The sequence below is a fragment of the Triticum urartu genome, chromosome 5 (genome assembly GCF_003073215.2).
Source record: "Triticum urartu cultivar G1812 chromosome 5, Tu2.1, whole genome shotgun sequence".
Classification (NCBI taxonomy): Eukaryota; Viridiplantae; Streptophyta; class Magnoliopsida; order Poales; family Poaceae; genus Triticum; species Triticum urartu.
This window is the reverse complement of record NC_053026.1, coordinates 453827492-453899580: the sequence shown is the minus strand read 5'-3', so window position 1 is coordinate 453899580 and position 72089 is coordinate 453827492. Positions and strand designations below refer to the sequence as shown.

Below are 72089 nucleotides of genomic sequence, written 5' to 3'. Positions count from 1 at the left end.
CGCATCAAAATTATCTTTTTTATCATTTACCTACTCGAGGATGAGCAGGAATTAAGCTTGGGGATGCTTGATACGTCTCCAACGTAGCTATAATTTTTGATTGCTCCATGCTATATTATCTACTGTTTTGGACATTATTGGGCTTTACTATCCACTTTTATATTATTTTTGGGACTAACCTATTAACCGGAGGCCCATCCCAGAATTGCTATTTTTTTGCCTATTTCAGAGTTCCGCAGAAAAGGAATATCAAACGGAGTCCAAACGGAATGAAACCTTCGGGAACGTGATTTTCGGAATGGACATCATCTAGGAGACTTGGACCCTACATCAAGAAATAAAGGAGGAAGCCACGAGGTAGGGGGCGCGCCTACCCCCCCCCCCCACAGTCGTGCCCTCCACCCTTGTGGGCCCGCTGTTGCTCCACCGACGTACACCTTCCTCCTATATATACCTACGTACCCCCAAACGATCAGATACGGAGCCAAAACCCTAATTCCACCGCCGTAACTTTCTGTATCCATGAGATCCCATCTTGGGGCCTATTCCGGAGCTCCGCCGGAGGGGGCATCCATCACGGAGGGCTTCTACATCAACACCATAGCCTCTCCGATGAAGTGTGAGTAGTTTACCTCAGACCTTCAAGCCCATAGTTATTAGCTAGACGGCTTCTTCTCTCTTTCTGGATCCCAATACAATGTTCTCCCCCTCTCTTGTGGAGATCTATTCGATGTAATGTTCTTTTTGCGGTGTGTTTGTTGAGACCGATGAATTGTGGGTTTATGATCAAGATTATCTATGAACAATATTTGAATCTTCTCTAAATTCTTTTATGTATGATTGGTTATCTTTGCAAGTCTCTTCGAATTATCAGTTTGGTTTGGCCTACTAGATTGATCTTTCTGGCAATTGGAGAAGTGCTTAGCTTTGGGTTCAATCTTGCGGTGTCCTTTCCCAGTGACAGTAGGGGCAGCAAGGCACGTATTGTATTCTTGTCATCGAGGATAACAAGATGTTTTTTTATCATATTGCATGAATTTATTCCTCTACATCATGTCATCTTGCTTAAGGCGTTACTCTATTTTCATGAACTTAATACTCTAGATGCATGCTGGATAGCGGTCGATGAGTGGATTAATAGTAGTAGATGTAGGTAGGAGTCGGTCTACTTGTCTCGGACGTGATGCCTATATACATGATCATACCTAGATATTCTCATAACTGTGCTCAATTCTGTCAATTGCTCAGCAGTAATTCGTTCACCCACCGTAAAATACTTATGCTCTTGAGAGAAGCCACTAGTGAAACCTATGGCCCCCGGGTCTATCTTCATCATATTAATCTTCCAATACTTAGTTATTTCCTTTGCTTTTTATTTTGCTTTTATTTTACTTTGCATCTTTATCACAAAAATACCAAAAATATTATTCTATCATATCTATCAAATCTCACTCTCGTAAGTGACCTGAAGGGATTGACAACCCCTTATCGCGTTGGTTGCGAGGAGTTATTTGTTTTGTGCAGGTACGAGGGACTCACCACTACTAGGGAAAACCCTTGTAGTAGCGCGGGTAATTGCCTAGTAGTAGCGCGGGGGACTGCGCTACTGCTAGGGCGCTACAACTAACTTTTAGCAGTAGCGTGGGTGGCACCCGCGCTACTGCTACTTGTAGTAGTAGTAGCGCGGTTGCCACCCGCGCTACTACTACTTAGTTGTAGAGTGTGTCAAGGCCCCGCGCTACTACTAACTAATTGAGAATTAAAAAATCCATCCATGGCGGCTGCTTTTGCTGGGCATCGTCCTCTCCATCCATGGCTGCTACTGGTCCTGGAGGGGATGAAGTTGTCCGTGGTGTTGGTGATTCCCCACCCAACTTGTGCCTGCACCTCTCGTGTACTGCTGCTACAAGAGAAGAGAAAATTATTAGAAAGAGGAATAGAGAGATAGAGAGAAGTACGAGGAGGAACTCACCGGTGGCCGCCGGAGTTGGAGCCGACACCCGAAACCCTAGATGAAGCTCGGTGACCTGGTGCTGCTTGTCGTGGGACCCTTGACCCGGCGAGGAGGTGCAAGTGGCTGCGTCCATGGCGGATCTGGTCGCCGCCATGGATGACGCTTTGCTGGTTTTCGTCTCCTTCCACCAGCGGAGAAGAAGGAGCATGGAGGGGGAGGGGAGGGGTCTGCAGTGCCGCCGAGGATGGAGGATGGAGGGGGAGGGAGGGGGAGAGGAGGTCGCGGGATTTGTGAGTGCCGCCGAGGTGCGAGGCCGGCAGTGGGAGTGGGTGAGGAAGGGAATGGCGAGTGGGAGGAGAAGGGGAATCAGAAGAGTGTGGGTTTGGATTTGTGCCTCGGCACGCTATGTGTACGTATGTCTTGGTGGGTCGATAGTAGTAGGGCGGGTTTATACCCCTCGCTACTACTATGGCATGTCCCGGGTGGGCACGGTAGAGACCACTTAGTAGTAGCGAGGGTTATAAACCCGCGCTACTACTATCGACTTAGTAGTAGCGCGGGTTTATACCCCTCGCTACTACTATAGCATGTTCCGGGGGCGCACGGCAGAGACCACTTAGTAGTAGCGAGGGTTAAAAACCCGCGCTACTACTATCAACTTAGTAGTAGCGAGGGGTAAAAACCCGCGCTACTAGTAAGTAGCAGTAGCGAGGGTTATAAACCCTCGCTACTAGTAAGCGTCTGCCTATAAGCTTTTCCCTAGTAGTGCGCGCATAGACTCCTACTGGATTGATACCTTGGTTCTCAAAAACTGAGGGAAATACTTACGCTACTTTGCTGCATCATCCTTTCCTCTTCAAGGAAATCCAATGCAGTGCTCAAGAGGTAGCAAAATACCAAAAATATTATCTTATCATATCTATCAGATCTCACTCTCGTAAGTGACCGAGAAGGGCTTGACAACCCCTTTATCGCGTTGGTTGCGAGGTTCTTATTTGTTTGTGTAGGTGCGTGTGACTTGAGCGTGATCTCCTACTGGATTGATACCTTGGTTCTCAAAAACTAAGGGAAATACTTACGCTACTTTGCTGCATCACCCTTTCCTCTTCAAAGGAAAACCAACGCAGTGCTCAAGAGGTAGCAGAGCCTTGCCGAAATTAAGCAATTTGAGGAAATTGTACGCAAGCAAGGAAGGCACTAGAAGAATCAAGGTGTTGGTTTTGAACGAAAGTTCAATGCCAGTGGAGTTGAGTGGGAAGAAGTTCAATACCCCAAGACGAAGTTTGTTCCTCAACAAGAGAAGTATGATCCTACTTTCTCCAAAGGAACACAAGCTCAAGATGATCTTCCTGAAGGAAATATGCCCTAGAGGCAATAATAATGTTATTATTTTATTTCCTTATATCATGATAAATGTTTATTATTCATGCTAGAATTGTATTATCCAGAAACATAATACTTGTGTGAATACATAGACAAACTAAACGTCACTAGTATGCCTCTACTTGACTAGCTCATTAATCAAAGATGGTTATGTTTCCTAAACCATAGACATGTGTTGTCATTTGATTAACGGGATCACATTATTAGGAGAATGATGTGATTGACATGACCCATTCCATTAGCTTAGCACCCGATCGTTTAGTATGTTGCTATTGCTTTCTTCATAACTTATACATGTTCCGATGACTATGAGATTATGCAACTCCCGTTTGCCAGAGGAACACTTTGTGTGCTACCAAACGTCACAACGTAACTAGGTGATTATAAAGGTGTTCTACAGGTGTCTCCAAAGGTACATGTTGGGTTGGCGTATTTCGAGATAAGGATTTGTCACTCCGATTGTCGGAGAGGTATCTCTGGGCCCTCTCGGTAATGCACATCACCTAAGCCTTGCAAGCAATACAACTAATGAGTTAGTTGCGAGATGATGTATTACGGAACAAGTAAAGAGACTTGCCGGCAACGAGATTGAACTAGGTATTGAGATACCGACGATCGAATCTCGGGCAAGTAACATACCGATGACAAAGGGAACAACGTATGTTGTTATGCGGTCTGACCGATAAAAGATCTTCGTAGAATATGTGGGAGCCAATATGAGCATCCAGGTTCTGCTATTGCTTATTGACCGAAGACGTGTCTCGATCATGTCTACATTGTTCTCGAACCCGTAGGGTCCGCACGCTTAAGGTTTCGATGACAGTTATATTACGAGTTTATTAGTTTTGATGTACCGAAGTTAGTTCAGAGTCCCGGATATGATCACGGACATAACGAGGAGTCTCGAAATGGTCGAGACATAAAGATTGATATATTGGACGACTATATTTGGACACCGGAAGTGTTCCGGGGAAGTTTCGGATAAAACCGGAGTACTAGGGGGTTACCGGAACCCCCCGGGGGGTTAATGGGCCTCATGGGCCTAAAGTGGAGAAGAGGAGGGGCGGCTAGGGCAGGCCGCGCGCCCCCTCCCCCTCTAGTCCGAATTGGACAAGGAGGGAGGGGCGGCGCCCCCCCCCCTTTCCATCCTCTCCTCTCTCCCTTCCTCCCCCCTCTCCTACTTGGGCAAGGAAAAGGAGGGAGTCCTACTCCCGGTAGGAGTAGGACTCCTCCCTGGCGCGCCTCATCATGGCCGCCCGCCCCTCCCCCTTGCTCCTTTATATACGGGGACAGGGGGCACCTCTAGACACAACAATTGATCCTTGAGATCTCTTAGCCGTGTGCGGTGCCCCTCTCCACCATAATCATCGATAATAATATAGCGGTGCTTAGGTGAAGCCCTGCGACGGTAGAACATCAAGATCGTCACCACGCCGTCGTGCTGACGGAACTCTTCCCCCACACTTTGCTGGATCGGAGTCCGGGGATCGTCATCGAGCTGAATGTGTGCTAGAACTCGGAGGTGCCGTAGTTTTGGTGCTTGATCGGTCGGGTCGTGAAGACGTACGACTACATCAACTGCGTTGTTATAACGCTTCCGCATTCGGTCTACGAGGATACGTGGACAACACTCTCCCCTCGCGTTGCTATGCATCACCATGATCTTGCGTGTGCGTAGGAATTTTTTTGAAATTACTACGTTCCCCAATAGTGGTATCAGAGCCTAGGTTTTATGTGTTGATGTTATATGCACGAGTAGAACACAAGTGAGTTGTGGGCGATATAAGTCATACTGCTTACCAGCATGTCATACTTTGGTTCGGCGGTATTGTTGGATGAAGCGGCCCGGACCGACATTACGCGTACGCTTACGGGAGACTGGTTCTACCGACGTGCTTTGCACACAGGTGGCTGGCGGGTGTCAGTTTCTCCAGCTTTAGTTGAACCAGGTGTGGCTACGCCCGGTCCTTGAGAAGGTTAAAACAGCACCAACTTGACAAACTATCGTTGTGGTTTTGATGCGTAGGTAAGATTGGTACTTGCTTAAGCCCGTAGCAGCCACGTAAAACTTGCAACAAACAAAGTAGAGGACGTCTAACTTGTTTTTGCAGGGCATGTTGTGATGTGATATGGTCAAGACATGATGCTAAATTTTATTGTATGAGATGATCATGTTTTGTAACTGAGTTATCGGCAACTGGCAGGAGCCATATGGTTGTCGCTTTATTGTATGCAATGCAATCGCGCTGTAATGCTCTACTTTATCACTAAGCGGTAGCGATAGTCGTGGAAGCATAAGATTGGCGAGACGACAACGATGCAACAATGGAGATCAAGGTGTCGCGCCGGTGACGATGGTGATCATGACGGTACTTCAGAGATGGAGATCACAAGTACAAGATGATGATGGCCATATCATATCACTTATATTGATTGCATGTGATGTTTATCTTTTATGCATCTTAGCTTGCTTTGATTAACGGTAGCATTATAAGATGATCTCTCACTAAATTTCAAGATAAAAGTGTTCTCCCTGAGTATGCACCGTTGCCAAAGTTCGTCGTGCCCAGACACCACGTGATGATCGGGTGTGATAAGCTCTACGTCCATCTACAACGAGTGCAAGCCAGTTTTTGCACACGTAGAATACTCAGCTTAAACTTGACGAGCCTAGCATATGCAGATATGGCCTCGGAACATTGAGACCGAAAGGTCGAGCGTGAATCATATAGTAGATATGATCAACATAGCAATGTTCACCATTGAAAACTACTCCATTTCACGTGATGATCGGTTATGGTTTAGTTGATTTGGATCACGTAATCACTTAGAAGATTAGAGGGATGTCTTTCTAAGTGGGAGTTCTTAAATAATATGATTAATTGAACTTAAATTTATCATGAACTTAGTACCTGATAGTATCTTGCTTGTTTATGTTTGATTGTAGATAGATGGCCCGTGCTGTTGTTCCATTGAATTTTAATGCGTTCCTTGAGAAAGCAAAGTTGAAAGATGATGGTAGCAATTACACGGACTGGGTCCGTAACTTCAGGATTATCCTCATTGCTGCACAGAAGAATTACATCCTGGAAGCACCGCTGGGTGCCAGGCCTGCTGCTGGAGCAACACCAGATGTTATGAACGTCTGGCAGAGCAAAGCTGATGACTACTCGATAGTTCAATGTGCCATGCTTTATGGCTTAGAATCGGGACTTCAACGACGTTTTGAACGTCATGGAGCATATGAGATGTTCCAGGAGTTGAAGTTAATATTTCAAGCAAATGCCCGGATTGAGAGATATGAAGTCTCCAATAAGTTTTATAGCTGCAAGATGGAGGAGAACAGTTCTGTCAGTGAGCATATACTCAAAATGCCTGGGTATAATAATCACTTGATTCAATTGGGAGTTAATCTTCCAGATGATTGCGTCATTGACAGAATTCTCCAATCACTACCACCTAGCTACAAGAGCTTCGTGATGAACTATAATATGCAAGGGATGAATAAGACTATTCCCGAGCTCTTCGCAATGCTGAAAGCTGCGGAGGTAGAAATCAAGAAGGAGCATCAAGTGTTTATGGTCAACAAGACCACTGGTTTCAAGAAAAAGGGCAAAGGGAAGAAGAAGGGGAACTTCAAGAAGAACAGCAAGCAAGTTGCTGCTCAAGAGAAGAAACCCAAATCTGGACCTAAGCCTGAAATTGAGTGCTTCTACTACAAGCAGACTGGTCACTGGAAGCGGAACTGCCCGAAGTATTTGGCGGATAAGAAGGATGGCAAGGTGAACAAAGGTATATGTGATATACATGTTATTGATGTGTACCTTACTACAGCTCGCAGTAGCACCTGGGTATTTGATACTGGTTCTGTTGCTAATATTTGCAACTCGAAACAGGGACTACGGATTAAGCGAACACTGGCGAAGGACGAGGTGACGATGCGCGCGGGAAATGGTTCCAAAGTCGATGTGATCGCGGTCGGCACGCTACCTCTACATCTACCATCGGGATTAGTATTATACCTAAATAATTGTTATTTGGTGCCAGCGTTGAGCATGAACATTATATCTGAATCTTGTTTAATGCGAGACTGTTATTCATTTAAATCAGAGAATAATGGTTGTTCTATTTATATGAGTAATATCTTTTATGGTCATGCACCGTTGAAGAATGGTCTATTTTTGATGAATCTCGATAGTAGTGATACACATATTCATAATGTTGAAACCAAAAGATGTAGAGTTGATAATGATAGTGCAACTTATTTGTGGCACTGCCGTTTAGGTCATATCGGTATAAAACGCATGAAGAAACTCCATACTGATGGACTTTTGGAATCACTTTATTATGAATCACTTGGTACTTGCGAACCGTGCCTCATGGGCAAGATAACTAAAACACCGTTCTCCGGTACTATGGAGAGAGCAATAGATTTGTTGGAAATCATACATACAGATGTATGTGGTCCAATGAATGTTGAAGCTCGTGGAGGATATCGTTATTTTCTCACCTTCACAGATGATTTAAGCAGATATGGGTATATCTATTTAATGAAATATAAGTCTGAAACATTTGAAAAGTTCAAAGAATTTCAGAGTGAAGTTGAAAATCATCGTAACAAGAAAATAAAGTTTCTACGATCTGATCGTGGAGGAGAATATTTGAGTTACGAGTTTGGTCTACATTTGAAACAATGCGGAATAGTTTCGCAACTCATGTCACCCGGAACACCACAGCGTAATGGTGTGTCCGAACATCATAATCGTACTTCACTTGATATGGTGCGATCTATGATGTCTCTTACAGATTTACCGCTATCGTTTTGGGGTTATGCTTTAGAGACGGCCGCATTCACGTTGAATAGGGCACCATCAAAATCCGTTGAGACGACGCCTTATGAACTCTGGTTTGGCAAGAAACCAAAGTTGTCATTTCTGAAAGTTTGGGGCTGCGATGCTTATGTGAAAAAACTTCAACCTGATAAGCTCGAACCCAAATCGGAGAAATGTGTCTTCATAGGATACCCAAAGGAGACTATTGGGTACACCTTCTATCACATATCCGAAGGCAATACATTTGTCGCTAAGAATGGATCCTTTCTAGAGAAGGAGTTTCTCTCGAAAGAAGTGAGTGGGAGGAAAGTAGAACTTGATGGGGTAACTGTACCTGCTCCCTTATTGGAAAGTAGTACATCACAGAAACCGGTTTCTGTGACACCTACACCAATTAGTGAGGAAGCTAATGATAATGATCATGAAACTTCAGAACAAGTTACTACCGAACCTCGTAAATCAACCAGAGTAAGATCCGCACCAGAGTGGTACGGTAATCCTATTCTGGAAGTCATGCTACTAGATCATGATGAACCTACGAACTATGAAGAAGCGATGGTGAGCCCAGATTCCGCAAAATGGCTTGAAGCCATGAAATCTGAGATGGGATCCATGTATGAGAACAAAGTGTGGACTTTGGTTGACTTGCCCAATGATAGGCAAGCAATTGAGAATAAATGGATCTTCAAGAAGAAGACTGACGCTGACGGTAATATTACTGTCTACAAAGCTCGACTTGTCGCAAAAGGTTTTCGACAAGTTCAAGGGATTGACTACGATGAGACCTTCTCACCCGTAGCGATGCTTAAGTCTGTCCGAATCATGTTAGCAATTGCCGCATTTTATGATTTTGAAATTTGGCAGATGCATGTCAAAACTGCATTCCTGAATGGATTTCTGGAAGAAGAGTTGTATATGATGCAGCCGGAAGGTTTTGTCGATCCAAAGGGAGCTGACAAAGTGTGCAAGCTCCAGCGATCCATTTATGGACTGGTGCAAGCCTCTCGGAGTTGGAATAAACGCTTTGATAGTGTGATCAAAGCATTTGGTTTTGTACAGACTTTTGGAGAAGCCTGTATTTACAAGAAAGTGAGTGGGAGCTCTGTAGCATTTCTGATATTATATGTAGATGACATATTACTAATCGGAAATGATATAGAATTTCTGGATAGCATAAATGGATACTTGAATAAGAGTTTTTCAATGAAAGACCTCGGTGAAGCTGCTTACATATTGGGCATTAAGATCTATCGAGATAGATCAAGACGCTTAATTGGACTTTCACAAAGCACATACCTTGACAAAGTTTTGAAGAAGTTCAAAATGGATCAAGCAAAGAAAGGATTCTTGCCTGTGTTACAAGGTGTGAAATTGAGTAAGACTCAATGCCCGACCAATGCAGAAGATAGAGAGAAAATGAAAGATGTTCCCTATGCTTCAGCCATAGGCTCTATCATGTATGCAATGTTGTGTACCAGACCTGATGTGTGTATTGCTATAAGTCTAGCAGGGAGGTACCAAAGTAATCCAGGAGTGGATCACTGGACAGCGATCAAGAACATCCTGAAATACCTGAAAAGGACTAAGGATATGTTTCTCATATATGGAGGTGACAAAGATCTCATCGTAAATGGTTACGTTGATGCAAGCTTTGACACTGATCCGGACGATTCTAAATCGCAAACCGGATACGTGTTTACATTGAATGGTGGAGCTGTCAGTTGGTGCAGTTCTAAACAAAGCGTTGTGGCGGGATCTACATGTGAAGCAGAGTACATAGCTACTTTAGAAGCAGCAAACAAAGGAGTTTGGATGAAGGAGTTTATATCCGATCTAGGTGTCATACCTAGTGCATCGGGTCCAATGAAAATCTTTTGTGACAATACTGGTGCAATTGCCTTGGCAAAGGAATCCAGATTTCACAAGAGAACCAAGCACATCAAGAGACGCTTCAATTCCATCCGGGATCTAGTCCAGGTGGGAGACATAGAGATTTGCAAGATACATACGGATCTGAATGTTGCAGACCCATTGACTAAGCCTCTTCCACGAGCAAAACATGATCAGCACCAAAACTCCATGGGTGTTAGAATCATTACTGCGTAATCTAGATTATTGACTCTAGTGCAAGTGGGAGACTGAAGGAAATATGCCCTAGAGGCAATAATAATGTTATTATTTTATTTCCTTATATCATGATAAATGTTTATTATTCATGCTAGAATTGTATTATCCGGAAACATAATACTTGTGTGAATACATAGACAAACTAAACGTCACTAGTATGCCTCTACTTGACTAGCTCATTAATCAAAGATGGTTATGTTTCCTAAACCATAGACATGTGTTGTCATTTGATTAACGGGATCACATTATTAGGAGAATGATGTGATTGACATGACCCATTCCATTAGCTTAGCACCCGATCGTTTAGCATGTTGCTATTGCTTTCTTCATAACTTATACATGTTCCGATGACTATGAGATTATGCAACTCCCGTTTGCCAGAGGAACACTTTGTGTGCTACCAAACGTCACAACGTAACTGGGTGATTATAAAGGTGTCCTACAGGTGTCTCCAAAGGTATATGTTGGGTTGGCGTATTTCGAGATTAGGATTTGTCACTCCGATTGTCGGAGAGGTATCTCTGGGCCCTCTCGGTAATGCACATCACCTAAGCCTTGCAAGCAATACAACTAATGAGTTAGTTGCAAGATGATGTATTACAGAACGAGTAAAGAGACTTGACGGCAATGAGATTGAACTAGGTATTGAGATACCGACGATCGAATCTCGGGCAAGTAACAAACAGATGACAAAGGGAACAACGTATGTTGTTATGCGGTCTGACCGATAAAAGATCTTCGTAGAATATGTGGGAGCCAATATGAGCATCCAGGTTCCGCTATTGGTTATTGACCGGAGACGTGTCTCGATCATGTCTACATTGTTCTCGAACCCGTAGGGTCCGCACGCTTAAGGTTTTGATGACAGTTATATTATGAGTTTATTAGTTTTGATGTACCGAAGTTAGTTCAGAGTCCCGGATATGATCACGGACATAACGAGGAGTTTCGAAATGGTCGAGACATAAAGATTGATATATTGGACGACTATATTCGGACACCGGAAGTGTTCCGGGGAAGTTTCGGATAAAACCGGAGTACCGGGGGGTTACCGGAACCCCCCGGGGGGGTTAATGGGCCTCATGGGCCTAAAGTGGAGAAGAGGAGGGGCGGCCAGGGCAGGCCGCGCGCCCGCTCCCCCTCTAGTTCGAATTGGACAAGGAGGGTGGGGCGGCGCCCCCCCCTTTCCTTCCTCTCCTCTCTCCCTTCCTTCCCTCTCTCCTACTTGGACAAGGAAAAGGAGGGAGTCCTACTCCCGGTAGGAGTAGGACTCCTCCCTGGCGCGCCTCAACATGGCCGGCCGCCCCTCCCCCTTGCTCCTTTATATACGGGGACAGGGGGCACCTCTAGACACAACAATTGATCCTTGAGATCTCTTAGCCGTGTGCGGTGCCCCTCTCCACCATAATCCTCGATAATATTGTAGCGATGCTTAGGCGAAGCCCTGCGACGGTAGAACATCAAGATCGTCACCACGCCGTCGTGCTGACGGAACTCTTCCCCGACACTTTGCTGGATCGGAGTCTGGGGATCGTCATCGAGCTGAACATGTGCTAGAACTTGGAGGTGCCGTAGTTTCGGTGCTTGATCGGTCGGGTTGTGAAGACGTACGACTACATCAACCGCGTTGTTATAACGCTTCCGCTTTCGGTCTACAAGGGTACGTGGAGAACACTCTCCCCTCTCGTTGCTATGCATCACCATGATCTTGCGTGTGCGTAGGAATTTTTTTGAAATTACTACGTTCCCCAACACTTCCACCACAAGACCACAAGCAAAAAGGCAAGGACAAGCTTCAAGAGGATATTGATGCATTTGAAGAAGCTCCCAAGGCCTTGGTCAAGTGGGTTCCATAGACTACATCAAGTTCTACTTCATCAAGTACGACCACAACCCCAAGGATTCCCATCAAGTTGATGTGGATCCCGAAGAAGAAGAACTAGAGAGTTCTTAAGGGTGACTCCGCCAACATACTTCACTCATATCATTTTGATGAGAACAAGTGCAAATAACTTCCACATCTTGCACTAGTTAAAGGAGTCACAAACCCTCTTGTTGGTAAGACAAGGTACAAGGTAACCCAATGCCTTCATGGACATCATCCTATGTGTACTTCACTCTATGTCTATGGATATCCTTGTTTGTTCCTTGGGACTAACCCATGTAGGTATTGAAAGTGCAACTCACTCCAATGGACTACTCCAAATGATCTACATCAACATTGAGCATCCACATCTTCAACATCTACATGAAGTCATCATCGACAAAACCCAAGGTTAGTTCATCCCTCTTAGGGGGGACATCACATCTAGGGGGAACTTTACTCTAAGAATTGAGCTAAAGCAACTCTAATGATGTGAACACAACAATGCTTTATGTAAAAGTGGTAACCCCACTTGTGCTTAAACGATGAGTATGACCTATGATCAAATGTTCTAATTTGACTCCTCAGTCAATATACTCATATATAGATGACCTAGTCATCGCCAATTGCTTAATAGATGCTAGAGTGTTTGTGCATGCTTTGCCACATATTTCATTTGCCATTTTATTGTGTGAGCATGTTGATTGCATATTTCTCTCATTCGACGACATCCATTTGTTGCTTTGATTGTTTGGATCCTTTTCTTTTGCCAAATGGATGGACAAGAATGCCTAAGAACCTCCTCTAGCTATCTATGCTTTTTATCATCTCAAACTCTATTCATGCTACATCACAAAGTTTGATCAAGTCAGATTCGAACCATCTAGGTGAGGAGCACTCGGAGTCACCGATTCATCATAGACTTAAACTTCCAAAACCTCTCTGTGTTTTTTGGTCTGACCGATTCATCCCTTTCGGTCAAATCGAGTTCATTGAGTTGATCTAGGTTTTCAATATCAGTGCAACCGATTAGAACCGTTCGGTCACACCGAGTTGCAGTAACCGCTTGCGATTCTGCATTTCGGTGCCACTGAGTTGTTCCGCTCGGTCACACCGACAGGGTCAGGATATAAATACCCATGGGCCAAAATTTGGAAATTCCTCCGAACCTTTTCGCCTCCGTGTGTCCTGCTCTGCCGACTTCGGTCTCCGAATCATATCCTCGTCTCCAGCGACCTCCCGCCGCTAGTCTTCGCCACCGTCAACGGGAATCTTCACCGCGGTTGCCACCGTAGCGAGCTCATCGCCAAGTTAGGGTATGAGTTCGATCCTTTGCGCAATCTTTACCTCAGATTCTTACCACAAAGTCAATGCCATGACTCTTACCACGTATGAGATTATCCTATCTAGCAAAAACTCCCTTTATATTAGTTTTGTTTCGAAAATTTAGGCTTAGGTTTCCGCCGAACTCATCTCGGACCGACCGAGTTATAGAAATTGGTCTCACTGATTTGGCTTATGCCATTGCACTTGTAACTTTCGGTCTGACCGAAACATGCAAATCGGTGTGACCGAGTTCAACTCTCAGTGAAACCCTAGCAATCTTGGACTCATCGAACTGTGTCTCGGTCTGACCGATCTCACTAGTTCAGACTCCAATATTGCTTCGTTGGCACTGAGTTTAACAAATCAGTAGCTCCGAAATGCTTTCTGTAGAAAATTCAAACTAAGTTTTTGACTCATTTGTTTTGCAAAATCTCTGCACTTTGTGATGCTCATCCACTCCATCTCATCTATATCTATTCACAGGGTCAACTCTCAGTTTGCAAAGTCAGAAATGTCTGATCAGAGTGATAGTCAGAACAAGTCTGAAGAGCAAGTTAACCTAAGTGAGGGCACTAGTCCCTCTGGCAGTTATGATGAGGGTAGCAGAAGCACCCCAAGAAACTTGCCCAAGGTAGCAACAAGGTAGAGGAAGAAGAAAAACTTAGACTCTGAAGATGAAGATTATGTAGTTGTTGAGGAAGAGGTTACCTCAAAGAAGAAAGTGGTCAAGAAGGAATTTGGCACAACAGCTTCAACAAAGCCTAGTATGCACAAGAAGGCTCCTACAAAGAGAGTGCCCATGTCTAAGGCCAGAGCCTCAACTCTTGAAGCCTCCAAATCATCTGTTGGAGAGGCTGCTGGTGAGGGCAAGAAAGGAAGGAAAGGGCCAAGAAAACTATGGCAAGAGTCGTTGGAAAGCCCTCAATGATGATTCAATCTAAAGAGGAAGAAGAGGATGCTGCTCTAGCATCAAAGACTCAGAAGTTGATGGGGGATGCCATCAAGTCTGGGGCTGCTCCATCAAAGGCCAAGACTGCCCCCAAAGCTACTGCTCCAGCCACCAAGTCTGCACCCAAGAGATCCACCGGGAACATATCTGCTGTTGAGAAGAACAAGGCCCCAGTGCCTGAAATTGAAGAAGAAGAGGAAGATGGAGCCCAAGTGCTCAGAAAGTTAAAGCCCAAGATCCCTGATCACAATGATACACACACATCCAGTGGCTGAAAACAAGAAGATAAGGAAGGATGCAGGTCTCGGACTGTGGAGACGGTCAGATCCAAATGCCTCAAGAAGGAGAACTTCTATATATTACAAGTTCCACACTAAGGAACAACATGACTTCTATGAGACTGTGCTCCTGGACAAGAAGCCCATTGTATGTGACATGAAGTGGGTTGACTGGAAGTACATCGACAACAATGAAGACCACTTCCCCGGAGTTCATGAGAGCTTCAGGGTGAATGGAGTTGATGCCTTTGTGGGTCAAAAGTTGACCAAATGGAATGATGAGCTAATTATGCAGTTTTATTCAACAGCTCACTTCTACCCAGATGGCAGGATTGTTTGGATGTATGAGGGTACAAGGTACCAGTCAACAGTTGCTGAGTGGGACAAGCTAATCAATGCCCCTGCAGAGCATGAGGATGGCACTGATGTGTATGCCAAGCCAAGGAAGGGACACAACTCCATGGCACATATGTACAAGGAGATTCCAGATGCAGCTTTGGAACATCACAAGTTTGGCTCTATCTATTTTATCCTGTCAGGTCTGCCTACTATCAATACTATCCTGAGGCACACTCTGTTGCCCAAGTCTGGTGATCACAGGATGATAAGAGGACACTACATCAACTTGCTTCAGATGTTTGATGTGCCCCAAAAATTCAAAATGATGAGTTTGATTGTTGAAACCATCAAGAGAACTGCAGCAGACCAAAAGGGATCATGTGGGTATGCTCCACACATTTAGATGCTCATCAACTCCAAGATGGGAAAAGGCATGTATCTCTTGGACAAAGAGCACCTTCCCTTGAGACCTGATCGTGAGGACAACACAGTTGTCATGGATGATGAAGATCCTACTTTAGTAGAGGCTCAAGAGAAGAGAGAGAAGGCAAAATCAGAGAAGGCGGCAAAGATGCCAAGTGCAGAAGATGCTTCACAAGTTTTTCTCAAGTCAAAACAAGATCAACTTGGATATCTTATTCAAGCCACTTTGAGGATTGAGAAAGGATTGGCCATCCTGACTCAGAACCAAGAGAGTCTTGAAAGGATCATTGAAACAAAATTTTACAATCTAGACTTGAAGGTCACACAGATGCAAACAGTTGTTGAGCAGCTCCAGGATAAAGCTGAAGAGAGGAAAGGGAAAGCTACCACTGAAGCTTTTCAAAGAGTGCCTAGGGCACAGAGATCTGCAGCAGTGCCAGTGACAGACACAGCTTCAGTTGCCCCTCCGGTTGCAACTCCACCATCTCTAACAACCTCAACAGATGCATTTGTCCCAGGAGTCCTCTCCACACCACCTCCTGAAGATCAAGCTTAGAGAGCCGCATAGCACTATGCATTTTCAAGCTTTTTGGTAACTTGTTGCCAAATGGGGAGAAAGTATCTAGATCATAGGCTGAGAGAGAGAGAGAGCTTTGCTTCTTTTTGCTATCTATTTTGCTACTTGTTTGCTACTTATTTGTTTGCTTGCTTGGATGATACTCTATGTGTGTGTGAGATACTTGTATGGTCATGTGTTTGATCATATTATACGTTAATGCTTGTGCTTGAATGATGCTACTATCAATCTCTCATGTATGATCATTCACTTTGTCTTGGTGATGAGTGTATATTTCATAGTCCATCATTCTGAGCGCTCCACCAAGATGTATGTGACATGGAAGAGTAACCCATGATCCTAATCGATTGTGCATTTGCATTCAACAGCAAATTTTAAATAATGCACAAATTTAGAGGGAGCTCTTGCTTATCACATACTTCTCAAAGCAACGATATATTTCACTCTTATTATCATTTGTCGAAACTTTGATCTATATGTTATTATCAATTACCAAAAAGGGAGTAGATTGAAAGTGCAACTAGTCCCTGGGTGGTTTTGGTAATTATTAACAACATATAGCTCATTCAACTAATTTCCATTTAACATAATCTTTTCAGAAATTTCAATGATTGGCATGGCATAGACTAGAGATGTGGACCCCCCAAAATGCCGAGGACATACATTAGCTCAAGCTCAAGACTTTACATTTTCATTTTAGTGATCCAAGATCACATTGAGTCCATAGGAAAAGCTAATACTATTAAAAGAGGATGAGGTGTTGCTTAATGGCTTGCTTGCTCAAAATACTTAGTGATATGCTCCAAAAGCCCTCAACCACTTTATCATATCCCCATATGTCACAAACCAAAAGGCAAACTCGGCCCCACCGATTTGATCTATCTGGCGCCACTGAGTTCATTTGACATAGCCATAGCTAGAAACCCTAATCAGTTCGGTCCCACCAATAGGGATCTCGGTCTCACCGAGATGAGATTGCAAACTCTCTGTTTCCCTTCGTAACGTTTTGGTCTAACCGAGATGAGCGATCGGTCCCACCGAGTGCGCAATGCAAACTCTCTATTTTCTTTTCGTAATGTTTCGGTCTCACCAAAATAAGCGACCGGTCCCACCGAGTTTGCCTGACCAACTCTCTGTTTGGCTATTACAGAAATCGGTCTCACCGAGTTCATGTGATCGGTCTCACCGAGATTACGTTATGCCCTAACCCTAATGAAATCGGTCCCATCGAGTTGACATGTCGGTCCCACCGAAAAGCCTAACTTTCACATTTTAAACTAAATCAGTCTGACCGAGTTTCAGTATTTGGTCCCACCTAGTTTGGTAAATTATGTGTAACAGTTAGATTTTGTGTGGAGGCTATATATACCCCTCCACCTATCCTCCAGTCATGGAGAGAGCCATCAGAACGTGCCTACACTTCCAACATTCATTTTTTGAGAGAGAACCACCTATTCATGTGTTGAGACCAAGATATTCCAATCCAACCACAAGAATCTTGATTTCTAACCTTCCCCAAGTTGCTTTCCACTCGAATCATATTTCCACCATATCCAAATCTATGATAGAGAGTTGAGTGTTGGGGAGACTATCATTTGAAGCACAAGAGCAATGAGTTCATCACCAACACACCATCTATTACCTTTTGGAGAGTGATGTCTCCTAAATTGGTTAGGTGTCACTTGGAAGCCTCCGTCAAGATTGTGGAGTTGAACCAAGGAGTTTGTACGGGCAAGGAGATCGCCTACTTCGTGAAGATCTACCCAAGTGAGGCAAGTCCTTCATGGGCGATGGCCATGGTGGGACAGACAAGGTTGCTTCTTCGTGGATCCTTTGTGGGTGGAGCCCTCCGTGGACTCGCGCAGCCGTTACTCTTTGTGGGTTGAAGTTTCCATCAACGTGGATGTACGATAGCACCACCTATTGAAACCACGCCAAAAATCTCTGTGTCTACATTGTGTTTGCTCCCTCCAAACTCCTCCTCTTTACCTTCATATGCAATGATTTATATTCTGCTGCTATACTCTTAGAATTGCATGTGTGGGTTGATTGCTTGACTTGTGATAAGTTGCTAAAATCTACCAAGACTTAAAATTGGGAAAATTCTAGATTTTTATTTGGTCAAGTAGTCTAATCACCCCTTCTCTAGACATACTTTCGATCCTACAGTAAGTTACCATCCCTATGGCGCGTAAACTACCATGTTGTTTACATAGGAATTACTGGGTCATATTTTAATAATTTTTTCTTGTGAAGGTTACCATGATGTCTGTATGCAAGTTTTATCTGAAGTGTGTAGAATACCAAGCTATTTACATAGAAGTCACTGAGAACTACCTCTCCAACTAGATGTACCACGGTCTTTGGATTTGGCAAGAATCACCGACACCACTACCTCTCCAACAGCATTTCCTGCGGAGGCCTTAGTGACCCATCATAAAAATTGTTCTCGCTATTGTTGAAGTGTTTGCAGGGTACATCAATTTTGCGAGGAACCTAGAAAAAACCCTAGCAAAAAGAAGCTCATTAACCCTAGTATTGTGTTAGAGCTTCTCTAGCAAACCCCTTATATCGCGGATCTTTATAGTGCATTTAAAGTTCGTGAAAAACGTATTTTACATGATGGCACGGGCTGCGGCCGAATAGACTCCACAAAGTGGGACATTTTGTTTTACAGTTCAGCTTTGAATATTCTGTTTTATAGTTTCGCTTTGCAGAGTCTGTTCGGCCGCAACCCGCACCAGCCTGCAAACCAAATAAAAAATCAAATTAGACAATTTGATCGCAATACCGATGAATGACTTCAAATTCAAACAATTAGGCATAGTTTGCACGAAAATTAAGCATAGTTTTCAATCATGACGCAAAAGTACCTCATACAAAAGCCACCACCATCTCCATCACCATCTTCATCATCGTCATTGCTCTTCACCACCACACGACAGGGGGTACCCTGTCACAATATTAATTGAAATGTTAAGAGCATCTCCAACAGCGCGGCATGCTAAAACAGCGTTTGCAGCGCGCTGTTCGTGAGCTTTTGCGCGGCGAGGAGCACTTGCTCCAGCGGCCGCTGTAAAGTTTAGCATGCGCGAGCCGCTCCAGTAGACGCTGCAAAAAAAACTGCGCTATGCATCCAAAACAAATAAAAAAAACATAGGCATAGATAAAAAAAGTGATACATAGATAGTTCATCTAGCATAGATAGGTAAAAAAAGACACTAGTCCCAGGTAAAAGCTACGGTGCAACTAGAAACTACTCCGAGTCGTCGTCGCCCTCCTCCTCGCTTGTGTAGTCCAACGTATCAAGCCACACATCTTCCCACCGCTCATCATCGCTAGAGAAGAATGATAGAGCTCCCAAATCGCACTGCAATATTGCCAGTGCCTTCTGACTACGCCTGTCCACCTACTCCGCGCTCCGTCTTGCCCTCCTCTCCGCCCAAAAGGCATTCTCGTTGGCGACGTCCTCCGAGTGGCACTAGCGTCACTCTGCCATGGCTCGCTCGTCCGCCTCGGCGATGAGGAGGCGGCGCTGCTGCCGACGGTGTCCTTCATGGTCGTCGTGAGTTATTAGCCGCGGCAGAGGGGCGACATCCTGCGCCTGCTCGCACGTCCAGACGTCCTGGAAGTTCATCTGTGGGCGAGGCCACCCTAGGCGCCACGCCGCCGCGTCGTACTCGCGGGCGGCCTCGTGCATGGTCTCGAACGTGCCGAGGCCAAGGCGGATGTCGTCAGACCGAATCTCAGCATTGAAGGCACCGAAGAGGTGCTGGCGGACTCTGCGGTAGCCCGAAGATCCCCGGCGGCGCGGCGGCATGGTGGCGCGGTGGTGACGCGTCGGCGGCGAGGCAAGGAAGCGGCAGAGGAAGCGGGGAGAGAGTGCGTGGCAATGTGGATAGCGATGGGAGGCCGCGTGGCGGGCGCGCCGGAAGCGGCGCGCCAAATCTAGCGCGCGGCCGTCCACTTTTTTCCGCGCGCGCGCAATCGTTTCCCGCGTGCCTAAGTTTCCCGCCTCTACTGGAGCGCGCGACACCGTTCCGTGCGCGCGGTTTTTGCAGGCGTTGTTGGAGATGCTCTAATTGTCGAACATGTTATGTTTAGAGATAGAGATGAATGACTCGCTCCACCCTATCTGCTTGTCACACGTGCCTAATCGCTCGATCACGCCGTCGTTTTAAATATATCTCTATTCCCTTCTAACATGGTATCAGTCGCAAGTTTCTAGACCTAGCCGCCGCACGCTTCCGCAACGCGCCGCCGCTAGGGAGATCGATCTCCATGATCTCTGTCGGGGGGCCGTGCGACCCGTAGTAGGGTTTGTCTGCCAATCTGTGATCGGTTGCCCTGGTGAGTTTTTCCGATCTCTTGATCAGTTTTCTCTCTGCCATTGCACCGCCCCTTCAGGCCGTAGCGCCGCGGTATGCGGTCCATGCAGCCGCCCGGAGATCTTCCCGCCATTGCCCCGACCCGGCTGCTGCCGCTGTGTCGCCCCTTTGGGCCGTAGCGCCGCGGCTCACGGTCCACTCCACTGTCCCCGCGCGTCGACTACCCGTGATATGCATCGCGCCGAACACCACCGTCCGCGTCTGTCTTTGTCACGCTGTCGGTTTCTTCCACGCCTACTTCTAGCATCGCCGCCACATTCCTAACCCAGCCGCCGCCACTTGCTCACCCGAGCCACGCCGCCCGTCCACCCCCTTCATCTTCGTCCAGCACTAGCTCATCGCCAGCGTCATCATCATCTTCCCCGACCACCGTTGGCGACATCGGCCCCGCGTCGATTGGTGTCGCAACCATCATCGAGTCCTTCTCTGCTGGCCCTCCGACTCCTCCGACATGGCGTACAGCTTGTGTAGGTCCCCGTCTACGCATGCCCGATGCTGACAACGCCGACGCGCGCCTTTGTCCCCGATGTGTTCCTAGGCCTGGCATGCCTGGAGCGGCGCATCGTCAACACCGACTTCGTTCATCTACCATGCCCGGTGCTGGTAACACCAACGCGTGTCTTCATCCACGACGTGTCCTCGGGTTTGGCAAACCCGGCGCGATGGCTCGTCAACAACGTCTTCTTTCCGACGCACCCCTACTCACCACGGCACTTATGACTAACTCGGCGCCTCCTTCCGCCCGCGGCTCCACGGCGATATCCTTGATACCAACTACCCCGACTGGACATTGACCACGACATTCTCCGCACGACTACAACACCCACGCTCTTGGTTACCTCGACAGCGGCACAAAGGGTTGTCATCTTGCTTGAGCAACTCGTCCACGATGCTCCCACTGCGACTACGGGGAAATGTCAGTCCGTCGGCTGCTATTCTATCCAGTCTGACCATTCACGACGCTCCTATTGTTTGCAATGCTACCGCTACGACCGCGGGGGGGACGTTAGCGATATATTTGATTACATGTATTTGGTAGTCTAGGATTTGTAATCCGTCTCCTACCTTATATCTCTTGGAGAGGCTTCTTGCCCTCCAAGTCTGTACTCCTATATATACTTGCCCGTGAGGCTCAATACAATATCGATCATATTGCGCCAATCTTCTCTGTATTCCCGTCTGACAACACTAGAGTTTGGTATGTGGGGATACTGCAGCCAGGGTGTTTGTTAGAATGCCAACGCAAGGCAACCTTTTCCACATCGTTTCAAAAGCAACAGTGTTAGGTCAGATGCAAAATATTAACGAAATGATCTTACTCAAGGAGAATATATTTATCCTAGTTCATGAAAAAGTACATGATATAATGTCAGTCCAGGAAAAAGTACATGCTAGAACGTAGCCAGGTAGCGTTTTCTGTCTGTCAGCCGAGCGATGCCTGCGAGGTGAACTTGAGCATAAGTAAACTGAAATTTTACGTAGTTTTGCCTGCATAGCAAATTCCACATTAACCAAGTTCAGCCTGGCCGCAGATATCTGTTCACCTTTGTTCTTTCGTCTCCCTATGAATGATCTGTGAACCAATATGAGTCAGTGATGGTTGCCTTGTTATTTTGGGTGTGAGCATCTACTGCCTGGCAAGCTGGTCACCATCTCCGTTCGAACCGTGAGGCACTGACAGTGTTGTTTGGCTCTCTATCAATTCAGTTCCCTCTCCATCGCTGTTTTGATCGCCTTGTTCATCCATGTTCTCATTCTCTTGCCCATGTCCGCATCCGTTCTGGTCATCTCCTTTGTCCCCTGCATTCTGTCGATGCTTTTTGTAGCGGTTCATCAGCATGGCCACAAGAAGGGAACCGGTTGTCACAATTCCAGTTATGAGGAATAAACCCCCACAACTTTCGAAACTGATAGCACCTAAAGCATCAGGTGCGCCGTTATTTTGATGGTTGTTCTGATCTATCCATTTACTTCCAAATTGAATGATAGTATCTCCTCCTGTTATGTTGAGTATTGCCGTCAACATGTCAGCACGTTGCGTAGAATTCTTGGGAAGTGCCTAATCAACAAAGAGATCATTGTTATTAGCTGCACGTCGTAACAAAAAAATGTTCCACCAACAATATCTGACTAGAATAAATCAAAGCCTGTAAAACAGAGCCCCGTCCCCCCCCCCCCCCCCCCCTCCTCTAAAATGATAGTATAATATTTGATGATCAATAAGATGGTGTTATTGTTTAAACAGTAAGAAGATGCAGTAAAGGGTTTCAGGCCTAGTTTGTGATCCTTGTGTAGTGTTATTATATATTTATTTTTAAAGTTGTTGTGGAAAGATAGTTGAAAGTCTATTGCTCTGTTTGGTAAATAAAATTAGAGTTAGATGAAGATCTCATATGTTCTCAAATTGATGGTTGACCTCCCACACGAGATCTCATATGTTCTTAAATGCAATAAGATAGCCAAACAACCAGGTATCTAAAAGTAAACCAACAAAGAGAGACTATTTCTCACAATCCACCGAATTCCAGACTTAGTCTCAGTATGATAATCGCAAATATCAGGTCATGTTAAAGTTTCTGATAGTAAATGTATGGACTATGTTGTTATGTGATGGTTCTTCCAAGCCACCTGTCACTGAAGCAGTTGCATAAATTCATTTTCCTAATTGCATCATTACTGGAAGATACATTTATTTACTTTCACTATTAGATAGCCTTACTACCCATTTATCTTTGATTTTTGTAACAAATATTTATATGTCTTATGTTTGAATTTTTGAACTACAATCTTGTGGTGACATGGTAAGCAGAATTGAAATAAACACATAAGCACATCATTTGCATAAATCACTAGCCAACTATTGGAGATAGTAGTGGTGAGGGCGGCTAAATGGCTCCCGAGCTCATCTGCTCCTGCGCATGAACAGTAAAATCCAAAGAAATACTAGAAAAATCCAAAAAAATATTGCATCGAAGATGTGTTAATGTGTGAGGTTTGTGCCAAATTTCAGCTCATTTGGACATCGGAGCTGCCCTCACGCACTAAAATATCTTCCATGCAAAAACATCGAACTTTTTTGAATTATTTTAGTATTTATTTCGATTTTACTGTTCCCGAGATCAGATGAGCTCGGGGGGCCAAAATGGATATTCGATAGCAGTGAGTGTACTTAAACTTACAAATGCAAAACCTGCACTCTTGTAAATAGGCCCCACCATTGCATAACCTTGGCTGTACTTTGCAAGAAACAATTTGATGTATGGGACTTCAAGTACAAGCGCAGCAATGCTTCCATTTGATAGAGAACTATAGAAATCATCAGGTGTAGCATAGCCCCTGATCTTTGATGCATCAAAACCAATACCCATCAGTAGACCCTCTATATAGGAACCTTGGTGGAACCCTACATATTCGCCATTCTTTTGGAGTTCGTGCACATCAATCACTGTTGGTGAAACCTGTTGTGTAGAAAGCATTGATGCAAAGCTCGCTGTATAACTCGCTGCAAGTACCAGAGCAACAATCTTCCATAAACGCATAACAATTTTAGCTCCAAAGCTTTCTAACTCCTCCTCTGCAAAAATAACAAGCACGACTTGATTAAGACGCCAAAGAAATTCCAAAGCTGGAATACTGCAATGCACGCCATTTCAGAATTTGCTAAAAGTATATGTAATTTCTTTAAATGAAAGTCATACCATTAGTTTTTAACTCATACAGCTAGGACCAGTTAATTTCCTCCCTCTGATTCTTTAAGCACTATTAGTTAGATGTAGTTAGATAGATCTAAGTTATTTTTTTGTTTAATTTTCTAAGATAAATTTATTTACAATAGAGACCTAGAGATTTGTAATCAGATGAGCGTAATGATCTTTCTTGAAGGATATTTTGTTGATTCTTCTTATTTTGATATAGTGCAAAATATGCTTTATCTATGGTACTAAAAATACTTGTCCGAATTCGATCATACAAAGATATAAGAAACTGTAATGTTTACTCAACTCCCTTCAAAAATGGATAATATTGTAATCGCCAGTTGATTGAGTGAAAAGGGACCACGAGCATGTTCATCGCCATTTAGATACTCCAGCAGCCAGACAACAACTCCTGTGTACATAAAGAATAAGATGCTGGCAAACCACATTGTAGTGCTCAGTGGTTTCAAAAAAAGCCACAAATCCTTCAGCATGTAATCCTTGACCGGAACAATCATCCCTACTCCGGATTCTGTGTATGGCACAGTGAAGTCGACATACAATGACCTGTTGTATCTTACGGTAGTATCTGCAACCGCTACGTCGTATTCCTACAATGGCATTAGTCAGCTTTATATATTTAATAAAAAAATAATATCTACATTTTAAGTTTTTCCCTAATTTTTTTAAAGATTGATTGAACAATATAAGCTCAATTTTTCAACAAAGAGAAACATTTTAAACAAGCAATATACTTTGATTTCCTTTGAAGAGAAAAAAGAATAGAGTGAGCCTTTCTGATTAGCATCCATTTATGTATAAGATGGAATAATTGCAGCCTGAAAGCATAACAAACACTGGATGGAAATGTGGAACACAATTAATCCATGGTAAAATGTTCGAGCTACTAGAGTTTTTTTTTTATTAACAGTGAGAAATTTCCTTTTAATAAAGTATTTCTTACCTGAAGATAGACTTGGTAAACAAAATCATTGTAGGTCCCCGTAACTGAAGTATCAGTTGTGCCAGATTCTAGGTAGTCATAAGAAAATGAAAGATTCTTTCCTGCCTCCTCAAATATGTCAATTGAAAGGCCACTTATTGTTATTTTATTTGTGATAGAATCTTTGTATGTCTTTATAAACTCCGGATATTCGCTTGAGTGCAGACCGACTCTAAGCTTCTTAACAACTATAGGAATTTTCGAGCCCATTGGTATTTTGGTTGAGTCTCTTGGCCAGATTACAGGATTTAGATCAATCATTGAGGCCGGTCCTGCTTTTTTGAAGTCATCTCGCTTTAACTGCCGTGAAAGTCCACTTTTCGCATTCCAAAACCCCATTTCTCTCCAACCTCTCCCAAGCACATTTATTATTTGGAACATGGAAACTTGGAGGCGTCGTCTGTTTGTAATGTCAAGTTCACCACTTAAACCATTGAACTTGTTTTGTACAATTGCTGCTAAGAGTTCAGGACCGTTGGTGGAAATAACTATGGATTCCAAGCATGTGGAGTTTTTAGTGGACCATGGTTGCTTATCTCTAGCATTGGATACCCCAACCTTTTCCGCTGCGTGTGCGAATGACCATCTCATATCATAGCCCCATAGTACAACAATGCTTAGTTTATTAAAGGGTGATTCATCTGGATTATCATGTTGGTACATTCTGTTCCACGTTATGGATAGGTTATCAAGTTCTTGTGATCTGGGCACATGATACCTTACTCCCAGCACACCACTCATTGCCTCATTGACACTTGGACTCAATGAGTCGATGATGTTCCCCACTCCATTTGTGGTGATCCACACAAATCCCTTGTTCATCATCTCTACCTCTTTTGCCTTCGTAAAAAGAAGGGAAGTCATAGTGGATGATATGTGAACAATAAACACCCTTGTTTGCATTGCCATAAACCCATTGAGTTCTTGCACAATGGTCACATGTGTTGCTGCTGAAGGGATGACAGTGCTATACGCAACGCGGACATCAATTTCTTGAAGTGCATCAATGAGATATGGTAGAATGCCTCTCCCATAGTCAGTGTCATCATATACTGCTACCACTTCTCTCCATCCATAGGCTTGTACAAGTGAGTCAATGCTATTCACCTGAGCCGAGTCATCCGGTGTTTCTCGTGCAATATATGGCATTCTATCAGAAGTGAGAGAGGGGCTTGTTGTTGTGAATGATACTATGGGGACTTCGGTTAAATTTCCAAGACTGGATATGAACATAGCTTCTGATGATTTCTGGGGACCAATGATGGCTTGCACTTGGTATTTCTCCAGTAACTCGATAGCTTTCAGAAGGGCACACGAAAGAAAACGATCGTCAGATAATATCTGTTGAATAATTTGTAGTACTCAACATCACAATTGGTTCTTTCAAATATTGGAAAAAGGTTAAGAAAAACTTATTTTTGGACTTTCTTGTTATATTCATTCATACTCTAATTTACATTCTTGCATCTATGCTTCCTCATAATAAATAGCCAAGTGATGCTACGAGAAGCTAATATTTGATAAAAACACATGTGCAAGGAAATACAATATTTAACCTCTTATTTGGGAACATACTTACACATGTGCAAGGACACATGACTAGAAATATTAATCCACCCACTAAGAAAAGCTTGAGCTGAGTTTCTGTGGTATTCTAACTCTTAGCAAACTTTGAAGGAATATCATGAGTACAATTTACTTGTTCCGATTCAAAATGCACATCATTATTTGTTTTGTGAAAATGCAAAGCTTGTGCCTCGATAAATTAATAAAGAACTTGAGTCTATTATTATGTATCATTTGACAGCTCGTTCTAGCTTCTTGTGGATGTTGGGTACCATGCATGTTTACTGTCTGCTTTTGAACTTTGACTGTAAATTTCCAATTACAAAATACAATCACAAGAAATCATTATAATATAAATTTGAATTCCAATTACGCCGAGTTTATATAACATAGCCCACATATTATTGGATTATTTTTTGTCAGTGTGTGTAATTGGACACCCTTAGCTTTCTGTGGCAGAAAATGAAATTCTCACCGCTCCTTTCATGGGAAAAGAGGCTTGGGAGGCTATCTCTCGGATGACACATAATAATACACTTGTACATGATAGAGTTCTGAGCTTTGCCAGCTATTTTGTGGGAGGTAATCAAAGATGGCATTTTGTGACAAGGTGTACTAGAAATTGAAGTGGCATTTTCTTCTTGAAGCCCTCGGGACGAAAGGATTTTCACCTCTTTGGTGCAAGTGGTTGGAAATTTTCATATCCGCTGGAAGTTTTGGTATCAAAGTTAACAATAATTTAGAGATAAAATTCCAAATAAAGAAAGGCCTCCCTCCGGGAGGATCCTTTCTCCGTGTATGATCCAAGTTAGAGGATCTTATGAATAGGATAGTGCTTCATCAAGTGATTGACAAATAGTTTATTTTACAGTATATATGCGGACGATACCATAGTATTCATGAATCATGACACTAGAAAAACAGAGAAAACCTGCATTGCTTGGCACATTCGAGCGTTTGTCTAGTTTTAAAACATATTTTTCATTAAAGTGAGATCTTCTGCTTTGGCGAGGCACATGAAACAGTTGATCAACACTAGCATGTTTGGAAGTGTCTCAGAATTCCATATCCATGTGAATTGGCGGGAAATAGAGGAGCAACTCGAGAAACAACTAAAGGAGTGTGTAGGCTAGTTCTGATGAATTTGGTTCTTAGCAGTTGGCCGGCATTTTTCTTCCACGTCCACGTCCCTAAAGGAGCAATTTGGTTCTTAGCTAGAAAAAAAGGAGGTCTCGTCAAATGGAGTCTGTTATGTAGGTCCAAAGATAAAGGGGCACCCTACATCCAAGACCTTGCAACAAAACATATCAGTCCTGGCAAAATGGTTGTTTAAATTAATCAGTGAGGATGGTATGTGTGACATGAAACTAACTTTTGTGGGAAAAACTTCCGATATTTGGGTTGAGTTCAAAGATTGATCAAGTGAGATTCTAATAGGATATTTGGCTTTGACACACTTCACTCAACTTAAAATATCGAAAACAACTTTTAATTGTGAACAGAGGGATGTAGGTTTCATCTTCACGAAAACTTCCCAAACGAGAAATAGACTGGACTAACCAAGCACTCCCTCCGTCTGAAAATACTTGTCGAAGAAATGGATGTATCTAGACGTATTCATCCATTCCTTCGACAAGTATTTTCGGATGAAAGCAGTAACAAACTCGAGGACATTTTTTTTTGGAACTGTATATTTAGGAAGAACTGTAGCAAACAAAGTCTTCTGAGTTTCCTGAATCGTGACAGACACGCGTACCTGCTGATGCAGCCTGGACATCGCCCATGGAGTCCCTAATATGGAGAACAAGCTTCGTGCTGTAGTTCCGGTGGACGGCGTAGAAATCTTGGACGGCCAGCAGAACGCTGGTCCGCGCCACTTTGCCCACCGGCGATCCCAGGTCTAGGATCACCCCGACGTGGAATCCATCTTCTTCGCCCGTGGCGTTTCGTGCTACGGCAGCGAAATCGATGAGGAGTAGCAGGAAGAGGATGGCTGCGCGTGCTTTCTCCATTACACTTTTCTTGTGCTGAGATGCTCATCGTGCCCATATATATATGACTATTTGCTACTGCTTCTCAAGGATGATCATAGAAGTTGCGGGGTAGATTCTCTGGTTTGTGACAGGTTAGTAGTTTATATTTCCTCATTGGATTTTGGCGTTCGTTTTATCTGCAGGCTGCAGCCAAGGTGCGTGGAACTTTAACCGGAATTGCCTCTTGAGTAAATGAATTCTTGCATGCATGAGACGACAAGAGGAAACAAGATTCAGGACTGTTGAATATATTTATGCTTGTAATATTGTGTCATGGGGATTCCAGACTGGCCAATAGAGAGCGGATGGAGGCGCTGGCGTCTGGTGACTGCTCGGGCGGCGCCCCTGGCGACGCGGGCGATGCGGCTGCCCCGCCGCCGCCCCGCCCCCCGTCCCCTCCCTCGAGCTCCGCCCCCTCGCCGGCGTCCGCCGCCCCTGTCCCTCCGCCGATCCTCCCCCCCCTTCCGGCTCTCCGCGGATTGTGTGGGCTGACGTCACCGCTGGCCGCCCCGTCATGTGCCGGGACCATGTCCCTCCCAAGGCACCGCCGCGGCTGCTGCCCGACCACGCCGGTGGCCCTACTCCCAGGGGTGGGAGTTCGGCCGCCCGTGGGTCGGGCCGGCGTCGGCGTCTCCCTCCTGCCGCCTCTCCGGCGCAGGGGATGCAAGGTCTGGCCTTGGGTTCCGGGATGCCTTCCCGGCGGTGCCGCGCTGGCAGCTGGGGTGTTGCCGGCCACGCGGATCGCGGCCCTGCTCGCGCCTCCTGGAAACCCTCGACTCCGGCCATGCCCTCCTCTACTCTGGCCTGTCCGGCTCCGGCGAGCCTGCCCGAGCTCGCCCCGGTCCTCTCCCGACGTGCTCCCTTCCGGCCCTTCTTCCCATCGCGCGGTTCCTCCGGGCCCCTCCCTCTGGGTCGCATCCCCGCCCCGCCTTCCCCTCGCCGTCCCTATACGCCCCCGCCGGCGGCCACCGTGGCGGCGCTCGGGGAAACCCTAGCTCCCCGCTTGGCCACTCCGGGGCGCTCATACCGGGCCGCGGTGCTCTTGGGCCGGCCTATGGGCCTGGCTGCTGGCCCCCTCCCCAGGGTGGTGGACACGGCTACGGCCCAAGGGATGCGGGCCTCTGCGGCTGGGGTGGGCCGGCACGACGGGCCGGTTCCGCCCCGCACGGCCCAGGTTCGCCCTCTGGCGGCCTCAGGCCCAAGCAGGCGGTCGATATGGCCCCCTGTAGGGTTCCCTCGTCCCCCGCTTCCCCCCCACCCGCGCCGCCAGTTCCAGCCGCCCCGCCCCGATCCCTGCTCGCCGGTGCCGCCATCCTCCCCACGCCCCCTCTCTCCCCACGCTGTCCATGTCTCGGGAATGGGGGGACGATGCGGGGCGCCCCAAGCGCCGGGCCGACGAGCGCCGTGACCCGCCCCGCCCCTTCCCTGATGGCCACCGGCGTGATGCCGACCTGCGGCAGCAGCTCTCCTCCCGGCCGGCTCGACACTCCCCGACGCGCGACGACCGCCGCTCGCGCTCCCCGGCACGCCGCTCCTCTCGTCGGGCGGGGTCGCGGGACCATGGTAGGTCGCCGGCCAGTGAGTCAAGGCCGTCCTCGCGGCGGCGGTCCCCCTCGCCTGCCCGTCGCCGGGACCGGTCCCCCTCCCCGCCCCGCCCGCTGCCCGTCGCCAACCCCAACAGCGCCCCGGCCACCCGTCGCTACCAGCCTCCCCACTCCCAGGCTGCGTTCCCGCCGTCTAACGGCGGTAATGGCAATCGGGGGCGCCAGGGTCCCAAGAAGAAGAAGAAGAAGGGCCCTCCGCGCCCTCAGGCTGCCGCCTCCACCGCCGCCGCGGTTCCCCCTCCGGGCACCAACGCCTCTTCCGACGGCCCGCCGTGCTTCAACTGCGGCTTGACCGGCCACTTCCAGGTGGCTTGTCCCAACCCCCGATGTGCTACCTGTGCAAGGATGCCGGGCACCCCGCGATTCTCTGTCCGGATCGCCCGGTGACGGAGGAGATTATGATGTACGGCCACGGCATCGAGGACATGGCCTTCTTCCACATCGAGGTTCCAGAGATCCCCCCTCCCTCCCCCTCGCTGCTGGCGATTGTGACGGTCGTGGGCGAGGCCGTCGCCACCCCGGAGCTGCTTGAGGCAGAGCTCAACCACTTGTGCAGGTGCACGTGGGATTGGCAGGTGACCCCCACCGCTTCCAACGCCTTCTCAGTGATCTTCCCCGACGCTATGAGTATGGGATTCTGTACCCGCAGCAACAACATCACCCTGGCACTCAACGACATTGTGGTGAACATATCTGAGCCGCGATGGGATCCCAAGGTTGTCGCTGTCCTGGACACTGCTTGGCTCCTCATCGCCGGCCTGCCAGATGTGGCCCGGTCTGAGCGAGTCATCTGCAGTATGTCCAAGATCCTAGGCAAGGTGGTGGTGGTTGACGAGCTCTCCTTACGCAAGGAGGAGGAGGTCCGGGTCAAGGTGAAGTTCCTGGACTCCTCCAAGCTCCATGTCACGATCCGGGTCTTCTTCAATGACGACGGCTACGACCTCAAGATCTGCCCCGAGCCTCCGAACCACGTCGGCCGCCCCCGCTTCTCTGATGATAGTCACCTGGGGGTGGCCCAGCTGATGCTGACGACTCCCACCGCAGGCGCTCGCGCCACTCCCGCCTCGATGATCCAGGAGATGACGAGGACGGCTCGGAGCACTCCCGCTCCCCCTCCCGGGAGCCCTCCAACCCACCAGCGGGTCGTGGCGGTTCCGGGGCGGGGCGCACTCGAGTGTCGGCCGCTGACCTCGCGGTGGCCCTCCGCTTGGCCACCCCGCCGGTCATACCCTCTCAGTCTCCGTCGGAGTCGGCCAGTGACATCTCCAGTGTGGGCCTCCTCGTCGCCCCGCCATCGTCGCCTCGCTCCTCCTGCGCCGTCTCCGCCGCTCCTCGCCGTCGGGGCCGGACCCCCCCGTCCCCCGCCGGCTCGGCCTCCCCGGTCTCCACAGGTGGAGGCGGATGTGAGGTTCCCGTCGCACCTGCCCCGTCGCCTCCACCCGCGGGGGTTGCGGTCGGGATCACCCTGGAGCTCGCCGGCCCGCTCCCCTCGCCGGTGCCCTCCGACGTCCGTCTCTCCTCGCCGACCGCCCCGTCCGCCTCGGTGGCTGTGGACGTCTCCTCGCCGACCTCCGCGCACCCCCCCTCTGACGGTGGCGTACGCCAGGCGGCCCCGCTCCACCTCGACGCCGGTGACGTCCTCCCATCGCAGTGCCCGCCTCGATGCGGCGCGGCCGGCCGACTCTCCGGCGCCGTCCATCGCCGAGCGCGCGGAGCTCCGCGCGGAGGTCCGGAACCTCGAGTCAGGTGCGGACCCCGACCTCCCCAGTTCTTCCTGTTGCCCATTTTCCGCTCTTGAGGCTGCTCCGCTTGGCCACCTCGCCAAGGTGGCCAATGACTCGGCCATTGTTTTCAGGGGGGAGGTCGGTCCCCCCTTAGAACAGATCGCGGCCATTAGGGCCCGGGAGATTCTAGATGGCAAGCTGGCTGAGACCCGCACTCGCCTGCTTCGGCCTCCCGAGAGGTCGACCACCACCCCCGCGGTTCAGGCCCCTCCGGTGGCCGACGGGATAATCCGTGGCCGCACCCGTTCGCGCACTGCTGCCCTCCGCGCTCAAAGCGCTTCCTGTGTCCTAGGGTCAAGCAGCCCCCCGATGGGGGCTTAGATGCGGGCCCTTTTCTGGAACATCCGCGGCTTCGGCCATGATGGTCGTCGTCGCCAACTCATTGAGTATATTCGTGATGAACGCATTGACATCATTGCCATCTAGGAAACCTTGCGTACTGAGTTCGCCCTTCAGGAGCTTGAACGCCTTAGCTCCCACCTCTTCGCTTGGCACTGGCTCCCTTCTAGTGGGACCTCAGGCCACTCTGGCGGCATCCTCTTAGGGGTAAAGGATGCCACCTTTGAGGTGGGTGGCATGGACCGGGGTGAATTCTTTGTTGGTATGGAGATCTTGGAGCGCGCCCTAAATTTCAAATGGGAGGTCATTATTGTGTACGGACCGGCGGACCACCGCTGCTCCCCGGCCTTCCTAGCAGAGCTGCAGCTGAAGATCTCTAACTCCCTCCTCCCAGTTCTCATGGGCGGAGCCTTTAATCTCATCCGATCCCCGGATGAGAAGAATAATGATCGGATTAACTTCCCCTGGATGCAATTATTCAACGATTGGATCGCAGAGCTGGGGCTCCGCGAACTTGATCGGACGGGTGCCAGGTTCACCTGGACGAACCAGCAGATTGTCCCGACACAATCCGTCCTGGATCGTGTCCTAGTTTCCCCTGAATGGGAATTACGCTGCCCCCTGGCATTGCTCCGGGCTGTCACCCGGATCGGGTCTGACCATGTCCCCCTCCTCCTCTCCACCGCCGACGAGCGGCCCTCCACCCTGCCACGATTCCGGTTCGAGCCCTTCTGGCTCAATTAGGCCGGCTTCCAGGAGGCTGTCGTCGCTCGCTGGATTTTTGCTCGCTCTGCTCCCCATCGCTCCATGTCCGCTGTCGACTCGTGGCACTTCTGCACCAAGCTTGCCTGCCAATTCATGAAGGGTTGGGGGGCCAACCTGGGCCGGGACCTTAGAGAGCGCAAAAAGGCCCTCTTGATGGCTATCCAAGCCCTGGACACCCGCGCCGACTCGACCGGGATCTTCCCTGATGAGTGGATGCTGCGATACGATCTGGAAGACCAACTCTCCACCATTTACACAAATGAAGAGGCCTACTGGCGCCTACGTGGTACCCATAGGTGGGTACTTCAGGGAGATGCCAACACCGCCTATTTTCAGGCGGTGGCGAACGGCCGGCGTTGTCGCAATTCCATCCACTGCCTTTGGGATGGAGACACGCCGATCGTTCTCCCCTCGGCCATCCATACCCACGTAGACGGCTTCTATAAAGCCCTATTTACTCCCACCCCGCGGGGTGGGGCTAGTCTCGCCCCCGACATTTGGTCGGGTGCGCAATTGGTCTTGGCAGAGGCCAATGCGGCATTAGTTGCCCCTTTTGACGAGGACGAGGTCCTCGCAGCCATTAAGGGGATGAACCCCTCCTCGGCCCCGGGTCCTGATGGCCTGCCCGTGATGTTCTTTAAAACGTTCTGTCCTACCATCAAGCCGGAGGTCATGGCTCTATTCGAAGAATTTTATTCGGGCTCCATGGACCTTGGGCGCCTCAATTACGGGATTGTGACCCTCATCCCCAAGGTCCCGGGCGCCTCGGACATCCGCCAGTTCCGCCCAATCATAGTGATTAATGTGATTTTCCGGATCTTGGCCAAAGGGTGCGCCAATAGGGTGACCCTCCTCGCTGACACGATTACCCATCCGAACCAATCTGCCTTCATACAAGGTCGATTTATTCTCGATGGAGTGTTAGTATTCCACGAGGTCCTCCACGAGGTCCGTCTAAAACGCCTCCATGCGGTCTTCCTAAAGCTAGACTTTCACAAAGCCTATGACACGATACAGTGAACATTCCTGCGTGAAGTGTTGCTTCGCAAGGGCTTCGACGACCGTTGGGTGACCCGCGTCATGCAGCTTGTCTCTTGTGGCCGGACCGCGGTGAACATCAACGGTTACATTGGGCCCTACTTCCCCACCCTTTGTGGGGTCCGTCAGGGTGACCCCTTCTCACCGTTCTTGTTCAACATGGTGGTCGATGCCCTGGCATCCATCTTGGAAAAGGCCAAGGCTGCTGGTCATATCCGCGGCTTAGTCCCCCACCTAGTCGGAGGGGGAGGGGTTTCCCTCCTTCAATATGCGGATGATACCATTATAATGGTCGAGGGATCCGCCCTAGATATCACTAACTTGAACTTCCTCCTCCTGTGCTTCCAACAAATGTCGGGCCTAACCATCAACTTCGATAAGAGCAAAGTGATGGTCCTCGGGTACCCCTTGGAGGAAACACAGGCTATTGCTGACCGACTAAACTGTCGGTTGGGTTCTTTCCCCATGACCTATCTGGGGATCCCCATTAGTGACTCGCGCCTCACCGTGGCTGATCTTCGCCCCACGGTGACCCGTATGCAACATCGCATTGAGCCCTGGAAAGGGCGCTGGCTGTCGAAGGCTGCTCGTGTGATCCTTATCAACTCTTCGCTTGCTAGCCTCCTTTGGTTCCTCATGAGCTTTTATAGCCTACATGAAACCCTGCACCAGGAGATCGCCAAATACCAATCCAGATTCTTCTGGGCTGGGGAGGGGGGTAAGCAGAAGTACCACATGGTCAGCTGGCCAGATGTATGCAAACCCAAGGACCAGGGCGGTCTTGGGATTTTGTCCTCCCGGCGCATGAACATTGCCCTCCTGACTCGTTGGCTCTGGCGCATTGCCAATGGAGATGGAGGTCTCTGGCTTACTATCATCCAGAACAAGTACCTGCGTGGGCAGCCTCTCGCATTTTGTCAGCGCTCAGGCGGCTCCCAGTTTTGGCAGGCCGTCGTCCAGCTGCTGCCTGTTCTGCGCATTGGCACATCCCTTTCGGTGGGTACTGGGTCCTCGACCCTGTTCTGGCTTGATAGGTGGCTAGGCGACACCCCCCTAGCCGCGTGCTTCCCAGTTCTCTTCGACATCGTTGTTGACCCTCGGGTCTCTGTCGAGACGGCCCTTATTGACTTAGGGCGCCTCGCTTTCCACCACCCCTTTGGCCCCCTTGAGGTTGCAGCTTGGGATGCCCTCCTCCAGGACATCGCACTCCTCCCTATAGACGTTGCCGACTTCCCGGATGTCATCTCTTGGCGACTGGAACCCTCCGACTGTTTCTCCACCAAATCTCTCTACGCGGCTATCGCCCCATCGACGGCCCCCGAGCCCTTTAGTTTGATTTGGGACATCCGCCTGCCCCTGAAGATCAGGATCTTCCTGTGTTAATGGATCCACGGCCGCCTCCCGTCTGGAGTTGAGGTCCTTAAGCGTCATGGACCTGGAGATGGGATGTGCCCCATGTGCGGCACGATAGAGGATGCCAACCACATCTTCTTCTCGTGCTACACGGCACAGTTCCTCTAGTCATGTTTCCGCGAAACGGTTGGGGGCCAGTGGTGCAACACCAACTTCCCTGACCTGCTTGCGGAAATTCAGGCCTCACCCCCTCGCTACAGGCATATTAGATGGTTGTGCGTGGGGGTCCTTTCCTGGACGCTGTGGACTGTTCGCAATAAGCTTGTGATACAGAAGGTGCCTCTTCGGTGTGCTACTGACTCCATTTTTAAAATGTGTGGTTACTTGCAGCTCTGGCGGCAGTTTAGCCGCCCACAGGACCGGGACGTCATCAGCACCCTCCTCGCCAACCTTCGATCGATGGCCTTCCACTTGGCACCCCTGCTCCCCCCGCCACCCCCGGAGCCCGACTAGATGTTGTGTCACTCCCGGCGCGTGTGCCTTTTTGTTTTTCAGGGCTTGTTGAGCTGTGCCCTCAGCATTAACCCTTCCACTACTTATCTGTCTGGATCTTGCGTGTGTGTGTGTGTGTTTGTGTGCTTGAACCTTGTTGGATGTTGGCTTGGGCATTTGCTTTATAATATAAAGCGGGGCGAAAGCCTTTTTCGGTAATATTGTGTCATGGGCCCACCTCCTAGGGATATGTATAGATTTTCTTGAACAAAGTACAGACGTAAGCGCTCATATATACACGCATACACTCATCCCTATGAACGTACACACGCACACCCTACCCCTTTGAGCACCTCCGAGAGACTGAGCCGGCATATCATTCTGAGATTTTACGAAGTCACTGTAGGCTCCTTGTAGTCGATGGAACGTCTCCTTTCACTGAACACGCATCGCCGGAATTTCTGAAATAAATCCCGGATAAATGCGAGCATCAGGACTTGAACCCTAATTGGCTGGGGATACCACTGTCCACCTAATGATCCAACCACAGGTTGGTTCGCAGGTATCTGTATAGTTGAGGTCGTGACTCCTCTTGTACTCCCTCCGGTCCTTTTTAGTTCGCATATAAGATTTGACCGAAGTCAAGCCTCGTAAAGTTTGACCAACTTTATAGAAAAAAGTACTAACATTCACAATCTGAAATCAATATCAATAGATGTGTCATGACTTAAAGTTTCATACTGTATAACTTTAGCATGTCAGATGTTGATTTTTTTTATATAAATACGGTCAAACTTTGTGAAGTTTGACTTCAGAGAATTCTAATATGCAGAGTAAAAAGGACCGGAGGGAGTACATGATATATACGTGCCTAGTGCACCCGATCAATGCATTGCATGTTGCACACCCTAAACCTAGTCTTCTACATGGTATCAGTTTTGCTCATGATCCTACCCTAACCCTGGCCGCCACCGCCGCTTCCTGCCGCCGACACACACCGTAGCCGCGCCGCTACTCTCATAGCTGCCGCCGACCCCTGTCGCCGCCGCCTCCCTCCCCTCCATCGCTTCCGCCACCCCTTCCCCATCTATAGCTGCCGTCGCCGCTCTCCCCTACAACCGCAGTCGCCGCCCATCCCTCTCCACCCCTCCCTTCCCCAAGCCGCCCCTCCTCCCGTCGCCTCCCCGCTGCCATGAACTCCTCGGGCTCCTCCATCTCCTCTGGCACCAACCACTTTGTCAGTCCGGATGTCACCCTCATTCACGATCTCAACATCCACAAGCGCGTCCCGGTGGTCCTTGATCAATCCACCGCCTACTACTCCGCTTGGAAGCAGTACTTATCCTTGGTGTTTCGCGAGTATTTGCTCCACGGTTATGTCGATGGAACCGTGGACTCCAGCTGTTGGGGAACGTAGTAATTTCAAAAAAATTCCTATGCACACGCAAGATCATGGTGATGCATAGCAACGAGAGGGGAGAGCGTTGTCTACGTACCCTCGTAGACCGCAATAGAAGCGTTGACACAACGTAGAGGAAGTAGTCGTACGTCTTCCCGATCCGACCGATCCAAGTACCGAACGTACGGCACCTCCGAGTTCTGCACATCGTCAACTCGGTGACGTCCCTCGAGCTCCGATCCAGCCGAGTGTTGAGGGAGAGTTTCGTAAGCACGACGGCGTGATGACGGTGATGATGTTCTACCGATGCAGGGCTTCGCCTAAGCACCGCTACGATATGACCGAGGTGGAATATGGCGGAAGGGGGCACCGCACACGGCTAAGGAACGATCATGAAGATCAACTTGTGTGTCATGGGGTGCCCCCCTGCCCCCGTATATAAAGGAGGGAGGGGGGAGGTGCGGCCGGCCCCTAGGCGTGCGCCTGGAGGAGTCCTACTCCCACCGGGAGTAGGACTCCCCCCTCTTGCCTTATTGGAGAAGGAAAGGGGAAGCGGGAAAGAGGAAAGGGAGGCGCCCCCCCTCCTTATCCTATTCGGACTAGGGGGGAGGGGGCGCGTGGCCTGCCATGGCCGACCCTCCTCTTCTCCCTTAGGGCCCATGTAGGCCCATTAACCCCCGGGGGGGTTCCGGTAACCCCCCGGTACTCCGGTAAAATCCCGATTTCACCCGGAACGATTCCGATATCCAAATATAGGCTTCCAATATATCAATCTTTATATATCGACCATTTCGAGACTCCTCGTCATGTCCGTGATCACATCTGGGATTCCGAACAACCTTTGGTACATCAAAACACAAAAACCCTAATTACGACCGTCACCGAACTTTAAGCGTGCGGACCCTACGGGTTCGAGAACTATGTAGACATGACCGAGACACGTCTCCGGTCAATAACCAATATCGGAACCTGGATCCTCATATTGGTTCCTACATATTCTACGAAGATCTTTATCGGTCAAACCGCATAACAGCATACGTTGTTCCCTTTGTCATCGGTATGTTACCTGCCCGAGATTCGATCGTCGGTATTCCAATACCTAGTTCAATCTCATTACCGGCAAGTCTCTTTACTCGTTCCATAATACATCATTCCACAACTAAATCATTAGTTGCTATGCTCGCAAGGCTTAAGTGATGTGCATTATCGAGAGGGCCTAGAGATACCTCTCCGACAATCGGAGTGACAAATCCTAATCTCGAAATACGCCAACCCAACAAGTACCTTCGGAGACACCTGCAGAGCACCTTTATAATCACCCAGTTACGTTGTGACGTTTGGTAGCACACAAAGTGTTCGTCCGGTAAACGGAAGTTGCATAATCTCATAGTCATAGGAACATGTATAAGTTATGAAGAAAGCAATAGCAACAAACTAAACGATCAAGTGCTAAGCTAACGGAATGGGTCAAGTCAATCACATCATTCTCCTAATGATGTGATCCCGTTAATCAAATGACAACTCATGTCTATGGTTAGGAAACATAACCATCTTCGATCAACGAGCTAGTCAAGTAGAGGCATACTAGTGACACTCTGTTTGTCTATGTATTCACACATGTATTATGTTTCCGGTTAATACAATTCTAGCATGAATAATAAACATTTATCATGATATAAGGAAATAAATAATAACTTTATTATTGCCTCTAGGGCATATTTCCTTCACCAGCCTCATGGTGAACGATGAGGAGTGGATGATCCTCGACACCATCATCATCCGCTGGTTCTACCTCACCATCTCGCTCCAAGGACCTCTTCCACACGGTGGTGGACGACGACGACGATGCTCACAATGTCTGGACCAAGCTCAACGACCTCTTCACCGGCAACCACCTCCAGCGCAAGGTCCTCCCCCACGGCTAGTTTTATGGGTGGCAGCAGCTTGACTCGCCTCAAAAAGCTTGTTGATAAGCTCCATGATCTTGTCGAGACGGTCGGCGATGAGCTTCTTATCAGCACCCTCACTGTTGGCCTCAACGAGGACTTCAGGAACGCCGCCTCCAACCTAACCCTTATTCCAGACCCGACCTTTGCGAAGGTGGTGGCGTACCTGAAGCTGGAGGAGCACCGGATGAAGATGACGAGGTCCCGGGCGATACAGATTGCCCTAGATGCCGTCACCTCTCGCGGCACCCCCCGCCGCTCGCCTCGGCTCCTTCCAAGCCGCGGCCTGAAGGAAATATGCCCTAGAGGCAATAATAAAGTTATTATTTATTTTCTTATATCATGATAGATGTTTATTATTCATGCTAGAATTGTATTAACTGGAAACATAATACATGTGTGAATACATAGACAAACAGAGTGTCACTAGTATGCCTCTACTTGACTAGCTCGTTGATCAAAGATGGTTATGTTTCATAACCATAGACATGAGTTGTCATTTTATTAACGGGATCACATCATTAGGAGAATGATGTGATTGACTTGACCCATTCCGGTAGCATAGCACTTGATCGTTTAGTTCGTTGCTATTGCTTTCTTCATGACTTATACATGTTCCTATGACTATGAGATTATGCAACTCCCGTTTACCAGAGGAACACTTTGTGTGCCACCAAACGTCACAACGTAACTGGGTGATTATAAAGGTGCTCTACAGGTGTCTCCGAAGGTACTTGTTGGTTTGGAGTATTTCGAGATTAGGATTTGTCACTCGGATTGTCAGAGAGGTATCTCTGGGCCCTCTCGGTAATGCACATCACTTAAGCCTTGCAAGCATTGCAACTAATGAGTTAGTTGCAGGATGATGTATTACGGAACGAGTAAAGAGACTTTCCGGTAACGAGATTGAACTAGGTATTGAGATACCGACGATCGAATCTTGGGCAAGTAACATACCGATGACAAAGGAAACAACGTATGTTGTTATGCGGTCTGACCGATAAAGATCTTCGTAGAATATGTGGGAGCCAATATGAGCATCCAGGTTCCGCTATTGGTTATTGACCGGAGACGTGTCTCAGTCATGTCTACATTGTTCTCGAACCCGTAGGGTCCGCACGCTTAAGGTTTCGATGACAGTTATATTATGAGTTTATGAGTTTTGATGTACCGAAGGAGTTCGGAGTCCCGGATGAGATCGCGGACATGACGAGGAGTCTCGAAATGGTCGGGACGTAAAGATCGATATATTGGACGACTATATTCGGACATTGGAAAGGTTCCGAGTGATTCGGGTATTTTTCGGAGTAACGGAGAGTTACGGGAATACATATTGGGCCTTATTGGGCCATACGGGAAAGAAGGAAAAGGGCCTCAAGGGTGGCCGCACCCCTCCCCTTGGTCTGGTCCGAATTGGACTAGGGAAGGGGGACCCCCCTTCCTTCCTTCTCCTTTTCCCTTCCTCTTTTCCTATTCCATATGGGAGGTGGAATCCTACTAGGACTAGGGAGTCCTAGTAGGACTCCACACTTGGCGCGCCCCCTCCTAGGGCCGGCCTCCTCCTCCCTTGCTCCTTTATATACGGGTGCAAGGGGTCACCCCAAAGACACAACAATTGATCCTTGAGATCTATTAGCCGTGTGCGGTGCCCTCCTCCACCATAATCCTCGATAATATTGTAGCGGTGCTTAGGCGAAGCCCTGCGACGGTAGAACATCAAGATCGTCACCACTCCGTCGTGCTGACGGAACTTTTCCCCGACATTCTGCTGGATCGGAGTCCGGGGATCGTCATTGAGCTGAACGTGTGTTAGAACTCGGAGGTGTCGTAGTTTCGGTGCTTGATCGGTCGGGCCGTGAAGACGTACGACTACATCAACCGCGTTGTGCTAACGCTTCCGCTTCCGGTCTACGAGGGTACGTAGACAACACTCTCCCCTCTCGTTGCTATGCGTCACCATGATCTTGCGTGTGCATAAGAAATTTTTGAAATTACTACGTTCCCCAACAGTGGCATCCGAGCCTAGGTTTTATGTGTTGATGTTATATGCACGAGTAGAACACAAGTGAGTTGTGGGCGATATAAGTCATACTGCTTACCAGCATGTCATACTTTGGTTCGGCGGTATTGTTGGATGAAGCGGCCCGGACCGACATTACGCGTACGCTTACGCGAGACTGGTTCTACCGACGTGCTTTGCGCACGGGTGGCTAGCGGGTGTCAGTTTCTCCAACTTTAGTTGAACCGAGTGTGGCTACGCCTGGTCCTTGCGAAGGTTAAAACAGCACCAACTTGACAAACTATGGTTGTGGTTTTGATGCGTAGGTAAGAACGGTTCTTGCTAAGCCCATAGCAGCCACGTAAAACTTGCAACAGCAAAGTAGAGGACGTCTAACTTGTTTTTGCAGGGCATGTTGTGATGTGATATGGTCAAGACGTGATGAGATATAAGTTGTTGTATAAGATGATCATGTTTTGTTGAAGTTATCAACAACTGGCAGAAGCCTTATGGTTGTCTCTTTATTGCATAAGATGCAAGCGCCAAATAATTGCTTTACTTTATCGCTATGCGATAGCAATAGTTGCAAGAGCAATAGTTGGCGAGACGACCATGTGACGACACATTGATATAGATCAAAATGATGGAGATCATGGTGTCATGCCGGTGAAGATGGAGATCATGACAGTACTTTGGAGATGGAGATCAAAGGCGCAAGATGATCATGGCCATATCATGTCACATATTATGATTGCATATGATGTTTATCTTTTATGCATCTTATTTTGCTTAGTTCGACGGTAGCTTTATAAGATGATCCCTTACTAAAAGTTCAATGTATAAGTGTTCTCCCTGAGTATGCACCGTTGCCAAAGTTCGTCGTGCCCAGACACCACGTGATGATCGGGTGTGATGAGCTCTACGTCCATATACAACGGGTGCAAGCCAGTTTTGCACATGCAGAATACTCAGGTTAAACTTGACGAGCCTAGCATATGCAGATATAGCCTTGGAACACTGAGACCGAAAGGTCAAGCGTGAATCATATAGTAGATATGATCAACATAATGATGTTCACCATTGAAAGCTACTCCATTTCACGTGATGATCGGTTATGGTTTAGTTGATTTGGATCACGTGATCACTTAGATGATTAGAGGGATGTCTATCTAAGTGGGAGTTCTTAAGTAATATGATTAATTGAACTTTAATTTATCATGAACTTAGTCCTGGTAGTATTAGCATATCTATGTTGTAGATCAATAGCTCGCGATGTTGCTCCCCGTTTAATTTTTATTTGTTCCTAGAGAAAACTAGGTTGAAAAATGTTAGTAGCAATGATGCGGATTGGATCCGTGATCTGAGGTTTATCCTCATTGTTGCATAGAAGAATTATGTCCTTGATGCACTGCTAGGTGACTGACCTATTGCAGGAGCAGATGCAGACGTTATGAACGTTTGGCTAGCTCAATATGATGACTACTTGATAGTTTAGTGCACCATGCTTAACAGCTTAGAATCGGGATTTCAAAGACGTTTTGAACGTCATGGACCATATGAGATGCTCCAGGAGTTGAAGTTAATATTTCAAGTAAATACCCGAGTTGAGAGATAGGAAGTCTCCAACAAGTTCTATAGCTAAAAGATGGAGGTGAATAGCTCAAGCAGTGAGCATGTGCTCAGATTGTCTGGGTACTACAATCGCTTGAATCAAGTGGGAGTTAATCTTCCAGATAAAATAGTGATTGACAAAATTCTCTAGTCACCATCACCAAGTTAGTAGAACTTCATGATGAACTATGATATGCAAGGGATAACGGAAATGATTCCCAAGCTCTTCGTAATGCTGAAATCGACGAAGGTAGAAATCAAGAAAAATATCAAGTGTTGATGGTAGACAAGGCCACTAGTTTCAAGAAAAGGGCAAAGGGAAGAAGGGGAACTTCAAGAAGAACGGCAAGCAAGTTGCTGCTCAAGTGAAGAAGCCCAAGTCTGATCCTAAGCCTAAGACTAAGTGTTTCTACTGCAATGGGACTGGTCACTGGAAGCGGAACTGCCCCAAGTATTTGGCAGATAAGAAGGATGGCAAAGTGAACAAAGGTATATTTGATATACAGATTATTGGTGTGTATTTTACTAGTGTTCGTAGCAACCCCTCGGTATTTGATACTGGTTCAGTTGCTAAGAGTAGTAACTCGAAATGGGAGTTGTAGAATGAAGAGAGACTAGTTAAGGGTGAAGTGACGATGTGTGTTGGAAGTGGTTCCAAGATTGATATGATCATCATCGCACACTCCCTATACTTTCGGGATTAGTGTTAAACCTAAATAAGTGTTATTTGGTGTTTGCATTGAGCATGAATATAATTTGATCATGTTTATTGCAATACAGTTATTCATTTAAGTAAGAGAATAAATTGTTATTCTGTTTACATATATGGTTACACACCCAATGAAAATGGTTCGTTGGATCTCGATCGTAGTGATACACATATTCATAATATTGAAACCAAAAGATGCAAAGTTAATAATGATAGTGCAACTTATTTGTGGCACTGCCGTTTAGGTCATATTGGTGTAAAGCGCATGAAGAAACTCCATGCTGATGGACTTTTGGAATCACTTGATTATGAATCAGTTGATGCTTGCGAACCATGCCTCATGGGCAAGATGACTAAGACTCCGTTCTCTGGAACAATGCAGCAAGCAACAGATTTGTTGGAAATCATGCATACTGATGTATGTGGTCCGATGAATATTGAAGCTCGCGGCAGGTATCATTATTTTCTAATCTTCACAGATGATTTGAGCAGATATGAGTATATCTACTTGATGAAACACAAGTCTGAAACATTTGAAAAGTTCAAAGAATTTCAGAGTGAAGTGGAGAATCATCATAACAAAAATAAAAGTTTCTACGATATGATCGCAGAAGTAAAATATTTGAGTTACGAGTTTGGCCTTCAGTTAAAACAATGTCAAATAGTTTCACTACTCACGCCACCTGGAACACCACAGCATAATGGTGTGTCCGAACGTCATAACCGTACTTTATTAGATATGGTGCAATCTATGATGTCTCTTACCGATCTACCACTATCGTTTTGGGGTTATGCAGTAGAGACAGGTGCATTCACGTTAAATAGGGCACCATCTAAATCCGTTGAGACGACACTGTATGAACTATGGTTTGGCAAGAAACATAAGATGTCGTTTCTTAAAGTTTGAGGTTGCAATGCTTATGTGAAAAAGTTTCAACCTGATAAGCTCTAACCCAAATCGGAGAAGTGCGTCTTCATAGGATACCCAAAAGAAAATGTTGGGTACACCTTCTATCACAGATCCGAAGGCAATATATTCGTTGCTTTGAATGGATCCTTTCTAGAAAAGGAGTTTCTCTCGAAAGAAGTGAGTGGGAGGAAAGTAGAACTTGATGAGGTAATTGTACCTGCTCCCTTATTGGAAAGTAGTTCATCACAGAAATCTGTTCCTGTGGTTACTACACCAATTAGTGAGGAAGCTAATGATGATGATCATGTAACTTTAGATCAAGTTACTACCGAACCTCGTAGGTAAACCAGAGTGATATCCGCACCAGAGTGGTACGGTAATCCTGTTCTAGAGGTCATGTTACTTGACCATGATGAGCCTACGAACTATGAGGAAGCGATGATGAGCCAGATTCTACGAAATGGCTTGAGGCCATGAAATCTGAGATGAGATCCATGTATGAGAACAAAGTATGGACTTTGATTGACTTGCCCATTGATTGGCGAGCCATTGATATTAAATGGATCTTCAAGAGGAAGACGGACGCTGATAGTAGTGTTACTATCTACAAAGCTAGAATTGTCGCAAAAAGGTTTTCGACAAGTTCAAAGGGTTGACTACGATGAGAGTTTCTCACTCGTATCTATGCTTAAGTCTGTCCGAATCATGTTAGCAATTGCCGCATTTTATGAAATCTGGCAAATGGATAAACAAAACTGCATTCCTTAATGGATTTATTAAAGAAGAGTTGTATATGATGCAACCAGAAGGTTTTGTCAATCCTAAAGGTACTAACAAAATATGCAAGCTCCAGCGATCCATCTATGGACTGGTGCAAGCATCTCGGAGTTGGAATATACGCTTTGATAAGTTGATCAAAGCATATAGTTTTATACAGACTTGCGGTGAAGCCTCTATTTATAAGGAAGTGAGTGAGAGCACTACAACATTTCTGATAAGTATATGTGAATGACATATTGTTGATCGGAGATAATGTAGAATTATTCTGCAAAGCATAAAGGAATTTTTGAAAGGAGTTTTTCAAAGAAAGACCTCGGTGAAGCTGCTTACATATTGAGCACCAAGATCTATAGAGATAGATCAAGACGCTTGATAAGTTTTTCAATGAGTACATACCTTGACAAGATTTTGAAGTAGTTCAAAATGGAACGGTCAAAAAGGAGTTCTCGCCTGTGTTACAAGGTGTGAAGTTGAGTAAGACTCAAAACCCGACCACGGCAGAAGATAGAGAGAGAGAATGAAAGTCATTCCCTATGCCTCAGCCATAGGTTCTATAAAGTATGCCATGCTGTGTACCAAACCTATTGTATACCCTGCCCTAAGTTTGGCAAGGGAGTACAATAGTGATCTAGGAGTAGATCACTGGACATTGGTCAAAATTATCCTTGGTGGAATAAGGATATGTTTCTCGATTATGGAGGTGACAAAAGGTTTGTCGTAAAGGGTTACGTCGATGCAAGTTTTGACACTGATCCAGATGACTCTAAGTCTCAATCTGGATACATATTGAAGTGGGAGCAATTAGCTAGAGTAGCTCCGTGCAGAGCATTGTTGACATAGAAATTTGCAAAATATATACGGATCTGAATGTGGCAGACCCATTGACTAAACTTCTCTCACAAGCAAAACATGATCACACCTTAGTACTCTTTCGGTGTTAATCACATAGCGATGTGAACTAGATTATTGACTCTAGTAAACCCTTTGGGTGTTGGTCACATGTCGATGTGAACTATGGGTGATAATCACATGGTGATGTGAACTATTGGTATTAAATCACATGGCGATGTGAACTAGATTATTGACTCTAGTGCAAGTGGGAGACTGAAGGAAATATGCCCTAGAGGCAATAATAAAGTTATTATTTATTTCTTTATATCATGATAAATGTTTATTATTCATGCTAGAATTGTATTAACTGGAAACATAATACATGTGTGAATACATAGACAAACAGAGTGTCACTAGTATGCCTCTACTTGACTAGCTCGTTGATCAAAGATGGTTATGTTTCCTAACCATAGACATGAGTTGTCATTTGATTAACGGGATCACATCATTAGGAGAATGATGTGATTGACTTGACCCATTCCGTTAGCATAGCACTTGATCGTTTAGCTTGTTGCTATTGCTTTCTTCATGACTTATACATGTTCCTATGACTATGAGATTATGCAACTCCCATTTACCGGAGGAACACTTTGTGTGCCACCAAACGTCACAACGTAACTGGGTGATTATGAAGGTGCTCTACAGGTGTCTCCGAAGGTACTTGTTGGGTTGGCGTATTTCAAGATTAGGATTTGTCACTCCGATTGTCGGAGAGGTATCTCTGGGCCCTCTCGGTAATGCACATCACTTAAGCCTTGCAAGCATTGCAACTAATGAGTTAGTTGCAGGATGATGTATTACGGAATGAGTAAAGTGACTTGCCGGTAACGAGATTGAACTAGGTATTGAGATACCGACAATCGAATCTCGGGCAAGTAACATACCGATGACAAAGGGAACAACGTATGTTGTTATGCGGTCTGACCGATAAAGATCTTCGTAGAATATGTGGGAGCCAATATGAGCATCCAGGTTCCGCTATTGGTTATTGACCGGAGACGTGTCTCAGTCATGTCTACATTGTTCTCGAACCCGTAGGGTCCGCACGCTTAAGGTTTCGATGACAGTTATATTATGAGTTTATGAGTTTTTATGTACCGAAGGAGTTCGGAGTCCCGGATGAGATCGGGGACATGACGAGGAGTCTCGAAATGGTCGGGACGTAAAGATCGATATATTGGACAACTATATTCGGACATCGGAAAGGTTCCGAGTGATTCGGGTATTTTTCAGAGTACCGGAGAGTTACGGGAATACGTATTGGGCCTTATTGGGCCATCGGGAAAGAAGGAAAAGGGCCTCAAGGGTGGCCGCACCCCTCCCCTTGGTCTGGTCCGAATTGGACTAGGAAAGGGGGGCGCCCCCTTCCTTCCTTCTCCATCCTACTAGGACTAGGGAGTCCTAGTAGGACTCCACACTTGGCGCGCCCCCTCCTAGGGCCGGCCTCCTCCTCCCTTGCTCCTTTATATACGGGTGCAGGGGGCACCCCAAAGAAACAACAATTGATCCTTGAGATCTATTAGCCGTGTGCGGTGCCCTCCTCCACCATAATCCTCGATAATATTGTAGCGGTGCTTAGGCGAAGCCCTGCGATGGTAGAACATCAAGATCGTCACCACTCCGTCGTGCTGACGGAACTCTTCCCCGACATTCTGCTGGATCGGAGTCTGGGGATCGTCATCGAGCTGAACGTGTGCTAGAACTCGGAGGTGCCATAGTTTCGGTGCTTGATCGGTCGGGCCGTGAAGACGTACGACTACATCAACCGCGTTGTGCTAACGCTTCTGCTTCCGGTCTACGAGGGTACGTAGACAACACTCTCCCCTCTCGTTTCTATGCATCACCATGATCTTGCGTGTGCGTAGGAATTTTTTTGAAATTACTACGTTCTCCAACACGGCCGCCGGCCTCTTACCCACCGCCACCATCGCCGGGCTTGGCTCCTTTGGATCGCCATCGGGGTGGTCGTCGCGGCCGCAAGCAGCAGCAACCCGGCGCCCAGGGAGGGGAGCCCGCACTCCGCGACAGCAGCAGCCGGCGCCGTGGTACGCCGGGCAAAACCCGTGGACCGGCGTCGTGCATGCTTATTCGATGCCGGTCCGGTGTGCGCTTGTGCCCGGCATCCTCGGTCCTCGGCCCTCCTCCCATCAGGCATTCTACGACGCGCCCCAGCCATATGCGACGCCCTAGGGGGTGTTCTCCTACGTTCAGCAGCTGCCGCCAGGTGGGCCGCCGCTGCTGCCCCTCGCGCCCCACCGCAACAGCCCTACGCTGCGCCCATGCCCTCGCTTCCATCAGTGCCCTGGGACCCGGCTCTTCTGGCGGTCCTTCACTCCGCCCCCACCCTGGCCAACTACAATGGCGGCGGTGACTGGTACATGGACACCAGAGCTACCGCTCACATGTCCTCCCACCCCGGTAACCTCCACACCTCCTACCCTGTCCACATATCTACTCGCATCACCGTTGGAGATGGTTCTTCTCTCCCGATCACTCACATAGGACATGCATCTTTTCCATCATCATCTACACCATTATCCTTGTCTATTAGGCCTGCAAGGTTTACACTTTTCTTGTGTGCACGTCCTCTTATGTGACTCCACTTGCTGCCTCTCAAGGATGAACTGGAAGCTGCGAGGTAGATTCGCTGATTTGTGACAGGCTTAGTAGTTAGAGCATCTCCACTCATTCTGCCCCCCAACGCAAAGGCCGGTGCTCTTTCAGGCGCCCGCCCGGCAATTTTTAGGCCGTGAGACGATCTAGGTCCCAGCCACGCCCCTAGGCGCCGCTCCCAAGGCATCACAAATTCAAACGGGTCCATTTCCCGCCCCCATAAAACGCCACAAGTCCAGCGATCACGTTGCCACAGTTCGGCGTGCAAAAAAAGAAAGGACTCGACACATCAAACGGCAGAGTCGGCCTCCAGCGTCGCATGAGTCAGCGTGCGCGGGCTGGGCGGTGTCAGTGCGGCTTCTTCTGTGCAGCGAGGTGTCGGCACGGCTTATGTGCTACTGGGCATCGTGGAGGCATCATCGCTCAGGCTTGGCGGCGGCGTTGGCAGCGGCGTGGGAGTTGGCGGCGCCGTCGACGACATCTGGTTCAGGATGAGGCCGTGCTCCGCCATGTACCACGCCTTGACCTGCTCGTCCATCGCCGACATGTCCGCCCCGCCCATCAGGAAAGCCAGGTCGGTGTTCCTCTTCTTCGCGGCGACGTTGGTCCGGAGCAGGTCGAGCTTGACGGCGTTGTTCGTCATCAACGCTGACCACCGCGCCTCGGTCTTCTCCTCCCGCTGGGCGGCCCGGGTCTTGGTGTCGTCGAGGCAATGCTTGATGGACTCGTGCACGTGTGCGTGCCGACTCGGCGTGTTTCCCCTTCTTGCCCCCTTTGTTGCCGTCCGGGCGCCCGTCTCCCGCGCCCGGCATCGGCGCGTCAGACTTGTACGTCTCCTTGGCCTTGGCAAGGGTGCGCCGGACATCCGCCCACTTCTCGCACTTCTCGATCCGCTTGAAGACATGGAGGTACTTGAAGTCTTGGTCACTACTGTCCTGGCGAAACATGGCGAACATCCGCACCAGCTGCGTCAAGAAACAACAGTCGGCAAGCGTGCACAAGCCAAAACGAGAAGGGAGAGCCCGGCGTGGCATACCTGATCCTCGATGCTGGCGCCGCTCTCCCGCCGAGCCGCGATCTCCTTGACGATCCCATGCCATTTGTTGCATGCCGTTTGGATGAGCTCCCAATGGTTCGTCATTGCCTTCGACCCGCGCTACATGTGCACACCTTTGAAGTAGGGGTTGACGAGCTTGCGCTCGTCGAACTCGGCCTTAATGCGGTCCCAATACGTGTCAATGCTCTAGTTTGTGCCAGAGATCGGGTCGAGGCAGACGACTTTCCACGCTTCGGCAAGGCACTCGTCCTCCTTGGATGCCCACTTGATGCGTGGTTCGCCGGTCCTGGCCCCCTTCTTCTTCTTCTTCTTCTTCCCTTTCCTCGCCGGAGCAGGCACCGGCTCCTCCTCCTCCTCCTCCTCTGGCTCCTCCTCGCCTTAGTCGAGCTCGCCGTCCATGTCACCGTTGAGGTCCATTGTGTCGTCGTGGGTGGTGAACCCGGGGGAGACGGAGGCGGTGGCCGAGCCGGTCGTGATGATGTCATCCATGTCGGCCTCCGTCGCGTCGGTGTCGCCGAGATGTGACGAGAAGGCTTGTGAGTAGAGCAGCGTGCCACGGAGGAGAGGGGTGTCGGGGAGGCTGCGTAGGCCGGCGACAAATAGGTGTACGGAGGGTACTGCATGCCGACAAAAGCGGGCGAGGGCGTGCGCTGGGCCGGGTGACCATGGGGGAAGGTGATGTTGGGGTTGAACCCACCGTGCGCGTCACCATCGGCGTAGCCCGGTGGCGGCGTGCAGCCCCAGGGCTGTGGCGACAACGAGCAGCCGGCCGGAGACCCGACGCTTTCCTGGCTCCAGGACGCGTACGGGCCATGGCCGCCAGGTGGATTCATCATCCCCGCGCGAGCCGCCTCGGCTTGTTCGGCCGAGCGCTCCGCCTGCTCCGCCACCGCCGAAGCCGCGAGCGCCGCGCTGTCCCGGGCCTTCTTGGCGTAGGCCCTGTTCCGTCGGTCGGTGGTGACAGCCTCCCGGCGCTGAACTTCAGCCCTCCAGTCGGCGTTAGACATGCCCGGGGGCTTGGACGGCGGCGCCCTTTGCTTCCTATGCTTTGGCTGAGCGACGGCGGCGGTGGCATCCGTCGCGGCGCGGGGACCACGTACTTCTTCGGCGGCATAGCGGCCGGCTGGGAGGGGAGGAGGAGGAGATTGACGGGAGGAATGGAGAATGAGAGGGAAGCCGAGGGGGGAAAGCGGGAGGAAAGGCGGGAAAAGGCCCTCCTCTCGCCGACAGAGCGGGCCCATGCCCCTTTTCGCTTCTGTCGGCGCTCCCAGGCGACCCCCAGACTCTTGGATTCGGCTCGGGTGCGCCGGCTGTTATTTCGGCCTGAACCGGCGCTAAATGTGATTCTGGGGACATGACTGGGCCGATTTTCGTTCGCCAACGCTATAAGATCGCCTAGGGAAGGGGGGTGGCTTGCTAGGGCGCGGCTGGAGAGGCTCTTAATTTATTCTTCCTCGCTAGACTTTGGGGCTTCAGCCGGAGTTGCCTCTGGATAAATAAATCCTTTGCATGCATGGGACGGGAAGAGGAAACAAGATACATGACGAATACTGTCGATGGAATCTATCCTTGGACGATCAACGCGTTTTGACATCTCCGAGGGCCGGGTGCCGACGTGTCTTGGACCCTCAATTTGTTTGCCCAAACGAATGATTTTTATTTTTATGAAAATGGTAATGAGCAAATCGTTCTCTGGGAATGGTTCTTTCAGCGAACAACCCGTGGTGCGTCCGGTTTTCGTGCTCAATGCATGACGATTCTCGTGGGGCACCGTTCGCTCCATCCACCCTCAGAGCGAACGATGTACTACACGAGGCTGACCGAGTGCGTCAAGAGGGTCAGCGGCGGCTCCGCTCTCAACAAGGACCTGGTCTCCATATCCACCATCCTGTACGAGATCAAGAAATACTCTAGGACCTTTTAGTAGCCACTGCTTCATCCCTGGCCCTGCCATGCCCTGCCATGTACACACACTGTAATGGAAACTCTGATTCATGCTATGCTACTTGAAAAAAGAATGTCCGTCGGGTTTCGCCCCTTTGTAAGTACAGAGCCATGTGTTCTTCCGCGGTTATAGGTGTACTGCCAAGTGCCCAAGTGTTTGTTTACCGGGGTTATTCGATTGTAATGTGATTTTGCAACAAGGGTGTATGTTAGTTATCCTGAGATTTCTTGGACCCCCATGGCCCGGCTTGAGACAGCCATCCGTGTGGCTTAGACAACAATTCATTTTTTTATTATTATTATGTGGAGCATAGAACAAAGATTACCACTAACCAACCGTTGCAAGATATGAAATTAACACCTACGACAAAGTTGACTTCATTCACGGCAACACATTCAAGACGTCCTCACACCATACTCTGTTATGTCAAGGACCACGGTATTTTATAGCTGACAGTCTAAATTACTGTAGTTTTTTGATACTTTGATTTTTACATACAATACTTAACTATCACACATAGCCTTAGCTTTTTCAGCTGCTCTGTGGGCCGAGCGATGCCTGAAAGGCTGAAGCAAATTTACTTGATTCCGCATGCATGGCCAATTCCTCCGCAGTTGTTCATCTTGGAGCCTGAAAGGTGAACTTTGCTCAGTTTGGAACTAACTTGAGTGACCTACCACTTTTGCCTCCCTATGAATAATTTGCACACATAAAGAGTTGGTAATGTTGCCTTCTTATTTTGGGTGTGTGTGCATGCATCTACTGCCTGGTAAGCTGGTCACCATTTCCGTTCGAACTGTGAGGCACTGACAATGTTGTTTGGCTCTCCGTCAATTCAGTTCCCTCTCCATTGCTGTTTTGATCTCCTTGTTCTTCCATTTTCTTCTTTTCCTGCCCAGGTCTAGATTCATTTTGGTCATCCCGTTTGTTCCCTGCATTTTGTTGACGTTTTTTATAGCGGCTCATCAGCATGGCTACTAAAAGGGAACCAGTTGTCACAATTCCAGATATGAGGAATAATCCCCCACAACTTTCGAAGTTGATAGTGCCTGAACCATCAGGCATGTCATCATTTTCATGGCTATTTTGACCTATCCATTTCTTTTCAAACTGATTGATAGTATCTCCTCCGGTTATGTTGAGTATTGCAGTCGACATTTCAGGACGTAGCGGAGAATTCTTGGGAAGCGCCTAATCAGCAAAGAGATCATTGTCATAAGGCGCACATGGTAACATATAATGTTCCAATGACAATTTCATACAATAGTAGGTGGTCAATATGATGGTGCTATTATTTAAACAAACAACACTCAAATGCAAATACTATTTTATTTGGGAAAAGGAGATAGAGAAGCACCTAAAATGTCTAAAAGTAAACCAAACCAACATATATTATTTCTCACAATCCACTAGAATTCCAAACAGAGCATTAATGTGATCAATTGCAAATACCAGTTCATGTTGATGTTTCTGATGTAAAGGTATGGATCTATGTTGTGGTTCTCCAAGCCTCTTGTATATAAGTTATCGTGTATAGTACTCCCTCCGTCTCAAAATTCTTGTCGTAGATTTGTCAAGATACGGATGTATCTAACACTAAAACTTAACTAGATACATCCGTGTTTAGAAAAATCTAAGACAAGAATTTTGGGATGGGGGGAGTAGTTAGATTTATAAAAAGTGATATTGTGTTACTTCTGTTATTTATTTCATCGTCTGGCCTTTTTTACTAGAGCTACTTGCAGCAATTTCTTATCCTAAAATTGCATCATTCCACTCGGAGATACATTTATTCACTTTTGCTATTAGATAACCATACCAACCATTTTTGTTATCCTAAAATTATTTTGAAACTGCAATCTTATGGTGACATGATAGGTAGAATTAAAGGAAACATATAATCATATCATTTGCGTGGCTCACTAGCAATCTTTTCAAGAGAATAGTGAGTGTAGTTAAACTTACAAATGCAAACCCGCACTCTTGTAAATAGGCCCCACCATTGTGTAACCTTTGTTGTACTTTGTGAGAAACAATTTAATATATGGGACTTCGAGTACAACCGCAGCAATGCTTCCGTTAGAAAGAGCACTATAGAAATCATCAGGTGTAGCATAGCCCTTGATCTTTGATGTATCAAAACCAATCTCCACCAGTAGACCATCTATATAGGAACCTTGGTGGAACCCTACATATTCTCCATTCTTCTGGAGTTCATGAACATCAGTCACTGTTGGTGAAAGCTGCTGTACAGTAAGCATTGCTGCAAAGCTTGCTGTATAACTTGATGCAAGTACCAGAAGAACAACCATCCATACACGTAGAACAGTTCTAGCTAGAAAGTGTTCCAGCTCCTCCTCTGCAGAAATAACAATCAAGACTTTATTGAGGCACTAAAATTCTTATAAGCTCTGCAAAACACACCATTTCAATTTAATTAGATGATCAACGCAATCCATATTGTCAGTTTCTAACTGATACAAACTAGGATTAGTTCATTTCCACACTCTGATTCTATACTGCATTTGTTAAGCACTGTTAATTAGATAGATCTAAGTTATTTTGTGGAATTTTTAAAGATAAATTTAACTGGCTCATAGAGATGTTTATCCGGATCAATGTACTCTTGCATTAATCTTTCGAAGATTCTTCCTATTTTGATATGGTGCAACATATGCTTTGTCTATGCAACTGAAGTACTTGTTCAAAATTGTAAAGAGATCTAAGAAACTGTAATGTTTACTCAACTCTGTTCACAAATGGAGAATATTGTAATCGCCAATTGTTTGAGTGATAGGGGACCATGAACATGTTCATTGCCATTTAGATACTCCAGCAGCCAGACAGCAACTCCCGTGTATATAAAGAATATGATGCTTCCAAACCACATCTCAATGCTCAATGGTTTCAAGAAAAGCCACATATCCGTATTCACTTTTTCCTTGAATGGAACAATCATCCCTACTCCGGATTCTGTGTATGGTACGGTGAAGTCGACATACAGTGATCTATTGTATCTTATAGTAATGTCTGCAACAGCTATGTCGTATTCCTGCAATGCCATTAGCCAGATTTATATATTTAAGCAAAGAAAAGGAACATCCACTTGATAATATTCATTACACAGTATAAGCTCAGTTGTTAAACAAACAGAAATATTTTAGCAAGCAATATACTTTTGATTTTCTTTGCTTTGAGAAAAAATAGAGCGAGCCTTTCAGGTTGACATCCTTTTGTCTATAAAATGATATAATTGCAACCTGAAAGCAGAACAAATACTGGATGGAGATGCAAAGACAATTAATTCATTGAAAATGTTTAAACTACCAGAGTTTTTTTCTTAACAATGAAATGTATGCAGCTTCAATTGCCGTTTATACAATATTTCTTACCCCACGATAGACTTGATAAACAAAATCATTGTAGCTCCCCGAAGTTTTTTTACCAGCTGTGTCAAAATTTAGGTACTCATAAGAAAATGGATGATGTAGTCTCTTTACTGCCTCCTCAAATATGCCAATTACCAGTCCACTCGCTGTTGTTACATTTGCGGCAGGATTTTTATATGTGTTTATAAACTCTGGATTTTCGCTCGAGCACACACCAACTCTAAGCTTCTTACCAACCGTAGGAATTCCCCAGCCCATTGGTATTTTGGTGGACTCTCCTGGCCAAATTACAGGATTTAGGTCAGGCATTGAGTCCGGTCCTGTCTTTTCGAAGTATTCTTGCTTTAACTGCCGTGAAAGTCCACTATTCATAGTCCAAAACCCGATTTCTCTACAACCTCTCCCAACCACGTTTATTATTTGGAACACAGAAACTTTAAGTTGTCTGCCTGTAAGGTCAAAGTCACCACTTAAACCTCTGAATTTGTTTTGTACGACCGCCTTTAAGAGTTCAGGACCCTTAGTGGAAATAACCATTGATTCCAAGCATGTGGAGTTTTTAATGGACCATGGTTGCTTATTTCTAGCACCGGATATCCCAACATTTTCTGCTGCTTGTGCCAATGCCCATACCGTATCATAGCCCCATAGTCCAAAAATGCTTAGTTTATTAAAGGGTGACTCCTCCGGGTTATCGTGTTGGTACATTCTGTTCCACCTTATGGATAAGTTGTCAAGTTCTTGTGATCTGGGAACATGATATCTTACTCCTAGCACACCATTCATTGCCTCAATGACACTTGGATTGAGTGAGTCGATGATGTTTGCCACTCCATTTGTGGCGATCCACACAAATCCCTTGTTCATCATCCCTACCTCTTTTGCCTTGGTAAAAAGAAGGGAAGTCGTAGTGGATGACATATGAACAATAAATACCCTTGTTTGTATTGCCATCAACCCATTGAGTTCTTGCACAATGTTCTCATTTGTTGCCGCTAAAGGGATGACACTGCGATGTGCAATGTGGGCATCAATTTCATGAAGTGCATCAATGAGGTATGGTAGAATGCCTCTCCCATAGTCAGTGTCCTCATATATTGCCAGCACTTCTCTCCATCCATAGGCTTGTACAAGCGAGGCAATGCTATTCACCTGAGCCGAGTCATCCAGTGTTGCTCGTACAAAATACGGCCTACTATCAGAAGTGAGAGAGGGATTTGTTGTTGTGAATGATACTATGGGGACTTGGGTTAAATTCCCAAGATTTGATATGAACACAGCTTCTGATGATTTCTGGGGACCAATGATGGCTTGCACTTTGTATTTCTCCAGTAACTCAATAGCTGTCAGAAGGGCAAATGAAAGAAAGTGATGGTCAGATAATATATGTGGAATAATCTTTAGTACTCAACATCATAACTGGTTCTTTCGAAGATTTGAAAAAGGTTAAGAAAATATAGTTTTGGACTTTCTTGTTATATTAGTCAATACTCTAATTTACATTCTTGCATCTATGCTTCCTCATAATAAATAGCCAAGTGATGCCACAAGAAGATAGTATATGGCAAAAAACACAAGTGTGCAAGGAGATACAATATTTAACCTCTTAGTGGGTACATACTTACACATATATTAAAATTATAAGGGTAACAATGTAATGCTATGGGGAGATTAAGAAGATTGTGTTCAGAAGTTTGCCACAAAAAAGAGATTGTGTTCACTAGAAATATGAACCCACCCATTAAGAAATGCCGGAGATGAGTTTCTGAGGTATTCTAACTCTTAGCTAACCTAGAAGGAATATTATGAGTACAATTTACTCGTTCCATTGCAAAATGTAATGTGTCATTTGTTTCGTGAAAGACAAAGCTTGTGCCTCGACACAATAATAGTAAGAACTTGTGTCTATCACTATGTCTCATTTGACGGCGTTCTAGCTTCTTGTGGATGTCGGGTACCATGTATTCCGACTCACTAATTTTGACCCTGATAGTAATTCCAAATTACAAAATACAATCACAAGAAATCACATTATAATACAAATCTGAATTCCAATTGCATCGAGTTTATATAACATAGCCCACGTATTATTGGATTGATTTTGGTCAGTGCATGCATTTGGACACCTAGCTTTCTGTGGCAGACAATGAAATTCTTACAGCTCCTTTCGAAGAAAATGAGGTTTGGGAGGCTATCTCTCAAATGAAACATAATAAAACACCTGTAGAAGATGGATTTCTGAGTTTTACCAGGTAATGTGGGAGGTAATCAAAGATGAAGTGATGGATTTATTCCATGCATTTCATAGCAGTGACTTACCACTATATACTCTCAACTTTGGGGGTAAATGAGTTTATTCCAAATTATAGGCCACACGAATTCAACAATTGGTCACATTTGCCTCCTAAATGTGAGTTTCAAAGTATACAGGTAGGTGACCAAAAAGAAAGAAAGAACATATCCTTTTGTGGATTACGTGGTTCGTCCAATCCAAATGGCGTTCATGAAGGGCAGAAACATTCTTGAAGGGGTTCTAATTCAGCATAAGATTGTTCATGAGCTCCATCAAAAAAGATGGGAGGAGTAGTTTTTTAAAATTTACGTTGAGGAGATGTATTGAAAATTCAAGTGGCATGTTCTTCTTCAAACCCTTCACATGAAAGGATTTTCACCTCTTTGGTGAAAGTGGTTGGAATCATATCTGCTGGAAGTTTTGGTATCGAAGTTAACAATAATTTAGGGATATAGTTCCAAATAAAGAGAGGCCTTCGTTCGGGAGGATCTTTCTCCCTGCATGAGCCAAGTTAGAGGATCTTATGAATGGGATGGTGCTTCATCTACTGGATGACATGTAGTTTTTTTACAGTACTCGAATGTGAAGGAAATATGCCCTAGAGGCAATAATAAAGTTGTTATTTATATTTCTTTATATCATGATAAATGTTTATTATTCATGCTAGAATTGTATTAACTGGAAACTTAGTACATGTGTGAATACATAGACAAGCAGACTGTTACTAGTATGCCTCTACTTGACTAGCTCGTTAATAAAAGATGGTTAAGTTTCCTAGCCATAGACATGAGTTGTCATTTGATGAACAGGATCACATCATTAGAAAATGATGTGATTGACTTGACCCATCCGTTAGCTTAGCACTATGATCGTTTAGTTTATTGCTATTGCTTTCTCCATAACTTATACACGTTCCTATGACTATGAGATTATGCAACTCCTGAATACCGAAGGAACACTTAATGTGCTATCAAACGTCACAACGTAACTAGGTGATTATAAAGATGCTCTACATGTGTCTCCGATGGTGTTTGTTGAGTTGGCATAGATCGAGATTAGGATTTGTCACTCCGATTGTCGGAGAGGTATCTCTGGGCCCTCTCGGTAATGCACAAGCCTTGCAAGAAATGTGACTAATGAGTTAGTTATGGGATGATGCATTATGGAACGAGTAAAGAGACTTGCCAGTAACGAGATTGAACTAGGTATTGAGATACCGACGATCGAATCTCGGGCAAGTAACATACCGATGACAAAGGGAGCAACGTATGTTGTTATAAGGTTTGATCGATAAAGATCTTCGTAGAATATGTAGGAGCCAATATGAGCATCCAGGTTCCGCTATTGGTTATTGACCGGAAGTGAGTCTCGATCATGTCTACATAGTTCTCGAACCCGTAGGGTCCGCACGCTTAACGTTCGATGACGATCGGTATTATGAGTTTATGTGTTTTGATGTACCGAAGGTTGTTCGGAGTCCCAGATGTGATCACAGACATGATGAGGAGTCTTTAAATGGTCGAGACATAAAGATTGATATATTGGATGACTATATTTGGACACCGGATGAGTTCCGGAGGTCACCAGATATATATCGGAGTGCTAGAAGGGTTATCAGAACCACCGGATAAGTAATGGGCCTTATTGGGCCTAGGGGAGAGAGAAGGGGCTGCCAAGGGCTGGCCGCCCCCCCCCCCCAATGGGCCTAGTCCGAATTGTACTAGGGGAAGGGGCGGCGCCCCCTCCTTCCTTCTCTCCCCCCTCCTTCCTTCTTCTCCTAGTAGGACTAGGAAAGGGGGGAGTCCTACTCCTACTAGGAGGAGGATTCCTCCCCCCTTGGCGCGCCTATGAGGGCTGGCCGGCCTCCCCCTTGCTCCTTTATATATGGGGGCAAGGGGGCACCCTAGGACACACAAGTTGACAATTGTCTTAGCCGTGTGCGGTGCCCTCCTCCACAGATTTCCACCTCGGTCATATTGTTGTAGTGCTTAGGCGAAGCCCTGCGTCGGTAACTTCATCATCACCGTCATCACGCCGTCGTGCTGACGAAACTCTTCCTCGGCCTCAGCTGGATCAAGAGTACGAGGGACGTCACCGAGCTGAACGTGTGCAGATCGCGGAGGTGCCGTATGTTCGGTACTTGATCAGTTGGATCGCAAAGACGTTCGACTACATCAACCGTATTTCATAACGCTTCCGCTTTCGGTCTACGAGGGTACGTAGACATACTCTCCCCCTCTCGTTGCTATGCATCTCCTAGATAGATCTTGCGTGATTGTAGGAAATTTTTTGAAATACTGCGTTTCCCAACAGGATGATACCATCCTATTTATGGATCATGACACTGAAAAAGCGAAGAAAACATGCACTGCTTGGCACATTCGAGAGTTTGTCTGGTTCAAAAGCACATTTTCCATAAAAGTGAGATCTTTTGCTCTGGCAAGGCGCATGAAACAGCTTATGAACACTAGCATGTTTAGATGTGAACAAGGTTCAGTTACATTTGGGTGTCTTAGAATCCCATATTCATGCGAATTGGCGGGAAATAGACACTACCGGAATCGCACCCTATGCCGACGGCCAGGGCCGTCGGCATAGCCCTGAATGGCCGTCAGGACAGGCCTATGCCGACGGCCCCCGTCGGCATAGGGCCGTCGGCAAAATATCCGTCGGCGTAGCCAGAAAGGTCGTCGGCATAGAAAGGCCGTCGGCATAAGACCTATCCCGACGGTGTCCGTACATCTATGCCGACGGCGAAGGCCGTCGGCAACGTTATCGCCTAACGGCGGCCGCCGTCAAGTCTGCCCAACCACTTGTCTCCACGTGGCACCCCTATGCCGACGGCCTGGCCGTCGGCTTAGCAGAAAACTGTGCCGACGGCTAGACCGTCGGCATAGAAGTGCCACGTGCCGACCGGCGGCTGCTCGTGGGCCAGGGCTATGCCGACGGCCCTGCCGTCGGCATAGTCTGAGATTAAGCCGACGGCCAGGCCGTCGGCATAGTCCTTCAAACGGAGATCCCAGTTGCTGACACGTTGGTACCTATGCCGACGGCCAGGCCGTCGGCATATTTTCAAACTATGCCGACGGCTATGCCGTCGGCATAGGTGCCCACGTGTCAGCAACTGGGAGCTCACGCTGGCCCAATGCCGACGGCCTAGCCATCGGCATAGTTTGCTTTTAATTTTTTTTTCTTTTTCCTGTTTGTTTTCAAATCAGTTCAATTCAGATAACATCACATATATAACAGCACATATCAGCAGCACATATCAACGAACGTAAGCATAAGCATCATGACAACAATAGATCATCATCACACAAGCATAAGCATATCAACGAATGTAAGCATAAGCATCATCACACAAGTCAGCTAAATGATCATCAGCACACACAAGTCATCTCAAGCATCACCATGACATCTCAAGCATCATCGAGCACCGCGGAGGTCGTCACCGCCAAGACGGCCAAAGTCCAGGTCATCAGTGCTAGCGGCAGCGCTACCGCCTCCGCCTCCGTGGATCGGAGTGGTCGGGCTCCGTGTCTCCGGAGTGCTGCGAAGACCACCGCCAACGGTAGATCCACCTGTTCCCTGCATGTTGAAAGGACATATGCACGGGATTTATGACTGTGTTGAAAGGCATGACATGCTTTGGGTGAATAGATTGGGGATGAACTAACCGGCGAGGGGCCAGCGTTCTGTGCCACAAACTCCTCAAAGCTCATCAGCACTGGTTGTGCTGGAGGGCATTGTGCTGTAGGGAACTGAGGACACCTGTCGGCCGCCATATCCTGAAAAGCCTGCTGCATCTGGCTATCCCTCTGCACTTGGTGTTCATAAAGCCTCTGATGCCACGCCATGGTCTCCTGGCGTGTGTACTCCATGTAGGCCTACGGTATGACATGATGGAACTCATAAAACTACTAAATGCAGAAAATGAAGTGAGAAATGAAGATAAGAGGGAAAATACTTACAGATTGTTGCTCCTGAAAGAGGGACTGTGTACTAGTCACTGGCTGGCTCGTGCGCTGGCTCAGGCTCGGGTCGATCCGACGAAGCTGTGTGTAGGAGATACTAGGAGTGATCACAGCATCGAGAACCGCATCCCGACCGTGCTCCTTGGGCCCCATCCTCACCACCGCCATGTCGTCCAGAGGCGCCGCAATGGGGTCAGGTGTGTCAGGATGTAACTCCAGATACGCTTCGGAGTAGGCCTTCTTCCTCCCTTCGGTCTTCTTGCCGTAGTACTTGGGCTCGCCAGGCTTGGGGTCCTTCCGCGTATGGGCGATCTCCCACGCCTGCATGTGTGAGAGCGGCCGCTTCAGTTTCTCCTCCTGCACCACCAAACAGAGGTTAGTCATACATAAGAAAGTGATGGTAAATAGAAGAAGAAGAATGTTTAATGGGGTTAGTCATACATTAACTGCCTTGTGGAGATAGTGGTTTCGGTTTCCCTGAGCATGTACTCCCTCCGTCCCTCGGTTAGCCTTATTTTGGGTTCTCATAGCCGCCCAGGCTCCAGCCTCATCACACCAAAGATCCACCAATGCCGCCCAGGACTCGTCTTTTCCATAACACCAATTTGGACACACCTACATAATAAAAGCATAATGGCATGTAGGTGTGTCCAAATTGGTGTTATGGAAGCATAAAGCATAAAGCATAAAGCATAATGTACCACAAGGTAATGAAAGCATAATGAAAGCATAATGAAAAATCTTTTATACTTACCGCCAAGAACTCGGGCCTCTCCAAGGTAATGCCCATCCTCCGCGCTTCTTCCTTGGTCATCTTCACACCAAGATAGTCGTGGTAGTATGTGGAGATGGCCACATAGCGCACCTCGTACTGCATCTGGCGGGCCTTCTTCTTGCATTGGCGCAACACGATCTGGTCCGCTCTAGCCCTGTGCTCCGGAAGAACTCGATAGTATTTCTACAATCATTCCGTGCATCGTCGACGTTTGGGTCCACATCATCATCACCCAATGGTCTAGCGTCATCGTTTCTAACCACATCATCATCATCATCATCAGGTTGCTCTTGATAGAACACTCCCTCGTATGTCATGGGGTTAATGTTGTAGTAATCGTCTTCATTCGGGTCTGGTAGCTTACCATGTGGCGACACCTTGAACACAACTTCCCAGCCCTTTAGATACACTTTCTGGCATGGGTAAGGCAGATAATATACTTGTGTAGCTTGGGTAGTCGCAATGAAGAGATCGGCTCCGGCATAGACGGTTGATGGTTTAACTTCGACCAAACCAATGGAAGGCGTATGTTTTACCCCCTCCTGCGGATCGAACCATCGGCATTTGAACACAGGCAGACTTAGGGTCTCACGCCCCTGGCCGAATTTAACCTCGTATATATTTTGTACCCTTCCGTAGTAGTCTACTGAATTTTGACCGGGGGTGTACACTCCAGTATTTATAGTTTTGGGATCGGGGCGGCTGTTTTGGTGCTCCTCTGTATGGAAGCGATACCCATTCACATCATACTTTTTACATGTCATGACGGCAGGGTCAAAACCCATGGAAACCCATCTCAATTCATCATCCATAGATATGTTCGGATCTTTTCCCTACAAGTATAATGGAAATTGTTGCGTGCATTAGTTCGGTTAACTAATAAATGTTGAAGTAGGTATTTAATAGGGGAGTGTGGAAAATTACTTTCTCCATGAACCAAGCAACAAAATTTTTACGTCCAGGGTTTCCATGACGGAGAAGAGTAAGTGCCTCCGCCTCAGTAGGAGGATTCACTCCCGTCCATTCCTCTTGAACGAAATCACTAAAAAAGATAAGCGGTGTTAGACCGGGACTAAGTGAACATGAAACATGATGATGTGGAAGACATAAAGGAATGGTGTAGTGGTATTACCTCATCCACACTTCCTCAACTTCCTTGATGTTGTGCAAGATATAGAACATGAGGTCCTCCCACTCTTGTCGTGGCATGTTATAAGATTTCGAGGCCCCAGCCCTCCCACCTTGCGCGTTGAATAGATCGAGCCTGGGTTGATACTTGGGCTCTTCTATATTGTATCGAGGCACCTTGTTATGCAGATGGGGAACATGGTCTGGATAGTATGATGTCCTGAGGTCTGACACCTCCTCTAGGATAACTGCCTCAGCTATGGAAGCTTCAATCTTAGCTTTGTTTCCACATTTCCGTCGGAGATGCTTGTTCTGCCTCTCAGGGCCGTACTGCCAGCGATTTTGCACAGGGCCCCCCAACAATACCTCGTTCGCGAGGTGCAGAATGAGATGTGTCATCGGAGTAAAGAAGCCTGGCGGAAAGATCTTCTCTAGCTTGACTATCAACTCCGGTGCCTTCTTATGCAATTTTTCAATCACCTCTTTACTTACTTCTTTAGCACAGAGCGTGCGGAAGAAATGGCTAAGCTCGGCAAGCACTCGCCAGACATGCTCGGGGACATAGCCTCGAACCATCACCGGCATTATCCGCTCAATCCATACATGGTAGTCATGACTCTTCAGGCCGGTCACTTTGCCCGTTGAAAGATTGACTCCCTTACTTATATTCGATGCATAACCATCGGTGAACTTCAAAATTTGTTTCAGCCAGATAAGTACTTCTTTTTTTCTGGCGGTTTAAGGACAAAGTCAGCATCTGGCTTGAACCAGTTTTTTCGACCGCCTGTGGGAGGCTTCATGTTCAGGCGTGGTCTATCACAAATTCTCTGTTGATCGGCTCTAGCTTTTACGTTATCCTTCGTCTTATCAGGAATGTTGAGGATCGTGTGGAAAAGGGACTCTGCCACATTCTTTTCGGTGTGCATCACATCAATATTGTAAGGAAGTTTGAGGTCCTTGAAATAGGGAAGCTGCGAGAAGGGGGTAATGTGCGTCCAGTTGTGCGTCTCACCATATCCCTCGAAGCCTTTGGCTTTGGCTTTGCCTTTGCCTTTGACTTTAGGCTTGAGAGCTTTTAGCTGAGCAAGAACATCTGCCCCCGAAAATGTTGGAATCTCGGTTACTTCATGAACAACCCGGCCTTTCGTGAAGTTCTTCTTGTCTTCCCTGTCTGGATGGTCTGGAGGGAGGAACTGTCGATGCAGGTCAAAGGCTACATACTTGCCACCCTTACTCAGCCAAATCATTCGCAGAGCCTGCATGCACACTGGGCATGGCATCTTACCACTTGTACACCATCCGCAGAATAGAGCATAGCCGGGAAAGTCATGCATGCAATAGTGCAACCAAACTTTCATCAAGAAATTTCTCTGCAGATCCCGGTCGTATGTCAACCTCGGAAAGTACCAAGAATGGTGCAAAGCATCCACAAGCGGCTGCATAAACACACCCAATTGCTTCCCCGGGTAGTCAGGCCCCGGAATGATGAGCGACAAGAACATGGTCTTCCGTTGCATTAGGGCACCGGGAGGAAGATTGAGCGGAATTACAAACACAGGCCAGCAGCTGTATGGATTGGACGACATACCATATGGATTCAACCCATCACCTGATATGGCTATTCTGACATTCCCAGCCTCGGCTGCTTCCTCGGGGTATTCTTCATCGAATGACTTCCATGCTTCCCCTCCCGATGGATGTATGATTTTTTTTGGATTGTACCTTATACCTTCCTTGTGCCACTTCATCATTTTGGCAGACTCCTTCGTGATGAAAAGGCGCTGCAGTCTTTTTATAAAATCAAGATACCGAAGAACCTTAACGGGGATGGTTAGCTGCTTTTTCTCACCATCCTCACCGACCACCTCAATGTACCGAGACGAACCGCACTTCCTACAGTACTTGTCATCCGCATACTCGTGCCTAAACAAAAGGCAATTCTTCGGGCAAACATCTATTTTCTCATAATCCATAGAGAGTGCCTTCATGATTTTCTTTGTATCGTACATGCTTTTCGGCAGTTCATGACCCTCAGGGAGGCTGTTAGCCCATACTCCCAGGAATGCTTCGAAGCATTTCTGGCTACAGCCGTACTCAGCCTTGACTGCAATCAGTTGCGAGATGGCATCCAGCTGAGATATTTTCGCACCCGCATAAAGAGGTTTCTTCGACGAGGCCAAGACCTCCAAGAAGGCCTTTGCGGTTGCCTCCGGCTCCTCCGGTTCATTCTCTGAAGGTGTCGCATTTGCCGTTTCTGCAACAATGACATCATCTAGCATGTCCCTGACCCCGTCGTCCTCATATCCATCGATGCGTTGTCGCATCACCTCCTCTCTACCACGGTCCTGCTCGGCTATGTTTATCGGCGGCATGTCAAAGTTTGGCATATATCCGTGCGTGCGAAGGTGCTCACTCATGTCCGTCTGATTTCTACGGTGACGTCTGGCACATCTCGCACAGGGGCATGGTGGGATAATTCTCATTGGACGACGGAATATCTCCTTCAAATACACATCGGTTTTCGCGATCCACTCTGATGTTACTCGATTCCGACGGATAAAACCACTGTACATCCACTGATTATCTGCCATCCTCTGCTTTTTTGCAACCCACACAACATAATTAAGGATTCACTTAAATTAATCACATCAAATTTTCAGTTTCTACCGCGTTTAATCCACCTACATCTCTAATAGGTAAAGATGGGTCCTAATCCCACCCGAGGATGTGTAGATTGAGTACGTTCTCCATTCTACCCCGTTCCGAGACAAAATTTCGGCAGCACCTCCCCGCTGTTCTCCAGATACACGTCTCGGCAAATAGCCGAGAGAATGTGCTCCGGAGAACAATGGGGAGGCGCCGCCGAAATCCTGTCTCGGAACGGGGTAGAACATGGAGAACATACCCAATCTACACATCCTCGGGCTGTCCGTGGAAAACGCTGGACAATCCGAAAGAGCTGCGGTGATAAATATGCAATTGAATGCATATTTATCCATGCAACCCTTTCGGACGGGAGACGCCTAGGTTACGTCAGTTGACTTGAGAATGAAATCTAGTGATATGAAAAAATGGAGGAGATGGACTTGTAGCTCACCCTCGGCTGTAGAGGAAGTAGTCGAACAGCAGAGGGATGCTCAGGGGGACCAACGCGCCAGACAACGGTCACTCTGATGAAATGCGACACCACAACGCCTGCAAATTCCACCGAAAGAACAACTTAGATCATCACATCTCAGTAAAAGTGTCAAACTTTTTTCTTCCATTTTTTTAGCAAGATCATCATGAGTATCATTTTTTAGCAAGATCATCACATATTAGTAAGTCTCAAAATTTTGTCTTCAATTATTTTATCAAGATCATTATGATTTTTTTAGCAAGATCATCATGAGTATCATTTTTTTAGCAAGATCATCACATCTTAGTAACTCTCAAAATTTTGTCTTTCAATTATTTATATCAAGATCATTATGAGTATCAAAAAAATAACAAGATCATCACATCTCAGTCAAGTGTCAAATTTTGTCCAACATCCATCCATCCATTCATCTATCATTAACTTTACCAACATACATTCGTCAACATGACCTAACATTAAATATATGACAAACAAAGTTTCTAAAAAAATTCACCGACATTCCATCCATCCACCATCTATGATTCTAACAACATCCACATCATCAACATCATCATCTATCATCATTAACATCATCATCTATCATGTAACAATCATCATACATTTGCAACTATCATCAAAAAATCCCATCATCTAACGTCATGCCCCTTGTTAAAAAAATTGCTTTTCTTGCATTTCTCACATTTGTAACTATCATCAAATCATCTATCAACTAACTATGCATCCATCCATCTAGTTACATAACTATGAACAACAACAAAATTATCAAAAAAAATCTACAGAGAGGGAGGGAGGAAGCTCACCGTGGGAAGGTCCGGCTCGGGGGGAGGGGCGGGGACTGAGGTCGGGGACCAGAGCAGGCGGCGGAGGGGCAGGCACGGACGAAGTGGCCGCCGGGGCGGGGTCGACGGAGGTCGGGGCGAGGGACGGGTAGGGCGGGGGCAGGGGAGGGGCGGTGCGGTGGCGGTGGGGGAGGGGATTGGGGCGGCGCGGGCAGTGGGGGCGGCGTGGCGGCGGTGGGGGATGGGATGGGGGCGGCGGCGCGGGTGGGGATCGGGGTCGGGCGGGGGGGAGACGGTGCGGGGGAGATGGGGAATGGGTGGTCGGGGGCGAACCGCTGCGGATAAGGTCAACCTATGCCGACGGCTTGGCCGTCGGCATAGGCCTGGCCCTTTTCCACGTCATCGATCCGTGGGCGTGCGCGCTTCTATGCCAACGGCTAAGCCTATGCCGACGGCTTAGCCGTCGGCATAGATGGACATGCCACGTGTCAATCTATGCCGACGGCCAAGCCGTCGGCATAGGTACTTTGCATATTTTTTTACGACATATTTTTCATTTTTTATTACGGCATATTTGTGAGCTCCGGTATTCATTAGACTTGTGCTAAGAAAGTGGACAATTACGGTGAAAAGTTCAGTTACCGGCCCGGTGCCCGGGTGTAAGCTGTGGTAGCTGTTTCCCCCCTCCGAGACATGGCCCGGTGTATAGCACATGTGCCCACGTCGTGCGTGAGGGGGGGGCACGCCCCGGAGACGCGTCCCGCCTCTTCGGACATGCCACCACACCACCCCGCATGTATGAGGGCCCGGTGCGACGCTCCGGTGGCATTGCTACCCCCAGTGCCCCCGTCCTGCCTAACCCTGTAGCGTTTGACCACGGGATCTACTACCGTGTCATCGTCGTCCGTGAGGGGGGTCCACGCCCCGGAGACGCGTCCCGCCTCTTCGGACATGCCACCACACCACCCCGCATGTATGAGGGCCCGGTGCGACGCTCCGGTGGCATTGCTACCCCCAGTGCCCCCGTCCTGCCTAACCCTGTAGCGTTTGACCACGGGATCTACTACCGTGTCATCGTCGTCCGTGAGGGGGGTCCACGCCCCGGAGACGCGTCCCGCCTCTTCGGACATGCCACCACACCACCCCGCATGTATGAGGGCCCGGTGCGACGCTCCGGTGGCATTGCTACCCCCAGTGCCCCCGTCCCGCCTAACCCTGTAGCGTTTGACCATGGGATCTACCCCTTTGACTTTGCACGGACGGGCTTTGACCAGTGGACCTCCCCACCTGGTTGTGTTAGGTCAGCCCATAGGAACACTTTGGAGCAACATCCGGGCCAGTCCCACAGCAAGATCCCCTCCGTGTAGACCCCACGCGTCCATTTTCCCCCTCCAGGTGCCGGCGGCGGCGCCGTCCGTGAGGGGGGCACACCCCGGACACGCGTGCCGGGCGTTTGCAACCGCGACAACACTTCCAGACTTGTGAGAGGCCGCCGACGCAAGATTTGGCGGCATGCTAGCCCCCGGAGGCCGCCGGCCACAGCCGTAGACGCGCGAAGGGCAATCCGCGTAGAGGGAATTTTTCGGATACTTCTCCATCACCAAAAATTATGAAAAAATACCATTGTTCCTATAGCACATGTGCCCACATCGTGCAAAAAAACTCATGATTTTATCGCGCTCCGAGTATTTAGTAATATTGACGCCGCATCGTTACCGCAGAACGTCTACTACCGTGTAATCGCCGTCCGTGAGGGGGGCCACGCCCCGGAGACGCGTCCCGCCTCTTCGGACATGCCACCACACCACCCTGCATGTATGAGGGCCCGGTGCGACGCTCCGGTGGCATTGCTACCCCCAGTGCCCCCGTCCCGCCTAACCCTGTAGCGTTTGACCACGGGATCTAGCCCTTTGACTTTGCACGGACGGGCTTTGACCAGCGGACCTCCCCACCCGGTTGTGTTCGGTCAGCCCATAGGTACACTTTGGAGCAACATCCGGGCCAGACCCACAACAAGATCCCCTCCGTGTAGACCCGCCGCGTCCGTTTCCCCCCTCCAGGTGCCGGTGGCGGCGCCGTTCGTGAGGGGGGCACACCCCAGAGACGTGTGCCGCCTCTTCGGACATGCCACCAAACCACCCCACATGTATGAGGGCCCAGTGCGATGCTCCGGTGGCATTGCGACCCCCAGGGCCCCCGACCCGCCTAACCCTGTAGCGTTTGACCACGGGATCTAGCCCTTTGACTTTGCACGGACGGGCTTTGACCAGCGGACCTCCCCACCCGGTTGTGTTCGGTCAGCCCATAGGTACACTTTGGAGCAACATCCGGGCCAGACCCACAACAAGATCCCCTCCGTGTAGACCCGACACGTCCGTTTCCCCCCTCCAGGTGCCGGCGGCGGCGCCGTCCGTGAAGGGGGGCACATCCCGGAGATGTGTGCCGCCTCTTCGGACATGCCACCACACCACCCGGCATGTATGAGGGCCCGGTGCCACGCTCCGGTGGCATTGCTACCCCCCAGGGCCCCCGTCCCGCCTAACCCTGTAGCGATTGACCACGGGATCTAGCCCTTTGACTTTGCACGGACGGGCTTTGACCAGCAGACCTCCCCACCCGGTTGTGTTCGGTCAGCCCATAGGTACACTTTGCAGCAACATCCGGGCTAGACCCACAACAAGATCCCCTCCGTGTAGACCCGACACGTCCGTTTCCCCCCTCCAGGTGCCGGCGGCGGCGCCGTCCGTGAAGGGGGCACATCCCGGAGACGTGTGCCGCCTCTTCGGACATGCCACCACATCACCCCGCATGTATGAGGGCCCGGTGCCACGCTCCGGTGGCATTGCTACCCCCCAGGGCCCCTGTCCCGCCTAACCCTGTAGCGATTGACCACGCGATCTAGCCCTTTGACTTTACACGGACGGGCTTTGACCAGTGGACCTCCCCACCCGGTTGTGTTAGGTCAGCCCATAGGAACACTCTGGAGCAACATCCGGGCCAGACCCACAGCAAGATCCCCTCCGTGTAGACCCCATGCGTCCGTTTCCCCCCTCCAGGTGCCGGCGACGGCGCCGTCCGTGAGGGGGGGCACACCCCGGACACGCGTGCCGCCTCTTCAGACATGCCACCACATCACCCCGCATGTATGAGGGCCCGGTGCCACGCTCCGGTGGCATTGCTACCCCCCTAGGACCCCCGTCCCGCCTAACCCTGTAGCGATTGACCACGCGATCTAGCCCTTTGACTTTGCACGGACGGGCTTTGACCAGTGGACCTCCCCACCCGGTTGTGTTAGGTCAGCCCATAGGAACACTCTGGAGCAACATCCGGGCCAGACCCACAGCAAGATCCCCTCCGTGTAGACCCCACGCGTCCGTTTCCCCCTCCAGGTGCCGGCGGCGGCGCCGTCCGTGAGGGGGGGCAAACCTCGGACACGCGTGCCGCCTCTTCAGACATGCCACCACACCACCCCGCATGTATGAGGGCCCGGTGCCACGCTCCGGTGGCATTGCTACCCCCCAGGGCCCCCGTTCCGCCTAACCCTGTAGCGATTGACCACGCGATCTAGCCCTTTGACTTTGCACGGACGGGCTTTGACCAGTGGACCTCCCAACCCGGTTGTGTTAGGTCAGCCCATAGGAACACTCTGGAGCAACATCCGGGCCAGACCCACAGCAAGATCCCCTCCGTGTAGACCCCACGCGTCCGTTTACCCCCTCCAGGTGCCGGCGGCGGCGCCGTCCGTGAGGGGGGGCACACCCCGGACACGCGTGCCGCCTCTTCAGACATGCCACCACACCACCCCGCATGTATGAGGGCCCGGTGCCACGCTCCGGTGGCATTGCTACCCCCCAGGGCCCCCGTCCCGCCTAACCCTGTAGCGATTGACCACGCGATCTAGCCCTTTGACTTTGCACGGACGGGCTTTGACCAGTGGACCTCCCAACCCGGTTGTGTTAGGTCAGCCCATAGGAACACTCTGGAGCAACATCCGGGCCAGACCCACAGCAAGATCCCCTCCGTGTAGACCCCACGCGTCCGTTTACCCCCTCCGTGACACGGCGATAGCGACGTTCGTAACGGGGGGCGGCAATCGATATACCATCGGGAATGTTTTTTTAGATAAGGCATAATTATCTTATGCAAAAACAAAAACTAAAATAAAGTAAAAATAACAAAACAAAGTAAAAATAAAAAAATAAAGTAAAATATATGTATGCCGACGGCAAGGCCGTCGGCATATCTGTGCACACACGCAGGTTATCCCGCGGATCGATGACGGGGCGTGGCACAGGGATCGATGACGTGGCGGAGGGGCCTATGCCGACGGCCGTGCCGTAGGCATACCTCTGCCACAGATAATATAAAAAATTAAGTAAAGTAAATATTTGCCGACGGCCAGGCCGTCGGCATATCTGTGCACACACGGATCGATGACGTGGCAGAGGGGCCTATGCCGACGGCTACGCCGTAGGCATACCTCTGCCACAGATACGCCGACGGCCGCCGTTACCGCCCGTCGGCGTAGGATAAACGCTGTCAAGCGTCAGCACTGACCAGGGAGTTGGGCCCGGGATATGCCGACGGCCTGTCCTATGCCGACGGGCGCCGTAGGCTTATCTCGGGCGGTCCCGACGGCC

The 72089-nt window shown here is 48.1% G+C and overlaps 1 protein-coding gene and 1 pseudogene across 1 annotated transcript; both read right to left on the bottom strand.

Annotated features, from left to right (window-relative positions):
- Positions 1–22086: 22086 nt before the first annotated feature.
- LOC125556247 lies at positions 22087–28716 on the bottom strand (annotated as a pseudogene).
- Positions 28717–61078: 32362 nt separating this feature from the next.
- On the bottom strand, positions 61079–62063 carry LOC125509758. Its single transcript, XM_048674793.1, has 3 exons — positions 61626–62063; positions 61332–61541; positions 61079–61242 (listed from the first exon to the last, which is right to left on the bottom strand). Exons 1-3 carry the CDS (start codon positions 62010–62012, stop codon positions 61081–61083), a joined length of 759 nt encoding a protein of 252 aa, XP_048530750.1. The 5' UTR covers positions 62013–62063; the 3' UTR covers positions 61079–61080.
- Between the last annotated feature and the right edge of the window lie 10026 nt (positions 62064–72089).

Coding starts and splice junctions, on each gene's coding strand:
- LOC125509758 (XM_048674793.1), bottom strand. CDS start 62,012: ATGACTAACCTCTGTTTGGTGGTGCAGGAGGAGAAACTGAAGCGGCCG. Junction 61,542..61,625: donor TCTTTCAGGAGCAACAATCT/GTAAGTATTTTC, acceptor GTCATACCGTAG/GCCTACATGGAGTACACACG. Junction 61,243..61,331: donor AGAACGCTGGCCCCTCGCCG/GTTAGTTCATCC, acceptor TTCAACATGCAG/GGAACAGGTGGATCTACCGT.